We start from the raw sequence: 72,089 nt of genomic DNA, 5'->3' as shown, positions 1-72,089 counted from the left end.
ACACTTACCCTATTTCACTAAAACTCAGATATCTCTTAAAATATAATACCTTTACCTTTTTTTCTTATTCCATAAGAAAATATACATAATAAGATTTAATTTCATATATTATTCATCTTCAAACTATGTTTCTACAATTTTTAGTAATTTTTCAAAGTTACGCCATTTCTGTTACTTGAATCTGTTTTTAGGTTACTTTCACATTTTTCATAATTTTCATGTGATAATCACCATTCAATCATACATATTAATAAACATGTATATCATCGGCTATTTTATTAGCTAATCACTAGCAAGTATTTACACATCATTCATTGTTCATATTATACCAAAAGTAGCTAAGTTTCTATACAAGTCATACCCAAAACAAAACGTCTAATTATACCAAGTTATTTCTTTGATAGTGTGATCGGCCTCCGACATTTCCTTCGATCCCCGAGTGACTAGATAAGTACTATAAGAAGAAGAAAATAAAGAGATTAAGCACTAGGCTTAGTAAGCTTACAAGCAAATAAATCACAACATTCAACATAATGGATAATTATGCATAATATCATCTAACATCATAAATTTCTTTACTTCTCAATTTCTATCTTCTTCTTTATTCCCTTACCTTCTTTCTTACCTGACCTTTCCTTTTTCATAAGTATAATCTACTTTTCCTTTTCTGTTAATTCACTGTAATTTAACTCGTATCCTGACTCGTTGAACCACTCAGAATACTAAGGATACTAGGGTCGTTCCTGTCTATCAATATCCTGCCAATGCCATGTCTTTGACATGGACTTACATGAATTATTCCTGTCTCCAATGCCATATATAATATGGACTTACATGGCTCAATCCTGTCTCCAAAGCCATATTTCTAATATGGACTTACATGGCTCATTTCTGTTCTGTCCTGTCAACCCTAATATCCTAACATTCCTAGGGTTCTACCGGGGCTTTCTAACACTTTTCCTCTGTCACTTCACCTTAAATTCGACTTTAAATATTTTCATAACATAAATATATAAATGCTGGAAATTGACAATAATAATGTAAAATAAAATAATATTGCATTTATTTACTGTAACTTATCTTGATACAAAATGTGACTAAACTTTACAATTTGGTCCTTTACTTTTTCTTTTCCCCGATCTACTCCCGAATTTCGTTCTTCTTGATCTATAATAGCAAATTTAACTTATTTAATATTCACATTTATTAAAACAGTCATTGACCCAAACTTTGGAAAAATTATATTTTTACCCCTAAACTTTCACATATTTGCACTTTTGCCCCAAGGCTCGTAAATTAAACTTCATCCTATTTTATTATGTTTTATGACATTCTGATCATTTTTCCCTTCTATGGCAATATCAAAATCACACTCTAACATATACTTATGACTATTGGTATATTTTTCCAATTTAAGCCCTTTTACTCGTTTTCACTTAAAACCAAGTAGCATAAGTTGTTTAACATAATTTAAAACCTCATATTCTATCATAAAACACCAAAATACACAAATTTAAGCCATGGGTATTTTTCCAAATATGAACCCTAGGTTGAATTATTGCTAGAATAAGCTTAATCAAGTTGCCGGGACTCCAAAAACGTAAAGATCGTTAAAAACGGGGCTTGGAATCACTTACTATGAAGCTTGAAAGTTGAAGAAACCCTAGCTATGGAGGAGAGCAAAAATCGGCAGAAACTAATTGAGAAGATGACCATTTTTGTGTTATTTTTCCCTTTTAATTCATTTAATATCCAAATGACCAAATTACCCCTCCTTACTAAACTTTCAAAAATTCCTTCCATGTCCTAATTTTTGTCCATGAACTTAAAATTGGTCAAATTGTTATCTAAACCCTCCTAATTAATATTCCAAAGTAATTTCATACTAAAAACTTCTAGAATGCAAGTTTTGCAAATTATTTGATTTAGTCCCTAACCTCAACTTAAGCACTTTATGCATAGAATTTCATCACGAAATTTTCACACAATCATGCAATCATACCATGAACCTCAAAATAATAATAAAATAAATTTTTCTACCTCGGATTTATGGTTTCACAACCACTATTCTGTTTAGGCCCTATTTCGGGATGTTACATTTCTCCCCCCTTTTAGGGATTTTCGTCCCGAAAATCTTACCTGTGAAGAGATTTGGGTACTTTTTTCGCATAACCTCTTTGGGTTCCCATGTACCTTCATCTACCCCGTGTCTATTCCATAGTACTTTTACAAAGTGCAATACTTTTGTTCCTTAATTGCTTTACCTCTCAAGCTAGAATCTTTACCGGTTCTTCACCGTAAGTCATGTCTGGCTGAATCTCAACCTCTGTCTGAGAAATCACATGTGACGGATCTGAACGATAACGACATAGCATAGACACATGAAATACATTATGAATCTTCTCTAACTCAATCAGCAAGCTAACCGATATGCTAATGGTCCGACTCTCTCAATTACTTCAAACGGTCCAATAAAACGTGGACTTAGTTTGCCTTTCTTGCCAAATCTGAGAACTTTCTTCCACGGGGATACTTTCAAAAAAACTTTGTCACCAACTTGATATTCGATCTCTTTTCTTTTTAAATCTGCATACGACTTCTGCCTGTCTGAAGCTGCTTTTAAACAATTTCTGATAACTTTCACTTTTTCTTCTATTTCTTTAACTAGATCAACCCCGTAAATCTGGCTTTCTTTAAGCTCTGTCCAATATAAAGGTGTACGGCATTTACGTCCATACAAAGCTTCATAAGGTGTCATCTTCAAACTTGACTGGTAACTATTATTATAGGCAAACTCTACCAATGGTAAGCATTTTTCCCAACTACCTTGAAATTCTAATACACAACATCTAAGCATATCTTCAAGTACCTGAATAACTCTCTCTGACTGACCGTCGGTTTGAGGATGGAAAGCTGTACTAAAACTCAACTTTGTGCCCAAAGCCTCTTGTAATTTCTTCCAAAACCGTGAAGTAAATCTTGGATCTCTGTCTGAAATGATCGATAATGGTACCCCGTGTAGCCTGACTATCTCTGAAATATACAACTCGGCCAACTTGTCAAGTGAATAATCCATACGAACTGGGATAAAATGAGCCGAGTTCGTTAACTTATCAATCACAACCCATACTGCATCTTTCTTTCTCAGTGTAAACGGCAATCCTGTCACAAAATCCATAGTAACTCGATTCCATTTCCATTCCGAAACTAGCACAGGCTGCAATAATCTTGAGGGTACCTGATGTTCGGCCTTTACCTGTTGACAAATCAAGCATCTAGAAACAAACTCTGAAATATCTTTTTTCATTCCTACCCACCAATACAATTTTTTCAAATCATTATACATTTTTGTACTGCTTGGATGAATAGATAAAGGACTGCTATGTGCTTCCTGTAAAATCTTCCGAATAAGCTCATCATTCTTTGGTACACATATTCTGTCTCTAAACATCAAACAACCATCAGAACCAATCCAGAAATCTGATTCTATGCCTGACTCACATTGAAATCTTTTAGCTTGTAACTCATTATCATCTTTCTGAGCTTCACAAATCTTTTCAAGAAGTACCGGTTTAGCTCTCAATTCAGCTAAAATAGAACCATCATCTGACATGGCTAAATTGGTATTCAAAGCTCGCAATGTAAATAAAAGTTTCCTACTTAAAGCGCCAGCAACTACATTTGCCTTACCTGGGTGATAATCAATCACTAACTCATAATCTTTAAGCAATTCCAACCATCTTCTTTGCCTCAAATTCAAATATTTTTGAGTCATCAAGTATTTCAAGATTTTATAATCGGTAAATATCTGGCACCTCTCACCATACAAATAATGTCTCCAAATCTTCAATGCAAATACAATAGCAGCTAGCTCTAAATCATGTGTCGGATAATTTTTCTCATGTGGCTTCAATTCTCTAGAGGCATAAGCAATTACCTTTCCTTCCTGCATGAGTACACAACCGAGCCCATTCAAGGATGCATCACTGTAAATCACAAATTCTTTACCCGGTTCCGACTGTACTAAGATAGAAGCTTCCGTCAACAATGCCTTTAACTTGTCAAAACTTTGTTGGCACTTCTCAGTCCATTCAAACTTAACATCCTTTCGTAGCAGTCTCGTCAACGGGGTAGCTATCATGGAAAATCCCTCCACAAATCGTCTATAATATCCGGCAAGACCAAGAAAACTTCTAACTTCTGATACATTTCTAGGAGGCTTTCAATCAACAATGGCTGAAATCTTGCTCGTATCAACCTTAATACCTTCACCTAAGATAATATGTCTAAGAAAACCAACTTCTCGTAACCAGAACTCACTTTTGCTGAACTTGGCATACAACTGATTATCTCTCAGAATTTGTAAAACTGTTCTCAAATGCTCTGCATGCTCAGTCTCATCATGAGAATAAATCAAAATATTATCAATGAATAGAATTACAAACTTATCTAAGTACGATCTGAAAATTCGGTTCATTAAGTCCATGAAAATGGCAGGAGCATTAGTCAAGCCAAATGGCATCACAAGGAACTCATAATGACCATACCTAGTCTGGAAAGCAGTCTTCAGGACATCTGACTCTTTAACTCGCAACTGATAGTATCCGGATCTCAAATCTATCTTGGAAAACACAGTAGCTCCCTTCAATTGATCAAACAAATCATCAATTCTAGGCAATGGATATTTGTTCTTTACTGTTACCTTGTTAAGTTGCCGATAATCTATGCACAATTTCATCGATCCGTCTTTCTTTTTCACAAATAGCACTGGTGCACCCCATGGTGAACTACTGGGTCTTACCAAGCCTTTAACTGTTAATTCCTGCAACTGAGCTTTCAATTCTTTCAATTCCAACGGAGCCATTCTATAAGGAGCAATAGAAATGGGCGTGGTACCTGGAATCAACTCAATACCAAACTCAACTTCTCTAATAGGAGGCAAACCTGGTAGTTCTTCCGGAAACACATCAGGAAACTCACATACCACAGGCACTGATTCAATTTTCAATTCTAGATCTTTAGTATTCAACACAAAAGCAAGATAAGCTTCATACCCTTTTCTCAAACATTTCTGACCAGACATAACAGAAATTATGGGAAATAAACTATCTGACTCTTCTGAATTAACCCGAAGAATTTCACTATTTTCACACTTCAACTCAATGAATTTCTTTCCACAATTCACTATCACATCATGTGTAGTCAACCAATCCATACCAAGAATCACATCATACTCATCAAATGGCAATAGCATAAGATCAGCCGGAAAACAGTAGCCTCTAATCATTAAAGGACAATTTCTACATACTTTATCTACTAATACATGCTTGCCTAATGGATTCGATACTTTAAACACAAATTCTGTAGATTCTATAGGCATACTTATACTAGGCATCAATTTCATACAAACATAAGAATGAGTCGAACCCGGATCAATCAGAGCAATGACATTAATATCATGTAGAGAAAATGTACCCGTAATCACATCGGGGGAGGATGCCTCTTTGCGTGCACGAATAGCATAAGTCCTTGCAAGGGCTCTAACATCTGGTCTCACAGCCGAATCTCTAGAGGTACCTCTGTTACTTGCTCCTACTCTCGGTTGCCTCGGTGATCTGCCTCTAGTAGGAGCATTTCTGGATCTAGCACTCTGTGTTACCTCTCGGCTAGCCACTTCTGGACATTCTCGTACAAAATGATCTGGAGCACCACATTTATAGCAAACATTTTCGCCTGCCCGACAAGGACCATAATGAAGTCTACCACACCGTGGACACCCTGATCTACCCTGTCTGACATTACCTACACTCGTAGTCGAGGTGGTCTGAGCCTTCGGATCCTTAAATTTGCTACCTCTATTCTGACTAGATTGCCCTGCCGAAAAGCTAGATCTGGTAGAAAACTCTTTGGGCCTCTTGGATGTAGCCTGAAATGATCTGCTCATCTGTCTCTTCTTTGTATCTTGTGTCTCTATCTCAACTTTGCCTTTTTCTTTTTAACAGCTCCTCTGCCTTACAGGCTCTCTCAACTAAAATAACGAACTCTTTTATTTCTAAGACACCCACTGACAGTCGGATATCATCATTTAACCCATCCTCAAACCTTTTACACATGATAGCCTCTGTGGACACACATTCTCGAGCATATTTACTAAGCCTGACAAATTCGCTCTCATAATCGGTTACTGTCATATTACCTTGTTTCAATTCCAGGAATTCCTTTCTCTTCTGGTCAATAAACCTCTGACTGATGTACTTTTTACGAAATTCCTCTTGAAAGAAATCCCAAGTGACTCTCTCCTTTGGTACAACTGATACAAGTGTCTTCCACCAGAAGTAGGCTGAGTCTCTAAGAAGTGACACTACACATTTCATACATTCCTCGGGTGTACAAGATAATTCGTCAAAGACTCTGATAGTATTTTCTAACCAAAATTCTGCTCTTTCTGCATCATCATCTTTTGTTGCTCGGAACTCTTCTGCCCCTTGTTTCCTGATTCTATCAACTGGTGGCTTTTCTCTTACCACTATACCTGTGACTGAGGAAGCTTGAGCTACATGGGTAGCCTGAGAATCATGAGGGGGTGGAGGTCTAACTGCCGGATTCGTACGAACGAACTCGGCAAACAAATCATTCAAAGCTTGAAAGAGAGCTTCTCGAGTCACTCCTCCCTGATCAACTATTACTGGCCTATTCTCAGATGGCGCTGCCCCTTCTGCGGGAGCAGGCGCATTACTTTCTACATCATCATCACCAGCTCGTCCGGGATCCATTACTATAAAACAAAATATTTAAAAATCGTCAAGAGTCGTCACACTATCAAAATACAAGTATGGCATGTATAGCTAGACTTTTTCTCACACTAACTGTTCCGAGAACCGACTAAACCTGCTCTGATACCAATAAATGTAACACCCCCACGCCTGAAAGCGTCATCGGAGTCAAGCTTGAGGTGTTACTAAACTTATCTTACCTTTTAAACAACTCTAAACCACTTATTTTAATTTTCGGAATAAACTATTTTTCTGCGTCATGGTTGCTTAAAAATTCATTTCTCGAGTTTCAAAACTCAAAATTAATATCCATAAATTTTTCCTGAAAAAAGACTCATATATCTATCTACTAATTTTTTTCTACAATTTTTTAATTGGCCAATTAGTACAGTTTATTAGTTAAAGTTTCCTCTGTTTCAAAACTCGACTGCACTGACCTCTTCTTACTATGAACCATGTTTCTTCCTGTACAAAATTCATATGACTAAGCCGTTTGTTTCTCTTAAAACTAGATTCAACAAGGATTCTAACCATATAAAGTAAACCTTCTAATTAGTTTTTTACAATTTATGGTGAATTTCCAAAGTTGAAATAGGGGATCCAGAAATCACACTGACCCTGTTTCACTAAAACTCAGGTATCTCATAAAATATAATACCTTTACCTTTTTTTCTTATTCCATAAGAAAATATACATAATAAGATTTAATTTCATATATTATTCATCTTCAAACTATGTTTCTACAATTTTTAGTGATTTTTCAAAGTTACGTAATTTCTGTTACTTGAATCTGTTTTTAGGTTACTTTCACATTTTTCATAATTTTCATGTGATAATCACCATTCAATCATACATATTAATAAACATGTATATCATCGGCTATTTTATTAGCTAATCACTAACAAGTATTTACACATCATTCATTGTTCATATTATACCAAAAGTAGCTAAGTTTCTATACATGCCATACCCAAAACAAAACGTCTAATTATACCAAGTTATTTCTTTGATAGTGTGATCGGCCTCCGACGTTTCCTTCGATCCCCGAGTGACTAGATAAGTACTATAAGAAGAAGAAAATAAAGAGATTAAGCACTAGGCTTAGTAAGCTTACAAGCAAATAAATCACAACATTCAACATAATGGATAATTATGCATAATATCATCTAACATCATAAATTTCTTTACTTCTCAATTTCTATCTTCTTCTTTATTCCCTTACCTTCTTTCTTACCTGACCTTTCCTTTTTCATAAGTATAATCTACTTTTCTTTTGCTGTTAATTCACTGTAATTTAACTCGTATCCTGACCCGTTGAACCACTCGGAATACTAAGGATACTAGGGTCGTTCCTGTCTATCAATATCCTGCCAATGCCATGTCTTTGACATGGACTTACATGAATTATTCCTGTCTCCAATGCCATATATAATATGGGCTTACATGGCTCAATCCTGTCTCCAAAGCCATATTTCTAATATGGACTTACATGGCTCATTTCTGTTCTGTCCTGTCAACCCTAATATCCTAACATTCCTAGGGTTCAACCGGGGCTTTCTAACACTTTTCCTCTGTCACTTCACCTTAAATTCGACTTTAAATATTTTCATAACATAAATATATAAATGCTGGAAATTGACAATAATAATGTAAAATAAAAGAATATTGCATTTATTTACTGTAACTTACCTTGATACAAAATGTGACTAAACTTTACAATTTAGTCATTTACTTTTTCTTTTCCCCGATCTACTCCTAAATTTCGTTCTTCTTGATCTATAATAGCAAATTTAACTTATTTAATATTCACATTTATTAAAACAGTCCTTGACCCAAACTTTGGAAAAATTATATTTTTACCCCTAAACTTTCACATATTTGCACTTTTGCCCCAAGGCTCGTAAATTAAACTTCATCCTATTTTCTTATGTTTTACAACATGCTGATCATTTTTCCCTTCTATGGAAATATCAAAATCACACTCTAACATATACTTATGACTATTGGTATTTTTTTCCAATTTAAGCCCTTTTACTCGTTTTCACTTAAAACCGAGTAGCATAAGTTGTTTAACATAATTTAAAACCTCATATTCTATCATAAAACACCAAAATACACAAATTTCAGCCATAGGTATTTTTCCAAATATGAACCCTTGGTTGAATTATTGCTAGAATAAGCTTAATCAAGTTACCGGGACTCCAAAAACGTAAGGATCATTAAAAACGAGGCTTGGAATCACTTACTATGAAGCTTGAAAGTTGAAGAAACCCCAGCTATGGAGGAGAGCAAAAATCGGCAGAAACTAATTGAGAAGATGACCATTTTTGTGTTATTTTTCCCTTTTTAATTCCTTTAATATCCAAATGACCAAATTACCCCTCCTTACTAAACTTTCAAAAATTCCTTCCATGTCCTAATTTTTGTCCATGAACTTAAAATTGGTCAAATTGTTATCTAAACCCTCCTAATTAATATTCCAAAGTAATTTCATACTAAAAACTTCTGGAATGCAGGTTTTGTAAATTATTCGATTTAGTCCCTAACCTCAACTTAAGCACTTTATGCATAGAATTTCATCACGAAATTTTCACACAATCATGCAATCATACCATGAACCTCAAAATAATAATAAAATAAATTTTTCTACCTCGAATTTGTGGGTTCGCAACCACTATTCCGTTTAGGCCCAATTTCGGGATGTTACAGAGACTTTCTAAGTTATGGAATCCATCGGCCATTGACCCAGTATCCCACCTAGGTCTTACAGAATTGATCTCTAAAACAGACGGTGCGATATCAGAAAGTTTCAAACATTTCGTTACCATTGTACGCACGTCATTGCAGCTTGTGCTCACGCCTCAATCAATGTTAAACAATATATCAATAATGTGTGCGCTTTGGAATGCACATTACTTATTTGGGGAAACGAGTTCCCTGTCTTGTGTGATTTTTCACATGGAAAGTTCCTTCGTTGACTTTCGAGCTTGTCCCAGACAAAGGGTTACGTAGGAAGTCGACCAGGATCCATGGTGAAATGGACATGAAGGAGAAAACCAACACAAAACTTTGTGGTCTGTGCAGAACTAGTCATAATCGGACTAAATGCCCACATCAAACTTACCATATTGGACAATCGTCTCGATCGAGTTAAATAAAAATTAATGTATTCAATGTTTAGACTTTTATTAAATTTTTATTATGGTGGAATTTTCATATTTATATTTTAGGAACAACACAACTATATTACATCTTACAACACTACTTAAACATTATATTGTTTTCAAAAAAGTCAAAATTTTATTTTGTTGGAAAAGTCCGATTTGAAAACTGTTTTCTTGCATAGCAGAAAATTAAAATTTTGAAAATCAATTCGATTTTTTATATTTATAACAATAAACCTAAATCGAATTCATACATGTGTTTTTGGATAAACAGATCCTTGATGTTTTTTGGTTTTCAACCAAACGATCTTCTCCAGAGTTCTTGTACCATGAGCTGCTTCAAGAGTGGATTCAAACAAATTGAATCAAAACACATAACTAGAAAAAAATTCTTTTAGGGTAAAAATGAAATTCTCTTTTCTTTAATAGAAACTAATAAAATTGTTATTCTGAAAAATATGTTTATAAGTTGAGAATAAATTCTCTATTTTTCAGCAGAATAACAATCTCTCTAAAATTTGTAAATAGTTCTATCGGTATCATCTATTTATAGGAAGAGAAGGTAGAACCCTCATAGAGTTGTAAAAGTTTCTTTCCTCTAGAAAAATAATATTCTAGTTTACCTAGGATATGTGGGGCGGCAACCCTAGTTAATAATACTAGGGTTTTGCTGTCCCACCTCTTTACATAAGGGGTTTAAGGCCTCTTTTACATCGAGTCCAATTACAAGCACTTCGTAGACCTTTTTGACCCAGTACTCTATAATATGATCCAACCCAATTTAGTTTTTCTATTTCACAAAATAGACTTTAATATCTACATATTAAATAATTTTCTCATCCCAATTGTATCCTAGAAAAATTTTGACTATTTTACCCCCGGTAAAATTAAAAATTCTTTCAATATGTCACAACTCAACATGTTCACTATGACTGAATGATTTATTTTCATTTTCAGGCTTCAAAACAGTCCAAAAACATAAACTTATTATTCCATCATTTTTTAAGTAATCCTATATAGGATTATAAGTTTTCATTTTCATTTCCATTTCCATTTCCATTTTTGGAAACCTACATTCATTTCCAAATGATTTCATTTCTCCATTTTGGAGAAAACCATAATCATTCCTAAATGTTTCCTATTTATCTTTTTCTATTCATTCCATTCATCTCTATTCAAACACGTAATTTATCTCTGGTTTTAACGAGCTAGCAGAGAGACCGATTGGAAATATGTAGTTGAGGCTCAAATGATGTATAATCAAGTTCTGGCTTTTCGCCTATTAATTAAAAACTTATTTAGTCACGAAGTCATTCCACTATAGTATTGTGACTGGGTTCTCTCCAATGACATACCATTACAAAAGCAACTACTTAATGCTTGTCCAATGACATTGTCATAAGTGTGTTACCCTCATAGGATATCATTAATCTCATTGGGATAATATTCGTTCTCCCAATATGATCCTATTTTATCTTATGGTAATCATTATATCTTCTTTCATGAAAATTTAATCACTATCGAATAGTGATCAAGTCATCTATCACAAAGACGAATGATCCGTAGCTACATTTACTTTTTATCAACATGCAATGCCAATGAGAGGATATCATTTACCCTTTTTTGGGCCGGTTATGAATTCTATTATTGTAAATGACGCTACATAATATAGAAGTCATACATCCAACACATTAGCTTTCGATTCCTTATCTATTTGAACTCAGGCTTTTACTTACATCAAAATGTACGAGTCATGCATACATAGTCCGTCATCCACTCATAATTTAGGTACATCGCACTATAAACGTCACAAGTGAATAAATCCATAAACAGATTCAGGATCTATTTTTCTTGGGTTTTGTCCAATGTATTGACAGTCCAGTTAGTTATATTTATGTCTATACCTTCTGGGAGTTATCCGCTCCGATGCCTAAGACAAGACATTTCCCCAATTAGACATGATAGATGGCATGTTAATCTTTCAATCAGTTTGCTTATTTTCTATTAGACTAAGGACATGTTTAGGTTCGTCTACTAATAAAAGTTGTCTTTCTGTACTACAATCTGACCATATAATATTGCTTAGTATTAGTTAAACATTTAGACAATCAATAGGCAACATTTGCTTCCATTTTACTTTGCGTGCAAAAACCATATGAGGATAATATACAAAGTATTAATATAATTCATGAATAATTTTATTAACCAATTTGTTCGAAAAAAATTACAAGTGTACTTAGACGAAAGTACTACACTCAGGACACCAGTAGGGGTGTGCAAATTTCGGGTAAAACCGAATTAATTCAGTTAACCAACCGAATTCAGTTAATCGGTCGGTTAACCGAATTAATATGGTCGGGAGTTGGTTAATAATTTTTTGAAAGTTCGGTTAACGGTTAATTCGATTCGAAATAGATCGGTTAACTGAATTAATCAAATTTAATAAATAATATTATAATATATAAGTATTCGGTCGGTTCGGCTAACTTTTTGGAAATATAAATTAATCAGTAGGTTAAGTCGATTAATTTTTTATATGTTTCATACTTGTATTAACCAATATAAATATATATATATAAATTTTGGTTAATTCGATTAATCGACCGAATTAACCGAAAAAGTTTGGTTCGGTTAATTTTTTTGAAAATTTTTCGGTTCAGTTAAGGGTTAAGGGTTAAAAGGGTCGGTTAATTCGGTTAATGGTAGTTCGGGTCGGTTAACCAATTGAACACCCCTAGGCACCAAATCCAACGTATTAAAAAAAATAAGTCAAAAAAATTATATGTTTCCATTTCGTAATCATTAAAAATTTAAAAAAGATTTAAATTATCAATTTACTATAATTTAATTAATAAAAACTTGAAATTTTAAATTACAATTACAAACCACATCCAATAAATATAATGTTACAAATGCTAAAATTGATGGTTTGATGGTGTCATCCAAGGGGTAAACCGTTGTGGTGCACAGCATTGGTTTTGAGGGTGCTCGCGGCGGTCATTGTTATACTCACTCAGAACATTATTCATAGCATCCATCGGTGAACCTTGGGGTATGCTAAACATACTTGAGAAATCGTATGTGCCAAAGGTTTACCTAAGAGGGGTGGAATACTATGTGGTAATGGGCTGAAGATATCAAACATCATCAATGATATTGAATTCAAATTATCAGAATTGGAACCAGGAATCTCCGACTGATCTGCGTAGCCTGACGAGCCCAGAAAATAATTACCTACCCCCAAGTCTGGATGATAAGAACTATCGCCAGACTGTGTATAAGATCGCTTAGGTTCGAGTGCTGATTCCGGCTCAGGTGTAGGAGGCGATAGTGGTAGGTGGTGGGAAATGTGCCCTAGTCATTGCATCTGTAGAGGGACTAGCATCATTTGCCCACCAAATAAATATGAATTCCCATTCTCGATGTACCAACGTTGGTACTCCTTTGAGGGTTGCAAATCAAAAGTAAAATCCATCCGAGTTCTCCATCCCATCCGATCGTTTACTTGTTTCCTAATTATTGATGTTCTAATGTCCAATTCTTTGCTTGTTCCCCCATTTTATTAATTTTGTGGACATCCCTCAAACTCTATGGAATATCCAAAATATATTGTATGCACCTGAACTATCATAGTGCTCGATCTACGTTGTACTACTCAACTATTGAGAAATTCAGCAGGGGTGTGTTAATACACCACAAGTGTGAGTGGATGTGAGCTGATGAGGGAATAATAGTCGCAACGTCTGGGAAGGAATATGACATCTAGATGAACTACACAATTAATAACATGGTTATAGTAACACGAGTCAAATAACATAAATAAAGTAATTACATGTCATGAATATTAGAAAAAATACCCCCTTCCCGACATGTGCCTTAATCATCTCTCAGTAAATTGGGAGTGTAAATGACTTCCCAATACCCAAAAAAGTACTCCATTTACGAAAAAATTAAACCTGTTAGAACAAATTTTCATAAAAAAACCAAAATTCTTGATGTAATGTTTAAAATTTATCACCTATTCATAAGTGGGAAGACATATGTTTGGTGACTAACTGATATTAAAAATGGCATCTTGTAAAGTGTCCGATACTAGAACAATGGCAGGCACTCGCTTATGTCCACGGTACGGTGCTTTGTCCCTTGACAAAGCTCACGATACAATGTAGCTAGTACTACTGAGCCTCAACTGTACAAACGGACAACTATTAAGTCAAATAACAGGGCAAGTACATCAAGTGAACCTTGTTGTTATTTGCATCTGGCATGAGTACACCCCCTATCAGTTGCATTATATATGCTCAAGTCGCGCACATCATCTCCCGCTCAATGGTTGTACTCAATAAAGTTTCAAAATTTCCCTTTAACTATGAAAATCCCAAAGTCGTAAATTTATCTCCATCATCGAACAAGTGTCCTAGTAAGTCCTAGTAAAGTGCCGTCGGTTCAGACACTGTACTTACACCCGTGACCTCACTACCGTCAATTGGGAGCCCAAGTTGCAATACAACATCTTCTAGAGTGATGATGCACTCCCCACAAGGTAAATGAAATGTGTGGGTCTCTAGACACCACCGCCCGACCAAAGCGGATATCAAGTTGTACCTTAAATCGAACATGCGGATAAATACCGTTGATCCAAATCCGGATGCCTCCAAGTATGGTATAAGACGTTCATCCGACAGATAGCCCACACCGTTGACCCGACTCCTCAATATGCAGTATGGACCCTGACCATATTAAATTATCGTATTAGTTAATATATCCCAATTAAATGATGTGGATAATAAATAACAATTTTATTACTAGCACATTAATCGTATTTGTTGGGTAATCATTTTATGTAATCAAATAACCCATTTGGATTTCTGCAGTTTCAAAAAAAATTGATTTCACTTAATTAGTATTCAATCAATTTAATGTAACATTTTTTCTTATAAAAATCACATTAATAATTTCTCTCCTTTTAGACAATTATTTTAGTTTATATTTGACCCTTTTTACCCCAATAATTCAAAAAACATAATAAAATATCAAAATAAGTCATCGTACTAATTTGTAGCAAATGACCCATTTCGGTAATTAAATTGTAAAGTGACTCATTTTGATATTTAATTTTTTTATATTATTTAGGTAAAAAGGTTGTAGCACACGCAATTTCTTCTCTTCTAATGCATTCAAACAAATAAATAATAATTATAAAATAATAATGTTGAACAAATACAAAAAATGAAATGCAGAGAAACACAACAACACAACTAATAAATTTAGACAAATAATAAGAATTACAAAACAAATAAATAATAACGTAATTACAAAAAAAATGCACGTCTAAACCTTAATCTACTGCAGTCCCCTCTCCTTCCAAAATCACAAAATAAGACAAATAATTAGAATAACAAAACAAACAAATAAATAATATTTGCAAAAAATTAATTAAAAATATTCTTTTAAAGCATAAAAGGTAAAATAACCCTAAATACTAAACAAATAAATGATAAAAAATACATTTGACTCCTATGCTGTTGCTACCTCCTCTTCTTCAAACATCCCAAATCTTTCTTCTCTTCTCTCCTTTTCTCCTTTCTTTCTTTCAATAGCCACAGGACCAAGGTCCTTATATGGGGTAAAAATTACCCCTAAAAAGCCCCAAAAATTGGGTTGATTGATTGAAAATCAGTCAGAAATCTTTTTTTCCGTGATCGTCAGGTTACGTCTACCAGGGATGCCGCTTGCCACCCCTCCTCCATCCAATTAAAAAAATAATAAACCCTTAACCCTTATTTAACTTGGTATAATTTCTATATCGGTGTCGTCGTATGCCTACCCTCCACCACTAAATATATATTTTTAAATTCATAACGGTCAAATGATTGGCTCAAAAAATTAGGGTGGTGCCACTACCTTCTCAAGCAACACCACCAGTCACTGCAGCGTTCATACTATTTTCGTAATTAATTAAATTGGAATATCATTTAAGATATATATATTTTATAATATTAAGGTTAAAAGGCTATAAACGGATAGTGATGCAAGCTCTTACGGTAAATGCCGTATGTGTTTTAATAATTCAATCATTTTTTTGCCCTAAAAAATAATTAAAATTTGAATATTTAAGACTAAAATGATTAAAAAAGAAAAGAAAAGAAAGAAGGTCAAAATGACAAAATTGGTAATTAACCATATGAGCTATTTAACGGTGTTATGCTTTATCTTAACTAAATGTTTAAGGTTTAATAAATATTTTATAAAAATGATATAAACATTTCAACAATAATATTTATTTATAGTTTTTAATTTTAATTTTTAAAATTTTTTCTAGTCGATGTTGAATTGATTCGTGATATTAATTTAATAAGTAATTTAATATTGGTATTAAAATAGATGTAGATATGAATTCAAATTTTCATTTCTATAATATCAAAATGCTTTTAGGGAAAAATGTTTTATTTCAAATGAGTGAAAATCATATAAAAGTTTATAAAAGATATTTATTAAATTCTAAATTTTTTTATTTGTTAAATTCTAAATTTTTTTTATTCACCTTTATTTCAGTTAACTTGGTTGATGTTGTAAAAAAATTAAATCAAAACATGATTTATTTTTCATAATTTCATATTGCTAGTTTTAAAATATTAAAAATATCCATTAGAATATTAAATTTTTATATAATTTTTTTAAATTGAATAATTTTAAAATTATTAAAATTTTTTATATCATACTTAGAATTACCTAAACTTCTCCTCAACTCTTCAATAGAAAAACAAACATGTTTCAATGTGTTTAAATTCACATTCTCCTATACTAACAATAATATTGATGTTAATCAAGTTAAAATTCAATAGACAAAAAAATTTAAGGTTAATAATTAATATTTCGATTGGTATAGATATTGTTGTTAATGTAAGAGGACGTAATTCGAGTGCACTGAAGCGTATTATTCTTTTATTTATGGGTTTGAGAATAGACTATGAGTAGTCTAAATATTGTCTCAAAAAGAATAAATATGATCAAAAAGATCTTTTAAAAAAATTAATATCTATATAAATTTAAAATATTTTAAACACAATAATCATATAATAAAATAGCAGCATGTATTCCTTAAAAAAAAAAAAGCTTTACGTATTAGACGTACCAAAAACGCATCATTCTCAATCTATAAAGAAAAAGAAATAAAAGTTCCCAAACCCTAAAATTGGGTCCCACAAAGTTCCAATACGGACTCAAGTTCGACCCGATATCCGATTTCGAGCCCCTTGGCTTTGAAGAGCAAAGCTTCACTTTATTTTTTATTTTTATTTTCTCGGTTCTTCTTCAAAAAACAATTCGGGTTGGTTTCCAGAAAAATTTTCTTCCAGGGCCTCATACACACCTCCTTTCCCTTCCTCTCTTTTCTTCTTTACTTTTATCATTCTTAGCTTCTTCCTCAAATTTTCAGGTCAAACCCTAACTCTCTCTTTCTTTCCATCTCTCTAAGATCCACGGAAATTTTAACCTTTTTTTTTTTTAAAATCAGATTGAATTTTTGCGTATGTTTATGATTTGAGTGAACTACGAGCCTATGATTTGAATTTTTTGAACGATTTAGTATTATCATCATTACTATGAAATGCTTTTAATTGGTCAACTGAAGTTGTAAGTGAGAAGATTTGGAACTTTTAAGATAGGTTATAGGAGTAATTATGTGAATTTTCTTTTCTTCTCTTTTGTTTTTAGTTATCAGTTGACAATTTGTTTATCTTTCTTGTTTGGAAAGAAGTTATAAGGAAAGGAAGGAAAATAATTTTGATTTCATTTTTAGTTTTCCGAGATTAGGAAAGTGGTAAAAAGGGGAAATGTGGTTTTAGAAATCTGATTATAAATCATTTGTTCTGTATTCTTTCTATGGTTTAGCGCATGTATTTTGAATGGTTAGGAAATGGTTTTCTTCGTGCTTACATGCTGTTAATTGTTGGTGAAGGAGGATTAGTGCTTCAGTATCTTGGGTCCTTTTTAGAGAATTTCTAGTCCTTTTAGTTTTCCCTAAGGTTTTTATGTATTTGAATGCCTTTGGAGGATCATATCTGCATGCCAACGTCTGGATATGATTTGGACACGGGTTTTGGACATAGATATTTCAAGTAAAATGAAGAGTCAGAGCAACACAGATTTACAAAGGAGTAATTGAAACTAAATTGTGTTATGGTGTTGAATACCTTGTTTGTGCAACATAGCTAGGGGGTACTAATGCTAGCTGAGGTTGTGATATTTAACATGGAGGAGAGTTATTTATATTGGTACTACCTCAAAACGCATTACTCTGGAAAACTTAGAAGAAGATCTTGTTAGTTGGTATTTTTGTTTTTTTACTTTCTTCCCATGCTATGTTCAAGTATTGCTTCTTTAACTATTGTTATAACACTTTTTGAAGGTTCTGTTTAGCTCCTTATTATTCATAATTTTAGTGTGTGTTTCTTGATTATTTATAAATCAGTTTATTTATACAGGGATTATTGTGGCTATAAGTATATGAGATGGATAACCAAGAGGATGAATCTCGGGCTGGAGGTGAACACCATGGAAAACAAGATGATGAGGTAAGATTGATGGCCTGGTTAATTTCACGTGAATGGATGAAAAAGGTTTACTGTCTGGTCATTTTTTCTTTTCCTTGGAGTGGTTTTTCTTCATAGGAAGTTACTTTGATATAACACACATATATGTTTTGTTCCAATTGCAGGAAGCTGTTGCACGTCTTGAGGAAATTAAGAAATCTATTGAGGGAAAAATGGCTCTTCGTCAAACCAATTTGAATCCTGAAAGGCCTGGTTAGTAAATTTTACCACATTTCGGGGGTTTTATATGGCTATTGCTGGTTATGGAAATGGTTAAATTTTTTAACTTGATTTGTTTATTTTATAGTGATTTTAGCCAGTGCTGGAAATATTTTTGAGGAGATGTAAATGCTTATAGTTGGTCTATAATGACTATAGCTTATAGTATGTTTAGTAACAAATAGATCAGTCCCGAGATAAGCTTTAAGTGGCTTGTGAACTTATCATATCAGATTCTGTTGAAGGATTGAGGTTTGCATGTTAGAAACTCAGATATTGAAGCTTGTAGAGAAATTGTGTCTTAGGATTTAGAGCATTCAAATATCAAATTATTGTTATCATCATTGTTTAGCATTTTATTTCTTTTGACCATTTCATCCATGAGATTTTTGGTTTTTTCCTGTTCTATTCTCCTTTCAACTTGAATCAACTCAGACTTTCTATTCGGTGCCATGGGCCTATTATTGCAAATAACCAAACCATCTAAAACAATGTTCCTTTATGTTTCCTACTATGGTGCTAACTCAAGTGGACCTGATAGCTCTTTAAAGTGCTGGACAGCTGGCCCTTCTTTAGTTTTGTCCCTACTATATTTTGTTTCTTTCCAATTCATCTGAATTGGTTGTTGTTATATATTTTATACTGGTTATCTATGGAGTCCCTTCTTATTATATAGCCACGGAAGCATTTAATATCTATCTTTTTAACATGAAATCAATTTCTATGAATATTGGTACTTAAATAACTGTCACATAAATGTTTTTTTTTTTTTTCTCTTGGTTCTAGACTCTGGCTTCCTCAGGACTTTGGATTCTAGCATTAAGCGCAATACAGCTGTTATTAAAAAATTAAAGCAAATAAATGAGGAGCTGAAGGAAGGATTGATGGAGGAGCTACGTAGTGTCAATTTAAGTAAATTTGTTAGTGAAGCTGTATCTGCTATTTGTGATGCCAAACTTAAGAGTTCGGATATACAAGCTGCAGTGCAGGTAGCTTTCATGAATGAGTTTGATCTACAAATTGTATGATTTTATGTTTCAACACATGTTTATTTAGATTATATGGTTATACATATTGTTTTCTCAGATAATTTGCTATGAGGACATTGTCTTAAAAAGATCTATGTTATTCCCTACCAAGACATGCAAAGTTAATAGTAGCATTTTTTGTTCAGATTTGAAATGTGAAGTTTCTTATGTTCTCTTCAGCTGAAAATGATACGTGGTTTCACGAGCCAAACCCAAAGACATGAATGAATCATAGCTGTGTAAGCAAGGTGATTAAGGAGAATTTTAAATAAGAAAGAAAAAGAACCTATTCGCTTTTTGTCCAAATGGGTTGTAGTAGCTTCTTGAATCATTATTTACCTCCTTCAATGCCCTCGTGTGTAATTGTTGAGCTTTTGCTAGCAGACCCAAGTTTTAATGAGGATTCAATAATATAGCTATTAAAATTATTTATTCCATACGATTCAAATATTATAGAGTATCCTAGTCTGATTCCTCTTACTATTTTAATTATACATATACATATACATATACATATTCATATACATATGCATATGCATATGCATATACATATACATATACATATACATATACATATACATATACATATACATATACATATACATATACATATACATGTACATGTACACATACACATTTATAATAAGCTGCCCTAGTTTATGTTAAGTATAACAGAATTTCTAGTTTGAAATTATCCATGACCTTCCCAGTTTCTTCTTATATATTCTCATCATTTTTGATAAAGTTGCTTGCTCAATATTTGTAAATGTGATTATGGATGTAGGTATGCATTCCTTGGTATCATTAATGATGCACATATCTATGACATCTGTATCTGCATGTGTATTAAGTTTGCTGGTTTTTTAATATTGAGTTCTCTTTCATTGCTATGATTGTTGAAGTCACCTGCTTGAAGTTTTTACATGCGTTAACGGATTATTCGGATTTGTTCTCTGCACTGATGAGAATATACTTATTAGCAACATTGTGCGTCTGTACGTTTGTTAGCTTTTTATTATACACTGAATCTTTTAGTCGTTTTAAGTTTGTTGGTATCTTACTATTGTCTCTCTGTCAAAGATCTGCTCTCTGCTTCATCAAAGGTACAAAGATTTCTCACCAAGTCTGATACAAGGGCTCCTGAAAGTCTTCTTTCCTGGAAAATCTGGGGATGATTTAGATGCTGACAGGAACTTGAAGGCAATGAAGAAGCGTAGCACTTTGAAACTTCTTCTGGAACTTTACTTTGTTGGAGTTATAGAGGACAATGGAATCTTTATCAATATCATTAAGGATCTTACTAGCACAGAGCACTTAAAGGACCGAGATGCTACTCAGGCAAATTTGACTCTTCTTGCTAGTTTTGCTCGACAAGGGCGAGTGTTTCTAGGACTTCCAGTGTCGGGTCAAGAAATTCAAGATGAGGTACGTTGAATTTTGTTCTTTAGATGGCCTGATATTTTCATCTCATTTTATTTTTATGTAAAGCTATTATGACTGTATTTCTTATTTTAGAGTATTTGTAGCATTAATTTTGATAATGACAGTTTATGGTTTGACATAGCTTCTGTTGGCAATTTGCTACAGTTCTTCAAGGGCCTTGGTATCACGGCGGATCAAAAGAAAACTTTTAGGAAGGCATTTAATCTATATTATGATGCTGTAACTGAACTTCTTCAGTCTGAGCATGCGGTAAGCTTTTGCAATTGAAAATATTATCTTTTAGGGGCGATAAGTCATGAGGTTCTTATTTGGACTTATCTTTAGCCATATCTTGTGTCGTGTAATAAGTTTGAATGCTTGATTCTTTCATTATCCTTTGCTTTGTTTCCCACTTCCCCTAATTGATGGGGTTTTTCTTTTGTAGTCACTTCGCCAAATGGAGCATGAGAATGCCAAGATTCTAAATGCTAAAGGAGAGCTCAGTGAAGAAAATGCATCTTCATATGAAAAGCTACGCAAATCTTATGATCATTTGTACCGCAATGTCTCATCGTAAGTTGCTTTATGATGTCATTTTCATGGACTTTTTATTTAGTGGCAACTAGATTAATGGTCAATTAATTGATATCAACATTTCTGTAGTGAATATAGTATCATTTAATTTATTCTATAAATAATCATAGATGTTTATGTATAATGCCTGAACCATGATTGATGATGTTATGATTGACAATTTTATGTCTTTATTAGCATTGAGTAATGATGGAGTTGCATTTTGATATCTTTGCTCTCTGCAGATGAATGGATGTGTGCTAAGGACCAAACATCTGTTACATAACTACCGATCAGCATAAATATAACAGTATAATTGTGGAATTGCCACATTCATACCATAAGCATTTAGTTTTTTCCATTTTCTATTTTAACAGAAAATTTTTGAAGACTGAGCCTCTTCTAATACTACTTATTGGCTTGAGTGGAACCAGTTGTACTTCTTCGCATTTCAAAACCAAAATTTTTTAACTGCTACTAGTTGTTACGTGCACTACATATGTACTATGATTTGTCTTTTAAAGTGTTTGTTGGGAAAGTTGCACATTTAATTTGGTAGAAATCTTTGGATGCTCAGTGGAGAGTTTGAGATCACTTATTCTAAGGATAATATGTTTGGGATTTCTATTGTTTCTGAAGTGCAAAAGCTGGTATCTGTGATGACAACCTAAAAGAATAGGTCTACTGGTATGGTTAGCTTCAATTTGAGTTCTTGAGTTTAGTGCCCCATGTGGTAAACAAAGATGATTTCTGGTAATTTCAAAGTAAGACTGTTGCTCCTGAGTTTGGAGTGATTGCTCTCATTCCTGAATTTGGAGATCTGTATCAGATTAATGGCTATCAAGAGTGTGATTGTTGGCAAAGCATAAACTGTAATTGACTTTTTCTATGATTTCTTTGGATATTAAATGCTACTCAGATAATTGTAATTGTATGTATCCTGATACGGCTCTTGCATCACTGAGTCTAGGAACTAGATCCCTTATGAAATTGAGATCCGCCTAGTACTACACTCTCTTCCTTCTGATGGATGAGCAGTTCTATCAAGAATTGTGACATATGCTGTTTTTGGACTCGATTCAATGGTCTCTTCTGTGAAATTTTGTATTTACTGATATGGTTGTACAAAGTTTGAAGTGAAATAGAATTGTGATGAAGTGTTGTCCTATTTGTCTAGATCAGTGAAGAATCAGTTGAGTTATTTATTACTTTTTTGATAAAACCTTAATTATTTAATACTTAACAGCAACTTTATTACGTTGGAACTCTGTACCCTGGTTTTATTGGGGTCTCTTTGTTCTCGCCAAAGTCAGTGACTAACTTGTCCCCGAGAAAAAAAAGAAAGAAGAAAACAGAAGTTGGTGTTACTAAATTTGCTTGTCTAGCATGCCTCTTGCATCAGGAATAACTTTCATATGAGGTTTTATTACTTACAAAAGAAAATCATACATAACTGATTTTGCCTCTTTCTCATATTGATCGTTCAATTATTTTAAATTATTGTATTGCAGTTTAGCTGAAGCACTTGATATGCAGCCTCCAGTCATGCCAGAGGACAGTCACACAACTAGGGTTACTACTGGGGATGATGCTTCATCAACATCCGGAAAAGAGTCTTCAAACCTTGAAGCTATATGGGATGATGACGACACTAGAGCTTTCTATGAATGCTTACCCGATCTTAGGTATGTTGTGGCCATTATTCAATTAGTTAAAAAGAGACTTCATTAATAGGGCCCTTCATTGATGGTGTTTTTGGAAATCAAAGATGTATTTGCTTGCTGTTAAGAGCATTGTGTACATGTTCTTCACAGAGCATTTGTCCCAGCAGTATTATTGGGAGAGTCTGAGTCCAAAGCAAGCGAGCAAATGTCAAAGGCCCAAGAGCAACCAATTGTAAGTAGATCAAAATTTTGAACATTATTGTTAGCTCAATTAGATTCCTTCGGGGTTTCATCTGTGGTTTTGCCCTGCCAATGATACATTATCCTTTTTTGTTTTACATATTAAGTTTTTGGTTGAGTTCAATTATCGGATACTGCTGCTTTGCTCTGACATGGAATTGCTAAAAAAAGCTAAATTGAAGAAATAAAAATAAGAAAAGTGAAGCATTTTGATCTGGCAAACCATGAAGGCTGAATGAATCATTCTTAAATCCTTAGCATCCGATCTGATGCCAGAAACCTATTACTTATTTTCTTTTTTGATGGCATGGTAGGGCAGAGAGAGAGTAATTTTCTGGACTTATTGATTGTTTGATTTGGTGTTTGTGTTCTGACAGTGCTGGTTTAAGACCCCTAAATAGTCCTCTCTATTTAATGTTTATCTAAATTGTTTTTTGGTTTACCTTTTAGGAATCCTCTTCTGAAGCAGATCAAAGTACACCAGTTGCACAAGATGCCGTGGACATTTCTGCAGACTCTGGCACTCTGCAAGAAGGGAAGAGTGTAGAGAAAGGGAAGGATAAAGAAGAAAAGGATAAGGAAAAAACCAAAGATCCAGACAAGGAGAAAGGGAAAGAGAAAGAGAGAGAGAAAGAAAAGGATACAGATAAAAAAGGAGAAAATGAAAAGGAGAAGCTCAAAGGTAGTGAAGGGACAAATTTGGATGCTCTACTGCAAAGACTCCCAGGTTGTGTGAGTCGTGACCTTATTGATCAACTGACGGTAATTAAACCTCTGTTTTCTGTCCTACTGTTGAATGCCACTTTTCGATGGGTTTTTATGCAACTCTAGAAGATTATTGAATTGTATTTAAAATTTCAGGTGGAGTTCTGTTATTTGAATTCAAAATCAAATCGGAAAAGACTTGTGAGAGCTTTGTTTAATGTACCAAGGACTTCTTTGGAGTTGCTTCCATACTACTCTCGCATGGTTGCAACATTGTCAACTTGTATGAAGGATGTTCCCTCTATGCTCTTGCAGATGTTGGAGGAAGAGTTCAACTTTCTAATCAATAAAAAGGTTTGCTTCCTTACAAGTCCCCTCGTTCTCTTTGTAACTGTCTTCCATCTCTACATTCATTTCCTTTTTGCTGGTAACTTATTTCTTAAAATTGAAATTCACTGCAGGATCAGATGAACATTGAAACAAAGATCAGGAATATTAGGTTTATTGGAGAACTTTGTAAGTTCAAAATTTCATCACCTGGCCTTGTCTTCAGTTGTCTGAAGGTATGTGCAAAGCAGCTAACTGACAAATGTTGAATTCTATCCAGTTTTTGTTCCTGTGATGATACTTCCATCTGATGGGAGTTTATGAGCTTTTTGAAACAAATAGAACTATTAGAAATGAGGAGCAATCGGTTTGTTGCTCTCATTTTCATTGTCTTATAATTTGTGTGCAATAGATGCAAACCTATTTCATATGCTTTCTTATTCTAATATTCTTTTTGTAACAGACTTGTTTAGATGATTTCACTCATCATAACATTGATGTCGCTTGCAATCTTCTTGAGACGTGCGGTCGTTTTCTGTATCGTTCTCCTGAAACTACCATAAGAATGGCTAACATGTTGGAGATCTTGATGCGCTTGAAAAATGTAAAAAATTTGGATCCTCGGCACAGCACACTTGTGGAAAATGCTTACTACCTATGCAAACCACCTGAAAGATCTGCACGGGTCTCCAAAGTCCGTCCTCCATTGCACCAGGTATTATTTGCTTTTTCTGTCAAATATTCTACTTGTTTTGGTGTTAAACCATTTTACTCAGTTATTTCAAACTTGTTTGCAGTACATTAGGAAATTGTTATTTACAGATCTTGATAAGTCTTCCATTGAGCATGTGCTGAGGCAACTTCGTAAATTACCATGGAGTGAATGTGAATCATATCTCTTAAAGTGCTTCATGAAGGTTCACAAGGGGAAATATGGTCAAATTCACTTGATTGCTTCTCTCACTGCTGGTTTGAGTCGCTATCATGATGAATTTGCTGTTGCTGTTGTTGATGAGGTTTGCTTCTTGAATTTAGAGCTAGTTCTTCTTGAGTTGATTTTTATTTTTCCTATATCTATGTTATCTGGTTTTTTTAAAGGAATCACTACTGTATATCATTGTGTTTTTATTTGTATGGTCAACTTTGTATTCCCTTAGCATTCACAATTTGCTTTGATTCTGTGTTGATATGGTGAGAAATGCTGGTGTGTAACTTATGATTCTGTGAAATACATTCTTCATAACATATTAAAATTCTTTTTGGTGTATACCTTTTGTGAACAGTTAAAACTATGGCAGTGATTTGAACAAAAAAAATCTGCCAATTAGGTTCTATTTTTCAAGTTCAATGTATTATTTAAACTGTAGAACACCTTTCCTTTTAATTTTTCCATAATGTATCGGCCTTGGATTTCATCTAAGGAGAAATTCTCCTCAACATGATATGATGGTCTTCAGGAGGTTTCACTGCATTATGCTTGAAAGACTTTGTTTTTTTTCCCTTAGGATTGCAGGATGCCAAAAAAAAAATAGATTGCTCATGGCCTGGACTGTTATTTTGTTTTCCTCCCCATGATTATATTTAGTTATTGCTCTGTGAAATCCTTTACTCGTTTGGTAAATATGCTTGGAGAATGCTGCCTTTTGAGAAGGTTTTGATATTTTAGGATTTGACTAGGCCTTCATGAAATTAAATTTTTTTGCCCGACCAAGTGTAGATGACTCCAACATGAGATTCTTATTAACCAAGATGGAAATATATTGGGATGCTATAAAAAGTTAGCTTCTAACATCAGAACTTACTATTTCTATTAGGTGTTCCCTTTTGTTTTCTGAGATATTTGTGCGCATTTCGTTCTGGTATCATCTTTCCCCTTGATGATTATGGCAAAGTCTTTCAACATAATCTTCCTTGCAGATAAGACTGGAAGCATACATACCTATAATCCCAACCACCTTATGTTCAATTTTTATATTCTGTACTTTCAGGTTTTGGAGGAGATTAGACTTGGCCTGGAGTTAAATGATTATGGGATGCAGCAGAGGCGCATTGCTCATATGCGTTTTCTTGGGGAGCTATACAACTATGAGCATGTTGATTCTTCCGTCATCTTTGAAACATTCTATTTGATTCTTGTTTTTGGCCATGATACAGCAGAGGTATCTACATATCTAATTTATTGATGTTATATGGCATACTTGCTAGGTTCAGCAATGTGCTTTCTAGGCGCTTAACCTCCTCCACCCCCTTCTCTCTCTCTCTAATAGATTCTTAGGGGTTTTGTTCCTTGAACTTCTTTACAAATGCACTCAGAGAGAGGAGTTAGTGTTATAGAACATATCTGCTGATGCTGCCTATATGGGGGCTTATGGTGGGTTAGGATTTAGGAATTTTAGGGTCAAAGGCTATGAGGGTTAAGGTTTCGGAATTGTTCAGGTTTGAGATTTGATCTCTTAAAAGAGGGCTGGATTTCAAGAAAATTTTCAATTAGATTTCTTGTTAACTGAAAATCTAAGGTATATTGTTAGATAACTGGCGGAAATTATTTTATTACCTTTGAAGAGTAAAATACAGAACATTCTTATTTTGTGGTTATTAAGTGTTTGCATTAGATGTCGTTTAATTCATTTTTTTTTAGTAATCTGATTTGATTGTCTCTGTTGTTAGCAAGATATCCTCGATCCACCTGAGGATTGTTTTCGAATCAGGATGGTTATTACTCTTCTTCAGACATGTGGGCACTACTTTGACCGAGGTTCTTCTAAGAGAAAACTTGATCGGTTCTTGGTACATTTCCAGAGGTACATTCTTAGCAAAGGTGCCTTACCACTGGACATTGAATTTGATTTGCAGGTAAGCGAGGTGGAACTATTGATTTTATGTTTTAGAATTTGTAATTTGGAGCTATATAAATGTGATAAGCTGACAAACTGACAAATATGTAGGACTTATTTGCCGAATTACGTCCCAACATGACCCGGTATTCGTCTATGGAAGAAGTTAATGCAGCTTTAGTAGAACTTGAGGAACATGAACATAGTGCTTCAACTGACAAGACAGTTAATGAGAAGCACTCTGATACCGAAAAGCCTTCTAGCAGGACAACTTCCCATTCAATCTCAACTGACCAACCTAGCATTTTGAATGGTTCCGAGGAAAATGGTGGGGTTCACGAGGAAATTGGTGACAGTTGCAGTGAATCAGGGAGTGAAACCATTGAACCAGAGGGACATAATGAAGATGATTTGGATGAAGAGAATCATGATGACGGATGTGATAGTGATGAGGAAGATGAAGATGATGGACCTGCTTCGGATGAGGATGATGAAGTTCATGTCAGGCAGAAGGTAGCCGAGCCTGATCCTCTAGAAGTAGCCAGTTTTGATCAGGAGCTCCGGGCTGTAGTGCAGGCAAGCTTTTGTTTTGTTTTTAATTATTGTTGTTGCATTTATAATTTCTTTTCTGGAAAAAGGGAAATTATCTGGTTTCTTACGGTTGATAATAAAACACAAAGGCAAGACTCGATGGGTTTCCAAGAAATCAGCTCTATTCCTACATTCTCCTCTATCAAAATCCAATTCAGTTTTAATATTGATGTACTATTTCTACTTGTTGAAATATCTGCTATGCTAAGGTTTTGAAATTTCTGTCTAATGTGATCGGTCAGTTCAAATTGAGGTCACAAGAAATACTTGGCTTGCTATCCATTTTGATTCAATTTTTTAATTACAGGAGAGCATGGAGCAACGCAAGTTGGAGCTACGGGGCCGACCTACATTAAACATGATGATACCAATGAATGTATTTGAGGGTTCTATCAAAGATCATCATGGAAGGGTAGTGGGAGGGGAAAGTGGTGATGAAGCATTGGATGAAGAGGCTGGAGGAAGCCGGGAAGTACAGGTGAAAGTTCTCGTGAAGCGGGGGAACAAACAACAGACGAAACAAATGTATATTCCCCGTGATTGTACGCTAGTCCAAAGCACGAAACAGAAAGAAGCCGCGGAGTTTGAAGAGAAACAAGACATTAAGAGGCTGGTCTTGGAGTATAATGACAGGGTAGAGGAAGAGAATAATGGACTCGGAACACAGACATTGAATTGGCCAAGTGGAAATAGCAGAGCTTATGGCCGTGGAAACTCATGGGAAGGATCCAGCGGCAGGGGTGGAGGATCACGTCATCGCCATCATAGTCATTCAGGAAGTGGATCTTATTATGGCAGAAAAAAGTGAGATTCATGGTAGAATAATGGAAAATTCTGAAGACTGGGCATCATATTGAGCCTCCATTTCAACACATTAGAGAAAGTTTGAGAAAAACATTGGCTTGGGCTCTCAGAGCACCGCCAGATGATTGAATGATCTCTTTCTGGTCTGATTTGAAATGGAAATTTGATGTTACATTGCCCTGTAACTGCAAATCCGCAATCACGCCTTCCTGCAGTATGGCTAATGTTGCATCGATTTTCTCATATAGGCAAGGTACGTAATACATCTAACCTGCTGCTTTTACTAGATGTTAATCTTTAATTAGGAGTACGTACAATGGATTCCGATGTGTGACGAAGAACTGAAAATAAGCTTTACAGAGTCCGGAAATGATTGGCATTCCCATCTTTACTGTTGTATTATCTGGTAAAAGGGAAGAAGTGGATTTGATTAAAACATGGTTTTATTACCCTAAGTGAAGGTTTCTAAGTAAATTCTGTTTGATATAGAAAAGCATGAATGCACTTATTTGATGTGTATATTTTATTTTATAATCTCCATGCTACATTTTCTTCTTCCTAATTTAGCTTTTGAAATCTAAACTTTTATTTTTTATGTAACTCTCATCATCAATATCTCTTACCCTACCATTAAACTTGTCCAGTTATCTGCTTGGGTTGATAGGCCCGGTCTCTTCGGGCTTTGAAATATATCTTTTTTTTATCGAATAAAAAGGGTTGGTATTTGAGTTTTTTTTTCTGCGATTTGGAACTTTGATATTTGAGTTCTGACTTTAATGTTTTACTTCTCGGATTAAAAGACATTATGTGGTGGCTCAATAAATTTTTAACTTGTGCTCTAGTAAAAAAATATATTACCTCAGGTACAAAATTGAATATCAAAGCTAAATTCGAGTATTTAATTCGGAAAAAAAATATTAATTTAAAAAATTTCAAATGCCAAAGATAGGTTAAATTTAGATATCAATTGAGAAAAAAATAATTCGGATATTAACGTAATTTACTTTTTAATTATTTCATATTTTAAATATAAATTATTCGTTTTAAAATACTTTTAAACTATTTATTTTCTTAAAAAAAAAAATTTCCCTACGTAAATGAGTGCCAAGAGATCTTTTAAACAACTTTAACGTAGAGAAGCAGTCAACACTGCAAGTTAATCGTTTTGAATCAATTGAGCAAAACCTAAATTTTGATATCATATTACGAATGGTCTATTTCAGGAATTTATTATTGTACGATGGGTTAACAATAAAGTTTGAATTTATCACATTAAAATGTATTTTTTAATTTTTTAAAATATATTTTAGGATAAATTATATTAGTAGCTATCTAATTATTACTAAATTTCTTTTTGGCCATCCAACTATAACTAAATATCTTGTTTGGTAACTCAACCATGGAAAATTACAAAATGATTACCTAATATTCAATGTTGTCTTTTTGGTCATCATTCAATATAGTTGAGTGGCCAAAAAAGACAATTGAATAGTTGAGTGACTATTTTGTAACTTTTTTTAGTTGGGTGACTAAAAAAGAAATTGATTAATAGTTGAGTAACTATTTTATAACTTTTAAAATAAAATTATAAAAAAATATTAATAGTTGAATGATTATTAGTGTAATTTATTTTATATTTTAATAAATTAAATATTAGTGAAACCTAAAAGGATAGATAGAATAATTTCATTAGTTGAATAAATCATTTTAACTTTTAGATTTTTTTATTTAAAAGAGGGGTAACTTGTAAAATGATATTTTCACTTACATTCACTTTTATGATGGTCTCCCAATAGAAATGAAGGTGAATTACATAGCAAAAAATTTTCAATTTTTTTCTTCGAATCTAAACAAGGTAAAAGTTGTTGTGCTTACCTAATATGCTAGTACATTTATGGACAATCCGTAAGCTAGAAAAAGTAAATGTGGCCTCCCATATTATTATTATGTCGTATCTACAATGTAAGTGAAAGAAAAGCAGAATATTTAAAAGTATATTTATAAAAAAATTGTTCAACAATTAAATCATTAATAAAAGTTGTAAAATGTTTTTGATTAAATCTTCATCAATATTGAGTTCAATCTCTAAACAAAATATCATCATTATATTTGTTGACAATGGGAGTCAATAAGGAGGAGTAAAGGGGGATAGTGGTGGCGGTTCACCCTGGAATGGGGGAAAGAGTCGTCTATATTTGTTGAGTAAGTGGTGATAGGGGCAGCAGATTAACACATACTCAAATTGTTCAACTCGAAAAAAATATTTGGATTTGACCTGAAAGAAGAAACAAACAAATTTAGAAACAAATAAAATGAAAACAACTAAAAGAGAAATTTAAGAATTAAAAAAAAAAATGAAAACATAGATAAATAAAAAAATGGAAATTAAAAGGTGGAAGATGAATCGAATAAACCGATGGATATGGATATGGATAGAAAATAGTTATCTAACTAAACTCTTTGAGATATAAATCCCAACAAATTTAACTAATTACTCTAATCAACCTTCAAAGGAAAAATGCTTGGTAAATTGAATGATGAATAATGAATTTTCACGACTCCTTGAAGAAAATTGACAAGAAAAAAAGCTTCTAAAAATTACAAGAAAACAATCTTGTACTTCAAGAAATTAACTTCAAGAGTTGAAAATTTTATTAATAAATGAAACAATGCCTTTAATGAATAATGAAGAGGCATTTATATAGGCTAGAATTACATCCAAATAAAACTCTCAAGTATAATAAAACTCTAATCAATCTAAATAAAAATAAGAAGTAGTTTTAGTAGAACTAAACTTTCTTGTTGACTAAATATAAAACTCTTAAACAACTTTAAATACTTAAAAATATCCTAAAATTCGAAATAAATAGATAATAAACTAATAAAACCTAATAGATATAGTATTGGTCTCATATATAATCAAAATTAGGCTTTAAACTCGAACCTAATATGATTTAAACTTGAATTAAAGCCCGAAACTCGTAATTTCCCATAGTAATTCTATCCAAAAATTATGCTCCCCCAGTATTTAGTAAAATGTTCATAACTTGAGCTCCCAGATTCGAAATCGAGTAATTCAAAGTGCATTTCAAAGTTAAGAGATAACTCTTCAAACACTATGCAGACATTTCAATCCAAAAATGCCTGGATTCTATCCAAAAATTTGTTGCAATTCGACTAGTCTTCCAAACTTGAAACTTGGCAGCTTGGTTGAATTGACTCTAATAAATTTCACCCTATTTGTGCATGTATCAAGTGGTGGAAGAAATGGTTAAGAGGAAGGGAGAAAGTACACTAGGGGAGAGAATATGCTTTTGTAACATCCATAATCCGATTTCGTCACCGAACTAGGGTTACGACGTATTACCGTACAATTTAGAACAATCAATAACAGATAGCAACATGTTGCCAAATTAATTTAACAAAATTTCATAATTGTTCAGATAAGAGTAATACATACATTTATGGGCCTTAACTTGAGCTTATGTGGCCTTAAAATTAATTTATAAACAATCAAGGACCAATTTGAAACAAAATAGAAAGTTTAGGGAAAAATTGAAAATTTTCAAAACAAGGGTTACATAGCCGTGTGATTTAGCTCAGGCAGTGTGGTGCAGGGGCACACCTGTGTGCAACACACGGCCGTGTGACAGCCCATGTCCTAGGCCGTGTGTGCCTAAAAATGTCCAAATTCATTCTTATATCTCACCCCTAATGCACAAGTACCTAAACCAATTTATGTTACAAGTTCACAGTCTATAAGTACACTTTAGGACGACTAAAATATATCATTTTTATTCATCAAAACACACTAAAGTATCACATACCAATCACATTATAATGTTCATACTTTTCATTATCAAGACAACCATTTATAAACCATACCAACTTAACATGTTACTTCTAATTCATGACCCCTTTACACAAACCTACTTAAAGTTTAACAAATAGCCCATAAAGACTATTATTCAAACATCATACCAAATTTCCACTTATCTATGTAATATAGCATTATAACCTTTACCCTATTACATCACACAACTATATCACTTGCACCTAAGTTAGTACCATACATTCATGCATCAAGTAGTTATAAATATATCAAGGATATAAGCATATCAAACTATACTACATAAGCAATTATGCATTTTTACACACCCAAAATACTTTGCACTCGATTTCACCAACCATATCTAATTCATGCTAATTTACCATTTCATGTTCATCCATTTACTTTATCTTGAGACTAACATGCATACCACATTAGTTACTCATATCACAACATCAAAGCACATCACATACTCATTACAAAATTTTTGTGAACCATTACAATCATGACCAAATGTTCCTATTACATGCCATATAAGCCAAGATGTATTCAAAAGCTACCAAATAATCCCTGGATAGTGTGATTTCTTCGTGCTGATCTAATCTCCCGATTCACGAATGTATATACAAAAAATAAGACATTTGATACGAGAAAGCTTTTGTAAAGCTTAGTAAATTCGTCGATTGAACAATAAATCTTACCAAATTAAGCATAATAATTCAAATAATAAAATTTATAAATAGTGTTCCCGACAATAACGTTCTTAACAGAGTTCCTGTCAATAACAACTTACAATAGGTGAGTGATGCTCAAACAATAGTACAAATTAATTTCCACATTTCAATAGCATTCAATAATCATTAAAACAATGCCCGATGAATGATATATGAATATGAGTATATGGTTAGCCATCCAACACACCAGATGCTCATAAGATCCAATACCATCCAGCACACCAGGTAACACTATAATAAAACACGATAGTCCACAACAAATGTAGGACCTCAGTATATCCAGTGAATAGAGAATAAACATAAATCATCTTCACTACTCAGATCAATCCCGTACCGCACGCATTATAACCTATTGGCATGCTGATTGTACTCTATCCTAGGTTCATCAGTTTAGGGCATTCCATCATAGAACAATACGTAAATATCACATATCTCATATTCCTTATGCAAGCATTAGTTCAGCAACCAAACATTCATCAGCTCAGAATATCTCAATCAGTGTTCAATGTCATATCAATTCATTATTTCTATTTTCAATTACATGCATCAATAAAATTAAACTTTATACAATTAAGTTCATATATTACATTTAAACATGTATTAAAATTAAACTGAACGAACTTACTTGACTAATTTGCAGCAATGGCAAAAGTACAGAGACTATTCGATAATTTTCTTTTTTCTTCGATTTTGTACTCGTTCTTGATCTAATATAACAATTTCATTCAATTCACTAATTCCAAAAGTAAAATTAAATAATTTTATGCAATTAAGTGCTTTTTGACATTTTTAAAAAATTCCCCCAACATTTTACTTTTATACAATTAAGTCTATAAGCCCAAAACATGCAATTTAAGCAATTTTAAGTAAAACCCAACCTTTTCGAATCATGTATAACCTCGCTACGGTCCATTTTTATAGCTAATTCACATCAAGTCCTTGAAATTTTATCATTTTGACAATTTAGTCCTTAAATATTCAAATCATCAAAAACTACTTTATAAAATAGTTCTATTCAATAACCAAAATTAATAATATAACATAAAAATTCAAGAATATTCAAAAGTCATCAATGGAAAAATCCCTAATCTTTTACTGTTTTGAAAACGGAGATACGTGTTAGTTGGACCTAGTTGCAACAATCTAAAAAATATAAAAATTACAAGAAACATGTTAAAATTGGCTTACCAATTTGAAGAAAAAGCTTGGCCGAAGCTTCCCCCAAGTCTAAAAATGGTGTTTCGGCCTTTTGGAAGAAGAATCAAGAAGATAACACATTAATTTGACTTTTATTTTAATTATAATTTACTTATTTACCTAATTACAATTTTAATCTTTACATTATGAATTATAAAATAAATAAAACATGTCCATATTTGTCCATCATATAAGAATATGGTGTAATTACAATCTAAGGAAGGTTTAATTGCACAATTGGTCCTTCAGTTATTTTAAATTTTAACTAAATAAGCTCATTTTCAATTTAACCCTAAACTAATTAGGACTTTATGAGAAAATAGGCCAAAAGTTAGTGGATTTAATCATATCCACCATCACTTGGACTTTTTGACCATGTTTTAATTACCATTTTGGTCCTTTTACTATTTTAAATCTATAGTAATTAACTTTTACCTATTTTACAATTTAATCCTTTTACCTTAATTAAGTAGTAAATCATCAAAATTATTGGGCCAAACTTCACTTCACATATAAATACGACTTTGTAAATAATTAAGGCTTTAAATTACGGAAACGATGTTCTAATACCTCATTTTCAATAACCACTTGCCTCTTGAATTAAACCACTTATACTAACTTTTAATTCAATTAGTTAAAATCCTCAAATCAAAATTCATTATAAAAATTATTATTGACTCAAAAATTTAATTACTAATTATACGAACTCACTCGTCAGATTTGTGGTCCCGTACCCACTATTTTCGACACCACTAAAAAATGGGCTATTACAGCTTTTACATTTGAATGGTGTGCCATGTGTAAGAGTCCCACTAGCGACAACGTTACACTATGTCTTCTTGCAAGGGTGGAGATGTGACCATCGAGATCAATGACATGACATCTTAAGATGACTAAACATCAATGGGCGTAACATTTTATGTATTCTTGATGAAGGTAGTCTATGACGAAGGTCCATTAGTTAAGTGATCCACCATAGGGTAACTTGATATTGGAGGTCCAACCAATATGAAATTTGTAAAAAAGGGGACATGTATAGGTGCCTGCAAAGGTGGCATAACAATTGCCTTTGTAACAACCCTCCTAGTGTAGATCATACCGATATGCTACTGGCGTATAATTGAGTAAGCCAAAGTTGTAATAGAGTGAATTATCAGTTATAGTGCCGGGATAGCGAGTTGCGTGAATTTATTAGTATGCCTTTGTGAGGGGCGTCTTGCTGGAATTTTCCATTTGGCGAACTCTAAGGTTGGTGAACTTAAGTGATTAACGAACTCTTTTATGACACGATCTGCCAACCCCAGATATTCTGGGTGAACTTGTTAATTCACAAAGTGATAGAATTGTTTTATGTGGAAACAATAGCTAGGTGAGCATTGTTAGAGTTCAATGGAGACCTAGTTGGAATTGAACTAGAGTATTATAGATGACAACTTGATATTTTTAGGCAACTAAATGACCTGTTTAGTTGGTTGCTTTAGTGTACGAGCAATGTTTTACCAATCTGATTAGTGGTAGTAGCTGCATTTAGTAAAACATTAGATTTCAAACCTTATTAGGAAAGCTTAGTCTCTGAATTCAAGGACGATAGTGGGATTTCTGACCTTCCCACTAAGCTTATTTCCGTTTTTTGTGCTATAAAAAAGGGTGCCTATAGCCAACATGTTTCACTTTTGCTTATCTCTGTGTTCTCTTTTACGTCCTTAAGAAATTTCTTTTTAAGTTATCTTCTACAGAAGAGACTAGGAAGGTTTCCAGGAGCTTGTAAAAACGTCATTGATAAGTACTAGTTGACTGGTAATTTATGGAAAAGTTTAGGTTGATGTCGAGGGAATTTACATCTTTACATATCAATTTATAGTAGATAAATGGTTTGATAATTACGATTGTTTCTTATTTAGCTCAAGAAGCTAGAAAAGGTCTAAATGATCAAGGCAAAGAACTAATGGAGTAGATTCTATCCTGAAGGTTCTGTTGAGTTCCTTTTTGCTTCCTTTGGGTTTTAAAACTCTATGATATGGAGATGTGTAAGGTAAGTTGTCTCTGCTGATGTGTTGTGGACTAACGAGTCAATGTTGTGTGTGTACATGACCATTGTCACGGTTAATACCCACCTTATGTGCAAGCCCAGTACCAAACTACTTCCGATATGTGAAAATGTAGAAAGAAGTTCTATTTATGATGCATCCTGTAGGACAACTTTATTGCAAATCGGATTGACAAATCACAGCCCACAGCCCAACCTTAAGAGAGAACACATTTTAAATTTGACAAGGAATATGAATAATGATATGATTATGAATGATATGTGATTCTGATTTTTGAAGTATGGGTACGAGGCTGGCACAAGGTTGGGTCTCATGTAAACATATATGATTGAGAGAAGTGTGGATGAATTATTGGTATGTGTCTACTGAGGAGTCTACATGATATAATTGTGATATGTGCGCTAGTGAATTGTACTAGAAGATTTGGCGTAATGTACTAGGGTAGAGTCTCGAAAAATGTCTTTATCTTTGAGTTGATCAGGGATAACCTGATAAACACGTGTTTTTTGGGAAATCACTAAGTTCAAATGAAATTACTCCATTACTTTTCCTTCTCAAGAGATTGATTAGTACAAGAAGAAATAAGTAGAAGGGGACTACACTAGAGTTGCATCTGTAACGCCCTAAACCTGACCCGATTCAATGGGTTGGATCTCGGGTGTTACTAAACAATACAAAACATTTAATGAGAACATATTACATTTTCTCATTTAATTTAAATCTGTTATTAGAAATTCCAAAATAAAAACTTAACATTTGGAAAGTTAAGGTAGAATATATGATAAATAACTTATTACATCAAATTTTCTACAAGTCTTTACAAGTTAGAAACTATTTTAAGACAAGCTCAAAGGTGTGTTCAAGACTGTGCTACTTATCCACTGTATGCATAATAGCCCACTCCGCCACCACCTTGGCGTACTCCCAGCGTTGTCCCTCCAGGCAAAGTCTCTTCTTAACATACCTGAAAAGAAATGACAAACCTTGTAAGTACAAAAGTACTCAGTGAGGTCATGAACCATACCTTGATGGATGCTTTGTAATCTTGTAGGAATTTCTATGAGTCAGCTTCTACTCTGTAGTGAACAGACGCAGACTCTCTTAACAAACTTCTCATGCATTGAAACAATCTAAATTCAACCTTTTACTTCACTAACATACACCCAAATAGAACACACATCTCATAACATACATTTCAGACATATACATACTCAGCCATACTTTAAAGTATCGATACCCATACAACAATCATCACATATTATACTCTTTATGTCTTTAGACGTAACACCCTTTAACCCCAATCTGTCGCTAGAATAGGATTACGAGGCATTATGTAACACCCTAAACCCAGCCTAGAAGTTTAGACCAAATTCAAAATGCTACATTGATCACCGAAGTGACTGCGAGAAAATATTATAAAATCATCCTTTATTTGATTTTCAAAAGCATTAATATCACGTATTTAAAATCAGGATAATAAAACGATTAAATTGCAAAACAACATCATACCACAGTGTTTAAAAACCTTACATTCGAAAATAAATAACAAATAAAAGTCTGAAATCATAAGCTAATAATTTATTTGCCTCAAAACTGCCTGAGTCCTCCACATGCCGAGTCCAGCATCCAAAATCCCGAAATGTACCTGAAAAGGGAAACAGAAGAGGGGGAAGCTATACGAGCTTAGTGTGAGATCAAACTAACTAGCTACCGAAGTAGAAACAGATACAGTAAATGTGAAAATAGTTCAGCAGTGGAACATACTTACAGAGCGACTATAACAAAACAGACCATATGTAACTTTACAGTCATATGGCCTTGTTAGACACAATATCGAAAATTTCTAGTAGTCACAAACTGGCCTAAGCCCTTTTCTAGAATCAAAATCGGTTGGGCCTTAGCCTTTCACACATGGTTCCTTTAGACACGAGTGCCTTTCAGTCGAATAATACGATCAGACTTCACAGTCAATCAGACAGTCAAATATTTTAGCAAATAGTCAAATAGATACTATAGTTGCAGAATCACACAGATGTATATGAGTGCAAATGAGTTATAAAATAACCCACCCATCCAACCAAAACACCCCTCCGTCCAACCCTACACATCCTGTGGGGATTTAATCGACCCACCCTTCCCTGCACTCCAAACAGGACCTTGAAAAGCCCATGCAACCTTATACTCCACAGAACGTCATCCCGGGTTGCCCTGCAACGATGATCATCAATATTGTCCTCAAACCTCAGGCATTGGGACCGCCCATGACCCTCTGGGTATTAGGGGCTATCAAAAAGCTGTACAGTGCCATGCGGAAGACTGCGGTACAGGTACGCAGTATGAACTGCCAGATCAGATATATTACGCAGTAAAGCTAGCGTATAAGCTGTATTATGCAATGCGGTAAACCGTGGTACAGACGTGCAGTATAACTGCCAGATCAGATAATGGTACGTAGCGTAGCTAATGTACATGTGGTACAGTGCAAGGCAGTAATCCGCTACACCATTATTAGTAATGTTCACGGCCCTCAGGGTATTGAGATCACCCATGACCCTCTGGGTATTATTAAGAGCTTTCAGAATACAGATAAACTGCCAAATCGTAAATCTCCCTTCTCTTCAACATCCCACCCAAAAGCTTTGTATGCAAATGAATGTATGCAGATATACAATGTATGCAGATGTATATATGAGGATGCATCAACTCAGAAAACCAATTCCAGATATTCAATCAAAAACAGCCATTCACATTCAGTCAGACATTACAGAATCAGACATGTGCACACTCGTAGCTCGAATTTAGTATCAACCAAGTCACACATTCACTCGCAAATAACACATATAAACTAAAGCCAGATCAGAGTCACAGTTACCCTTACTAAAGCTTAGCCAAGGGTTGAATCATACAAAGGTCATGATTACACTTAAATTGACTAAATTCAAAACTTGGAGAGGTAGGGCCACACACTCGTGTGCCCTGGCCGTGTGGAGCAAGGTAGGCCGTGTGGGGGTCCATACGCTTGTGTGAAGGGTAGAACACGGCCGTGTGACAGAGGCACACGCTCGTGTGGTGCTGAGGCACGGCCTTGTGATCAGGCCGTGTAAGACACTGTCCAAAATCACTAAATTCAAGTGCAGAGTAAACACAACTGTGTGGAGGTCTCACACGCCCATGTGGCCACCATACATGGCCATGTGTTCCAGAACACACGCCCGTATGGAATCCCTAATTCCCAAATCAGTCACACGGTCGTGTGGCTATGCCATGTGACCCCAAATCTCAATCCCTAATTCCCAAGCTCACACGCCCGTGTGGACCAAGAGACACAGTCGTGTGATTTTAGACAAAAATCCCCTAAACAGCACACGGCCGTGTGGCACTAAAATTGGCCAAAACCCTAATTTCCCAAATCCACACGACCGTGTGCCACGATACATGCCTGTGTGGCTGTCGGGGAGGTCACGAAACCACCCCCAAAACAGCCCGAAACCACCATATAAGCCACCGGAACCATCCCTAATACTTTCCCTATCAACAATATATCAAAAAGTGGTGATTTCTCACTACCTCTATCAACTAGCAACTCAAAATCAATAGCTTAGCATAAAGCCAAGAAAAGCCAAAACAATTATTTAAAAATGAATAGAAAATTAGTCAAAGTTCGAATCCCACACCTGTTTGCGATCGGAGAAGACGACAGAGGAGCGGAATTCCCGAAGCCAACAAGTCAAACTGAAACTAGAGTGTTATTAGCAAAAGCAAAAAGAAGCAGAAGGAAGAACGGAAGAGTAAGAAAAATAAGAGATCGTGAAAAAAAAATAAAACCCAGAATGAAATAAAATAAAAATAAAAAATAAAAAAATAAAAAAACCAATAACAAAATAATTACTCACTTAAAAAGAGAAAAAATAAAAAGGCTCTCTAAATACACACACAGCAACTCGAACTTAGAACCTCAAGGTTCACTAAACACCCAGCAATCCACCAGACCAGCAGACCCATTCTGGCACTAAACTGCACATCCACACACATGTGTGCAACCTTCCCACTATCCCTACACTCAAAACCCAGAACTTCTAGGCCCAAAATTCGAGGCGCTACACATTACCGGACATATCGAACAATTTACAAATAATTCTTAAATAAATAACAAACATGTTATAGAATAATCATAAATTCATATATATTTTTACTAATTGACTTCATTCATTCATTTTATTATATTATTATTATTATTATTAAATAAAAATTCAATATAACCCCTTTTATAAGTATCTAACCTTCCTTGCAATTTCAAATCACAACCAAACCAATTCCAATATTTCAACCAATGCGTTTATATACTCAAATATACTTGAATCATACTTAACATATTGACTGAACAACTTAAGTAATGAAAACCCTACTATCATTTTTAATTAGCTCTTAAAACTATTCAAACCATTTCAATTCAATATCAATGCTATAATAAGTTCTACCATTTCACTAATTTAATCATCAAAATACCAAATACCTTTCTTTACAACAAAAATTATATAACATACCAAAATAACCATTAAAATCCCTATGTACATGCCACTTTCACTTAAGGGAAAAAAACATCACCAAAATCTTTTTGCTGGAGTCGGGATCGTTCGGATGCTGGACCGGGACTCTGGACTTCTATTAACTTGCGCACGAAAACAACCGTACGCTGAGTATTTCATACTCAGTGGTATTACCATAATTCAAATTATAAATATAATAATCATATAAATTAAATCATATAACTATAATATTTACTGAACCAATTCAAACATAAATTTGCCATTCTCAATATATTCATACAATTTAATTTAGCTATTCATCAATTGAAATCATATACATTCATGTTGAGCCATTATCTAATTCATGAACCATTGGTTCATGCTTTCTATTCTCATACTCACATTCAAATCACATTTCAATTCATGTTCTATTTTCACATTTCTTTCAATGGCTCAACCAATTCTTTTTATTCAACTTAAATTTTCTTTTAATTACCCCTATTAACAGACTCGGACTTTGGCGGATACACGGATCCAACCAAACACACCAGTTCGGCACCCAGTGCCTCATCGAATAGTTCGAAGCAAAGTTGACACCCAGTGTCTCATCGGCCTAGCCGAAGTAAAGTGGTACCCAGTATCTCATCAAATCTATCCGAAGTAATAGTATGACACCTAGTGTCTCATCGACTCGAGGTTAAAGTAACCCTTGAACACTTCCAATCCTATGGCATGCCAACTATATCCGACTCAGCCCGACTAGTTAATAGGGTTTCCGGATCACATATAAATCTCAATTCAGTCACAATTTCTCACATTTTCAATGCAATCATTTTCCACTTTTCAATCAAATTTTCAATTCACATATTCATAATTCAATACACTTTCTCAATTAAATATGCATTTCAATTATTCACATATAGTCTCAATTCAATTTAATTTCATACAATTCAATACTAATACTTACCATGCATATTAACTTAAAATTCAGCAATTAATAATAATTAAATTCGAATTATAACAATACTAACACGTATTTCTCATTCAATTCAATTTTCTAAATTCAATTCAATAAAATTACTTACCTTAATATTTACTTACTATAAAATAAATAAATTTAAAATTAATACTTAATAATAAATAACTTGAATTATAGTAATACAAACCCGAATTTTGCAATTACTCCTCGACGACCTTCTCCTTCCCTTTTTGTGCCGATAACTCGAATTCTTTATTAGCTACGAAAATTAAATAATTATACTATTAATTACAACACTAATTTTACAATAATAATTGAATTTCTATCCAATTTATACCCTAATTCCAATTGAATCCTAATTAACTCATTTACTTTTCTAACTCAATTTATACTTTATTTCTATTCAATTTCCTTCCATATTCTACTTAACTATCTAATGTTCATAAATAAACCCTAATTTAAAATTTCTTTCAATTTAATCCCTACAACACAAAACTTATAGCCTAATTTACAATTTAATCCTTTAATCAATTCTAACTTAAAAATTCATTTAATTAAATCCCTAATTCATTATTTTGTTCAACATGAACTATGTTCAAAAACCTAAAAACTTCCAAAACCTCAACTTAATTTCAACAAAACTTTGTTCTAAAGCTTTTAAAACATCAAAATTAAGAGAAAATGACTTAATTAACTTACCAATTAAAGCTTTAAACCATAAACCCTTAGTTTTTCCTTTTTCTTTTCTTTCTTTGTTTTTCCTGCTCTGTTTCGAATGCCTTTCCGTTCTTTCTTGTTTCTTTTTTTTTTATTATTTTGTTTTATTCTCTTATACTTTTTATATATATATATACTTTATGTTATAATAATATAATATATAATAATTATTTAATAACAAATATCTTTTAGCTTAAATTATACGTAAATATATATATTTATTTTACATTTGTACTAATAATTTTATTACAATTGTCATAATTTAATTAATAAGTATTTTTAACTTAATATTAATAATTAATAAATATCTATTTTCCAATTTAAATATAAATATTACAAATATAAATATTTTATTCCATCCACTTGTCTTCATTTTATTTCATCATATAATATTTCATCATCACCCTACATTTATCATGTTTTACTTTATTTACCCTATAAAAATCTCATAATATAATTAATATAAATTATAATTTAATAAATTAATAATAATACACTATAATAAATATTTTTTAATAACAAGTATAAATACTACAATTATACACATATATTTTTGTACATTTGTATACTATTATCACCATCCATTTTGCAAATTTTTAATTTATTTATCATACAATCTTTATTTTATTTATTTCATAATAATAATAATAATATCCTTTTACTTAAATTTTAAGTAAATAACTAAATATATTACAAGTGTACCTATTTAATTATTATTTCAATATACTTGTATACTTCATCACCCTACACTTGACACATGATTAGATTTATTTATTTATTTATCTATAATTCATATTATAATTTAAATAAAATAATAATTATATAATATAATAATTAATAAATTAAGAAAAATCTTAGATTTTTCTTACACTTATGCAGCCTCAACCATTAAGAATGGTTTATTTGTCATTGTGATCCCCCTTTCTTTTTATTAATCTATAAATAAACTTTTACCCTTAATTCAATTTAATCCTTTTTACTATTTACAATAAGTTAGGCTAAATTCACTTAATTAAATCCTAATTAAGCACTTGACTAAACTCATAATTACTTATAATTATTTATGACTCGATTACTAAGATAGAGGCCCTATAACTCACTTTTTCAGTCCCCGTGAATTTTGGGTCATTACATTTCTCCCCCATTAATAAATTTCGTCCTCAAAATTTACCTGAGAAGAGATGAGGATATTGTGCTCTCATCGTTTCTTCCAGTTCCTAAGTTGCTTCTTCCACCTTATGATTTCTCCATACCACTTTTACTAAGGGAACTCATTTATTTCTTAATTCCTTTACCTCTCGTGCTAAAATCTGAACCGGCTCCTCTACATAGGACAAATTCGGTCGAATTTCAATGTCTTCAGTGGAAATGATATGTGAAGGATCTGACCTATATCTGCGAAGCATAGAAACATGGAAAACATCGTGAATCTTTTGTAGCTCTGAAGGCAAAGCAAATCGGTAGGCAACCGGTCCAATTCTTTCCATTATTTCTTATTGCCCAATAAAACGTGGACTCAATTTACCTTTCCGACCAAATCTCAAGACTTTCTTCTACGGAGAAACTTAAGAAATACCTTGTCCCCAACTGAATAGTCAATTTCTCGTCATTTTAAATCAGCATAAGACTTTTGTCTGTCGAAAGCTGCCTTGAATCTATTTTGTCCAACATACCGGTGATCTACACCTTCGACCATATAGTGCTTCATACGGGGCCATTTGTATACTAGATTGAAAAATATTATTGTAGACAAATTCATCTAATGGAAAATAACGTTCCCAACCTGATTCAAAATCAATTATACAAGCCCGAAGCATATCTTCTAATATCTGAATTACTCGTTCGGACTGTCCATCTGTTTGAGGATGAAACACCGTACTAAAGTTAAGTCGAGTACCCAATGATCCATGTAGCTGTCTCCAAAATCTTGATGTGAATCGAGGATCTCAATTCGAAATTATTCACACCGGAATACTGTGTAATCTAACAATTTCCCAAATATACACTTCTGCAAGCTTTTGTAATGACCAATCTGTTTTGACTGCTATAAAGTGAGCGGACTTGGTATATCGATCAGCTATCACCCAAATAGCATTCTTTTTGCTCGCCAACATTGGCAATCCCGTAACAAAATCCATCGTGATATGATCCCATATTCATTCGGGAATATTAATAGGTTGAAGTAATCCAGTAGGAACCTAATGTTCCGCTTTTACCCGCTGACATGTCAAACATTTACTAACATACTCAACTATGTCACTTTTCATTCCAGGCCACCAATATAATTCTTGTAAATCACAATACATCTTCGTACCTTTGGGATGTGAGAAAAATAAACTGTCGTGAGCTTCTCGAAGAATTAACTATTTAAGCTCAAAAGTAGCTGGAATACAAATCTGATTTCGGAATCTCAAACAACCATGATCATTAACACTAAAGTTTTCTGCTGTGCCATTCTGTACCATATCTCTCTTTTTCAACAACTTATCATCTTTCAACTGTGTTGATCTGATCTGATCAAACATTACCAGCTTTACTCTCAACTCGGCCAAAAGATTCCCATCATCACTGATACTGAGCTGTGCAAACATTGCTCTTAATTCAATTGCAGCTTTTCTACTTAGTGCATCAGCTACAACATTAGCTTTTCCCGGATAGTAATCTATAACACAATCATAATCTTTTAGGAGCTCTATCCACCTTCTTTGTCTGAAGTTCAATTCTTTTTGGGAGAGGAGATATTTCAAATTTTTATGATCGATATAGATGTAGCATTTCTCACCCCACAAATAATGTCTCCTAATCTTCAGAGCAAAAATCACAGCAGCTAGTTCCAAATCATGAGTCAGATAGTTACGTTCATGTGACTTCAATTGACGAGATGCATAGGCTATTACTTTTCCATCCTATATTAGTACACAACCCAGACCACTCAAAGAAGCATCACTATACACTACAAAATCTTTCCCCGACTCTGGTAATGTCAGAACTGGTGCCTCTGTTAACATTTGCTTCAACTTTTCAAAACTTTCTTGGCATTGATTATCCCACACAAACAATACATTCTTTTGTAGCAGCTTGGTCATCAGCAAAGCTATCTTCAAAAATCCATTTACAAATCTTCTATAATACCCAGCTAAACCAAGAAAACTACATACCTCTGATACGTTTCTTGGTGGTTTCCATTATACAATCGCTTCAATCTTCTTTGGATCAACTCAGATTCCATCTACAGATACTACATGTCCCAAAAATACAACCTCTGACAACCAAAATTCACATTTTCTGAGCTTTCCATACAACTATTTTTCCCGTAATATCTGTAGTACAATCCTGAGATGCCGATCATGATCTGACTCTTACTTCGAATAAACCAGTATATCATCAATAAAAACTACTACAAACTGGTCTAAATACGGTTGAAAGATACGATTCATGAGATCCACAAAAGCAGTTGGAGCATTTGTAAACCCAAATGGCATTACTAAGAACTCATAGTGACCATACCTTGTAAGGAAAGCTGTCTTTGGAACATCGTTTTCTTTTACTTTCAACTGATAGTAGACTGACCTTAAGTCAATCTTCGAAAATACAGAAGCTCCTCTTAACTGATCAAACAAATCATTAATGCGAGGCAGTAGATACTTATTATTGATTGTTACTTTATTCAACTGTCGGTAGTTAATACAAAGTCACATTGAGCCATCTTTCTTCTTAAAATATAATATCGGAGCTCCCCAAAGTGATATGCTTGGTCGAATAAAACCACGGTTTAACAAGTCCTGCAACTGTATCTTTAGCTCCTTTAACTGTGTGGGTGACATTCGGTATGGGGGTATACATACTGGAGCTGTACCCGGATATACCATTATAGCAAATTCAACTTCCCTATCTGGTGGTAAACCCGGTAGTTCTTCGAAAAATACATTAGGAAACTCATAAACTGTCCAAATTTTACGCACTGGCTTCCAACTGAATCTGAATTAATAACGTATACCAAATATGCTAAACAACCCTACTGAAGTAATTTTCTAACCTTTATTGCTGAAACAATTCATGCTGGCCCACTAGTACGAATACCATTTACTTCAACCTGATCTTCACTCTCTGTCTGAATGCTGAATCTCCTTTTATAGCAGTCCAAAATCACTCCATGTTCAGATAACCAATCCATCCCCAGTATTATATCAAAATCCCCAAATGGCATAATCAAAGATCAACAGGAAAATTTTTATTTTGTATAATTAACGTGTAGCACCCAAAACTCGGCCCAGACGTTATGACCAGATCCGACATGCCACATCGAAACGTTCAAAACATTTTATATTGTTGATCCAGAAAAACTTACTTAGTGTTTTAAAAGATAATTTCATTATAGGTTAAAGTGAATGGAAGCTGTGCACCAGGTAGGAAACCGGAAAAGAGGTGGTGAGTCCATCGGACTGCTTAAGTACCAAGCTCCTTTCGGATCCAATCCTAGACATGCATACCGCCATTGCCACACCTTAACGTCATGGATATTTCTAGGAAACTGATTTGATTAAGTCATTTTTAGGAAAAGTGATTAATTTTGGAAAATACTTTCATTGCGGAAGCTTTGCTTGTTGTCGTGTTATTTTGAAATCAATTGTTGTTTTTGAAAACGCTCCCTAAAGCTATCCAATTTCAACAGTTAAAATAAGTAATACCTATCTTAGTAATACATATTAAAACCATCAAAAACAATTAAGCGGCCTTCTTACATTTAAAAACCCAAAACTTCAACGTAAATAAAAGGATGTCCAGTTCACCAGAAGAAAATCAAACTTTCAGAACGGGTGGCCACTCCGAATTCCCTCACAGCTCCAAGCCCACTATGGTTAGGGATTTCCTGTGTGGATGAAAATAAAAAGGGTGAGTTTGGGGAAACTCAGTGTGTAAGGAAAACCCATTCAAAGCCCAAGTCAGCTCAAGCCCATTGGGCCTAAGCCCATTCAGATAACAGTGGTACTGGGCCAGAGCCCTTTTCAGATTACAATAAACTGAGGCTTAGCCCCTTATTCAGATAACAGTATGGCCTATAGGCCCATTTCAAAATACATGCAACATCAGTAAACATATGCAAGCCCATTTGGGGAGACTACTCAACCCACCAACCACTACACTCCACCCGTACCAGCCATACACTCCATGTGGGGAATAGCTTAACCCACTCAGCCCAGCACTCCACAGTTGCAGCCTTGCTGCTCAGTTAACGGTAAATTGAGGCAAAGCCTCCAGTACGTGGACAAGCCACTTTCAGTACTTCCTCCGTCAATATCCCAGTCCCATGCATCAGATAATAACAACATGGCATGCAGAAATAACAACAGTCAAACATGCATTTAGGTCAATTTAACCCTATGGGTATTTCGGTAATTTATCTCCTAGGGGTAAAACTGTAAAATTTTCACTTTTAAAGGTATTTCAGTAATTTATCTATTTTAGGGTTTTTCATGCATATTCCTACCTTTCACGTACTAACAGAATCACCACCGAGGGTTCTTACCGAATTGGGCCCGTTGGCCCATCATTCTAATTTTGGCCCATTAATCCCAAAAATATCGAGGGCACAGAAATCATGCACTTTGCAGTCCAAACATTGCAGCTTACCAAAAACATTAATCGATTTACCTCACGAGCATTCGCACACTCGCAAATCTACAAAATACCGGTTTTTGGCATTTCAGCTTTTCGACTTTTGCCGATCTAGACTAAGAAAGAGGGTGTTAGTTACACACCTATTTGCGACGATATGCTGACGAGATCCACACACGAACAACCTACAATTGGATTACTAACACGTTAATCTAACTATTCAAATACAAACTACGTATTAACCCCTTACAATATTCGGCCAACCACACCTACAGATTATAGTAAGCTTATAAGAGATCAATAAGCAACTCATTAACAAATTTTTGTCAATGTTTACCACATAATCATAATTTCACTGCAAGCTGTCTTCCTGAGCAATAGTCACTAAATCATTTATAACTGGAGATACGAAACTCCAAATCAAGTGCCATTAATTTTCCCTGAAAATAGACTCATATATCTTATATACATAAAATTTTCAGAATTTTTGGTTTGGCCAATCAATACCAGATTTTTCTCAAAGTTTCGCATGTTTCACTGTTTGACTAATCTGACCACTCTTCATTACGAATCAAATTTCTCATTGTACAGAATTCAAAATATATTCTCGTTTATTTCATTTGAAACTAGACTCAACAAGCTTTAATTACATAATTTATGCAGCTTCTAACTCATCTCCCACAATTTATGGTGATTTTCCAAAGTCACGTTACTGCTGCTGTCCCAAGCAGATTTATTACCAAATCACTCTTTCACACCTAACTTGCATGCTTGTTATTTAAACATGTATATCACCAATCAATCATCACATATCTATGATTTTACTTAAGTATAATCTCCATTTCATCATTTTAAAGCATAACATGTTAGCCGATTTTTCCCCTTAGCATCTAAGGCACATGCATGCTCATTTGTTTGGCTAAACTTCACCTATCTTCCATTTTTCATCAAAAGAACATGAAACAACAACCATTTTCTTCTGACTAAATGCTCACAACACAACTAAAAACCAAAATATACTTCAAGAGTTAAGGTAGAATCAAGAAGAACTCATGAACATCAAGATAGAAGAAAACTACCATGAACTTACCTTCAATTTTCTTCTCCAAGTGACCGAACATTCAAGAGCTTTCTCCTCTCCTTTCTCTTCTCTAACTTTCGGTGATGATGAACAAAGATGGACAAAACTTTGTTCTTTTCACCCCTTTTTCTTTTAAAAAAATTTCATATTTCATCCATTTAATTCTTTAATACAAAAGACATGAAATTCCCATCATGGAACATTTACCTAACCCATTAACATGGAACATTTATCTAACCCATTATCATGGAATATTTACCTAATCCATTATCATGGAACATTTACCTAACCCATTATCAATTTGTACCATGAATTATGGATATCAAGTGCTCATATTGTCTACAACAACATAATGGATGGCCACTTCATGTAAAATGGGAGGTTTGTCATGCAAATCCTCCTATTTTGCACTCCTATTTATTTGACCACTTCAATTTAGCCTATAGCATTTTCAAACATTTTCACATAGGTTCTATTTCATAATTTCACCCTCTTTTTCTTATGGAACAAAAATTAACTAAAATTGCCGGGTTCTATCTTAAGCTTGGGCCTTCTAGAGGCCCACTAACATAATTAAACCTATGCCAACATTCACAGAATTCCCGAAAATTGGGGCGTTACATAACGGGCATCTTGGACAGACTTGATTCACTAAGACAGTTTACCCCAATGGACTCGACACCTCTATAGATACTCTAGACATTTCTGATTTTAATTTTCCCGACTCAACTAATTTTGAATTAATATAAGAATGTGAATATTCAGGATCAATTAAAGCATGCACAGGCTCAGAATATAGTAAAAATATACCTGTTACTACGTCGTGGGCATCACCTTCTTCTCGAGTTTTGACCACATAAGCTCTGGCTGGTACTCTGGCCTCAGACTGCTGAGTAATAATGTCACTGCTTTTCATAACATTACCTCCTTTAGAACCTGAATCACCTCTACCGGATCCTCTGCCTCTAGCTGTGGATACTGATCTCTGTAAAGTCACTGGTGTAGCACTATCAGTTTTTGGACAATCTCTGATGAAATGGTTTGTAGAACCACATTGGGAGCAGCCCCTAGTCAATTTCCAACATTCCCCTCTGTGTTTCTTCCCACAGTGCTGACAATCTGGAATTTCTAGACTTCGAGGTGGACCTCTCACACTGCTAGTAGATGTTGTTGTCTGTTTCCCTCTGCTTCTACCGCCTCTATCTGATCTAAAACTAGATCTCCATCCACCTTGAGATTCCTTTTATCTTTTTGGTTGCGGATTTGAGCTGGTAGTTCCCGCACGTTTCTCGGTTAGTCTGACACTTTTAGTCTTTTTATCGAGGCCCAATACTTGCTCTACCATTTTGGCTTGCTCAATTAAATCCACAATCTCAGAAATACGGTGAGATACTAACTGTACTTTGATCTCATCTCACAAGCCTCGTAGGAATCTTTTACAATTATCTGCTTCAGTTGGAATAACCTCGGAGGCATATCTGCTGAGTCTGGAGTATTCCTTCTCATAATCTATAACTGACTTGTCACTCTGTTGCAACAATAAAAATTCTTGTTTCTTGTCTTCGATATACATCTCCCCAATATATTTCTTTTGGAATTCCTTCTGAAGTAGATCCCACGTTATCTGATCTTCCAGTAGATGTCAAACCACTGACTCCCACCAAAGATAGGCTTCCCCTTGTAGTAGAGAAACGACACAAATCAAGCACTCTCGGGGGGTACATTCTAATTGCTGTAAAATTCTCTTGGTTAGCTCCATCCAATTTTCAGCAGTTGATGGATCGACTCCTTTTAGACCCATAAATTTTGTGGCACTCAATTATTTTATTGGGTCCCGTCTTTGAGTAGGTGCAGAGGTCATAGCAGGAATAGTTCCCGCTACTCTTTGTAAAGCATCGGCTATCACTCTTAATAAATCAGAATCTTCTCTATCATTTCTTCTATCAACTCTAGATGGTTGATTTCTTACAGGATTTATGCTAGGTGTTACCGACTCAGTTTCATCTAGTCCATACGACTCATCATCACCAGTATACATTTCCTGATCAGTGTCTTTTATTCTTTCATCTGACGTCTTTAATCTATAAACAAAAACAAACAAATAGGTCAGCATCCAAAAATCCTGACTCAGTTTCGACTCAAAAGTGGTATGTACCTTTAGACTCAATTTTCGAGCTCGATTTAGTCCGAGAATAGGCTAAACTTGATAGCTCTAATACCAACAATTGTAACACCCCTTTACCCCAAACCGTCGCTGGAACAGGATTACGAGACATTCCCGGACATATCGAACAATTTACAAAAAATTCTTAAATAAATAACAAACATGTTATAGAATAATCATAAATTCATATATATTTTTACTAATTGACTTCATTCATTCATTTTATTATTATTATTATTATTAAATAAAAATTCAATATAACCCCTTTTATAAATATCTAACCTTCCCTGCAATTTCAAATCACAACCAAACCAATTCCAATATTTCAACCAATGCATTTATATACTCAAATATACTTGAATCATACTTAACATATTGACTTAACAACTTAAGTAATGAAAATTCTACTATAACATATTGACTTAACAACTTAAGTAATGAAAATTCTACTATCATTTTTAATTATTACTTAAAACTATTCAAACCATTTCAATTCAATATCAATGCTATAATAAGTTCTACCATTTCACTAATTTAATCATCAAAATACCAAATACCTTTCTTTACAACAAAAATTATATAACATGCCAAAATAACCATTAAATCCCTATGTACATGCCATTTCACTTAAGAGAAGAAAACATCACCAAAATCTTTTTGCTGGAGTCGGGATCGTTCGGATGCTGGACCGGGACTTTGGACTTCTATTAACCTGTGCACGGAAACAACCATACGCTGAGTATTTCATACTCAGTGGTATTACCATAATTCAAATTATAAATATAATAATCATATAAATTAAATCATATAGCTATAATATTTACTGAACCAATTCAAACATAAATTTGTCATTCTCAATATATTCATACAATTTAATTTAGCTATTCGTCAATTGAAATCATATACATTCATGTTGAGCCATTATCTAATTCATGAACCATTGGTTCATGCTTTCTATTCTTATACTCACATTCAAATCACATTTCAATTCATGTTCCATTTTCATATTTCTTTCAATGGCTCAACCAAGTCTTTTTATTCAACTTAGCTTTTCTTTTAAATACCCCTATTAACAGACTCGGACTTTGGCGAATACACGGATCCAACCAAACACACCAGTTCGGCACCCAGTGCCTCATCGAATAGTTTAAAGAAAAGTTGACACCCAGTATCTCATCGGCCTAGCCGAAGTAAAGTGGTACCCAGTACCTCATCGAATCTATCCGAAGTAATAGTATGACACCCAGTGTCTCATCGACTCGAGGTCGAAGTATCCCTGAACACTTTCAATCCTATGGCATGCCAACTATATCCGACTCAGCCCGACTAGTTAATAGAGTTTCCAGATCACATATAAATTTCAGTTCAGTCACAAATTCTCACATTTTCAAGTCAATCATTTTCCACTTTTCAATCAAAATTTCAATTCACATATTCATAATTCAATACACTTTCTCAATTAAATATGCATTTCAATCATTCACATATAATCACAATTCAATTTAATTTCATACAATTCAATACTAATACTTACCATGCATATTAACTTAAAATTCAACAATTAATAATAATTAAATTCGAATTATAACAATACTAACACATATTTCTCATTCAATTCAATTTTCTAAATTCAATTCAATAAAATTACTTACCTTAATATTTACTTACTATAAAATAAATAAATTTAAAATTAATACTTAATAATAAATAACTTGAATTATAGTAATACAGACCCGAATTTTGCAGTTACTCCTCGACGACCTTCTCCTTCCCTTTTTGTGCCGATACCTCGAATTCTTTTTACTTAAATTTTAAGTAAATAACTAAATATATTACAAGTGTAGCTATTTAATTATTATTTCAATACACTTGTATACTTCATCACCCTACACTTGACACATAATTAGATTTATTTATTTATTTATCTATAATTCATATTATAATTTAAATAAAATAATAATTATATAATATAATAATTAATAAATTAAGAAAAATCTTAGATTTTTCTTACACTTATGTCTCCTCAACCATTAAGAATGGTTTATTTACCGTTGTGATCCCCCTTTCTTTTTATTAATCTATAATTAAATTTTTACCCTTAATTCAATTTAATCATTTTTATTATTTACACTAAATTATGCTAAACTCACTTAATTAAATCCAAATTAATCACTCGGCTAAACTCATAATTACTTATTATTATTTATGACTCAATTTACTAAGATAGAAGCCCTATAACTCATTTTTCCGGTGCTCGTGACTTTTGGATCATTACATTAGATCCATAGTTCAACCAATTTTCTCTAGATGACTCGCAATATGAATAGTATACATGCATGAGTCAGTGTAGAACTCACTTGACACCCGCGTACAACATCTTGAACTCCAGATTCAAACTTCCATCATTAATCCGCAACGACCACTGCTTACAAAACATAGGAACACCATTACTACTCTTATACATGCAAGTTGTTTATCATTTCAATCACTTACCCTGATGCAAAGTAACTACTGATCATAAAGGAACCTTAACCTCTAGATCATCGAGGTAGGATACATTCAGATTTAAGGAAGGTTTCAGTAGATACCACTTTGGGAAGAGAAAGAAGAAGAAAAAAGAACCCCTTTCAGGATATTCTCACATATAAATATGACCCATCTTGTTTAGTGGAATTTAATAAGTGTCATACATATCAGAACTTGCCTTCATATTGGCCTATAGTTTTTGAGAAAAATATAAATAAGTTCCCTTAATCAAACTTATCAGACTAAACTATGCATTTGGTTTCTAACCATATTACTTAAAGCTAGCACAATATTCCATACAAATCAGGTGTACGACACCTTTGGTGAATACTCATCCGATGCTTCCCTTTTATCCGTTAACATGAACATATTCTTAACACATGGTAAAATATTAGAAATTCAAATTCTACTTACTCTTGTGGCAGTTACTATACGCCCACATGTATATGCTAGATAGACTCTTTACTGTTATACGCCAAAACTTTGGATCGTCAGATCTGGGGTGTTATAGCGTCTGCAAGTGAACCACTTGACTAATTTTTGTATCTTGCATAGTTGTTCGATGAAGGGCGTATACATACATTTTGTGTTTAACTTTTTCTTTTAATTCACAATTGTATTGTTTTGTCTTATAAGGTATAATTATCCCTAGTTATAATTGTGATCACCAAATTCCCCTGATTTGCAGTTTCCAAACTAGCCTTTTTTCTTCTTCTAAGTGCATTCGTCTTTGATGGTTGAGTTTGATTAATGGGCAGTTTATGAATTTCTATTACTCTCTTAGAAGATGCAATACAAATTGAGCAAAGGATAACAATTTCAATGAAAAAGGGGAATCCTTATAACTGTTTTGTAATATCCCGAATTAGGGCCTAATCGGAATAGTGGTTTCGTGACCACAAATTCGAGATACCGAGATAGAAATAATTATTTTATAATTATTTTGATGTTTATGATATGATTGCCTGATTTTGTGAAAATTTCATGATGAAATCCTATGCCTAAAGTGCTTAAATTGAAATTAGGGACTAAATCGAATAATTTGCAAAACTTGCATTCTAGGAGTTTTTAGTATGAAATTGTTTTGGAATATTAATGAGGAGGTCTTAAATAGAAATTTGACCAATTTCTAAGTCTATGGACAAAAATTGGACATGTATGGAATTTTTGGAAAGTTTAGTAGTAAGGGCATTTTGGTCATTTAGTTATTAAAATGAATTTAAAACAAAATTAAAAGCCAATTTTTGTCCATCTTTTTCATTAGGCCGAAATTTGAAGGGTTCTCCATAGTTAGGGTTTGTTTCAACCTTTCAAGCTCCATAGTAAGTGATTCCAAGCCCCGTTTTTAATGTTCTTTACGTTTTTGGAATTTCGGTAGCTCGATTAAGCTTATGCTAGCAATAATTCAACCTAGGGTTCATATTTGGAAAAATACCCATAGGTGAAATTTGTGTATTTTGGTGTTTTATGATAGAATATGAGGTTTTAAATTATGTTAGACAACTTGTACTACTCGGTTTTAAGCAAAAGCGAGTAAAAGGGCTTAATCGGTAAAAATACCTAATAGTCATAAGTACATGTTAGAGTGTGAATTTGATGTTGCCATAGAAGGGAAAAATGATAAGGATGTCATAAAACATAAGAATAAGGGATGAAGTTTAATTGCCGAGCCTAGGGGCAAAAGTGTAATTATGCAAAAGTTTAGGGGCAAAAATGTAATTTTGCCAAAGTTCGTATTAAATGCTTTTTTGATGAATGTATGTATTAAATAAGATTAATTTGGCATTATAGATCAAGAGAAACGAGATTCAAGTCGCGATCAAGGGAAAAATAAAGTTTACGAAGAATAGGCTCGATTGCTAATAATTTTGTACCAAGGTAAGTTCATGTGTAAATGTAGTAACATAATTGTCATTTTAAGCAATTTAATGTTGTTTATATGATATGATGCTGATTATTATCATGAAATATTATGCTTTGTGGTTATTGTTGAATAATATGTAATTATGTGAATTACTTGATGAGTATGAACTATCACCGAAGTATCAATTTCAATATTCCATGGAAGATGAAAAAGATGCGTGATCGAGGAAAACGCCCGTTTGAACCTTGGGAATAGATTAGAATACAAGTGACATGTCACTAGGATGGTTGAGTTCCGAACTCGTTGAGTTGAGTCCGAGTTCGTGAGATGTAACTAGGCATCCGAGCTCGTTGAGTTGAGTCCGAGTTCACTTATGGGCGGGTTACATAGTAGCTTGGCTATCCGCAGGTTATTGAGTTTGTCTAGCTGCGGGTATGACACTTACGTTCATGAAATCCGTGTATTCGATTTATATTCCGATGTGTTCAACGGGTGAATCTTAAGTGAATAAGGAGAAGGCCTAAAACGAAGGTGACATGTTGGTAAGTGTGGTAAATGAGAAAATTTGACAGGTATGTGCTTAAACCCTCAGGTTGAAAACTTGGTATGATGAAATCGTAGAAAGATATTAAATGTAAATGAAACATGAATGTCTTGGTGTTGTTTATGCAAATGATGTTTTATGTGAGATTGTGTGATTATGTTACTTGCTATTTGCATGTGAACTTACTAAGCATTTGTGCTTACTCCCTCCATTTCTTTCATTGTAGTTTTGACAAGCCGGCTTGAGAATCGGGATAGGTCGAAGACTCGTTCACACTATCCGAAGGCTTAAATTGGTAAAATGGCTTGTGTATTTGAATGTGGCATGTATGGCAAAACACTCACTTTGTGTAATTGATCTTATGATATGGCTATGGTTTGGTAAGAAAAGGGTTTGTAAATGAGTAGCCATTGGAATGGCCAATCTAAGTCATATTTGATGTTATGTATGTTTAAAATGCTATTTAGTCCATGAAAATCCTTAGTAAAGTGAAATTTGCCATAAAACAGAATCTGACAGCAGCAGTGATGTAAATTTGAAAAATCACTGAAAATAGTAGAAATAGAATTAAATGATGAGTAAGTTATGAAATTGAAGCTTAATTAGTCTATTTTCATATGGATTAAACAAAACAGGTATATAAATTATATTTTATGAGATATTTGAATTTTTGTGAAACAGGGCCAGAGTGATTTCTGGATCCCCTGTTCTGACTTTAAAAATTCATCATAAATTGTAAAAAAATAATTAGAAGTCATGCTTTATATTTACAGATTCCTTATTGAGTCTAGTTTTAATAGAAACAAATTTCATAGTCATTTAAATTCTTTACAGAGAGATATCTGATTCGTAATATACAGAGGTCAGAGCAGTCAAACCCTGAAATAGGGGAGACTTTAACTAATAAACTGTACTAATTGGATTGACCAAAAATTCTAGAAAAAAATTAGTAAATATATATATAAGTCTAGTTTGAGGAAAAATTTTCAGAATTGGATTTCGAGTTTCAGAACTCGAGATATAAATTTTTAACCGACTGTGACGCAGATTGCTAGCTTGACTGGAAATTTTAAAAATAAATTGTTTGAGCTGTTTAAGTAATGAATTAAGTCTGTTAACACCTCGTGTTCGACTCCCGCGGCGGTCTCGAGTACGGGGCGTTACATGTTTTCTCAAAGATGAAACAAGTCAAAAGATTTAAATTTGTCAGTAATGCCTCGATTTGTCGGGCGATTTATTTGGCTATTCAATACATGCCAAATCCTCTTGACAGGCTAAGGGGTGTTACAACCCCCCAGATGAGGAGCAATTATACTGTGATTTCCATTGAGTGTACTATATGTAATGGGAAGGTCCATCAAGACCTATTGAAGTTCATTGCAGTTCTTTATAATTGCGAGAGTTTATAATTTTGAAATTGAAAATTTGAAATTACAATTTAAGGCAGGATTTGAAATTAAATACGAAAAAAATTTATAAATGTGTATGATAAATAGTGGTGTTCCTTTATGGTAACCGAGATGATTAGTAAGGACTAAGTATGACGTAACTGTGCCACACGTCCTTTTTTAATATTTTTTTTGCATGTTATAGTGAAATGTGCACAAGTGTGGCGCCTGTTTGCTTAACTGTCATGCAATGACTATATACCAAAATTCATTCTTGTATTATAAAAAGGATGAGTTAGCATATTTCAAAAATAGTAGTTTTGGAACCCCGTTTTTTGAAGATTGAGTTAGTAAATATTATTTATTAATATTTACGAGGCTATAATAGCATTATATTATATGTTGGTTCGGTAATTTGGTTGATTGAATGGTTAATTAGGGTATAAGGATTAGATTAATAAAATCAAAATACTTAATCGTCATAGATTTTTATTAGTTAAAAGACTTAAAAAAGTGATTGTACAAGGGTTTAAGTGGCTATTAACAAAAATTTAAATATAGTGGAAGATTAATGCATTATTTATTAGTAAATATATGTTAAAATAATGTTAATATTAATGTTTTAACTAAAATAAAATACGTAAAAGTAAAACTGATCTGTTATAATTTGTTGTAGCAAATTAAACTATTTTTTGTACTTAATGAGCTCGTAGGAAAGTAATTTAGTTATGTTTTTGTTTAGTTTTCAATTTTAGTTTATAAATAATAAAAAGAGTAATTTTAGTAATTTATATGACCTTAGGGGGCAAAGTAGGCCTAAAGGTAGACTAAGTCGATGAATGTGCAAGACACCATTCGAAGTCATAAAGATAGAAGACTTCCTACGATGTTTCCACACGGAGCTTTAATGTCACAACATAGTGAAAACACCTAAAAGGAACGATCCGTATTCAGTGTTGCGACATAGCCATAGGGTGTCGCGACACAACCATTTTTAATGCCTCCAGTAGGGCAGGTGCATTACTAACCAAATTGGTAAATCACGACATGTAGACATGTGTAAGACCATGTGGTAGAGACCCATGACATCATATGACAATGAAACTACTCATGGTGATACCTCCCGTAAGATGTAAATCGGACTGGCAGATCATGACATGAAAACATGTACAAAACCATGTGGGAGAAACCTATAGCACTCTCTGAGATAGTTGGTTGGGAAAATAAACACATAATGTTTTGTAAAGCCTGTGTGGCATCGTATTCAGTAAAGCATGAGTGACATATTTTGTAAATCCTTTGTGGCATGTTTCGTAAAGTATTTGTGAAGTATTCTGTAATGCCCTTGAGATGAAATCCAGATAACCGCTTTTATGGTGAAATTAGGGTAAGTTTAGAGACTACTTCACTAGATAACTCTATGGTAAAGATCTGGATAAGTTTGAAAGCATCTCTGTTTGAATAGCCTTGTGATGAAATTGAATTTGACTTGAAGGTAATTCCTGAAAGAGTTCTCAAACAATTTTTCTGAAGGACGAATCCGCCATAGTGGTCTGTCAATATAGGTAATTGGACGTATTCATAATTATGAATAGTCTAAGAATTTTTCAGATATAAATTTGTTTATGCTATCCAAGAAAGTAATCTGAATTATCTAGTATTCACTAAATTTGAATGTTTCACGTTGTATATATAAAAAAGTTATCTAAAGTATAAGTTATCCGTTACATCAGAGTGTTGTCATGATATATAACATGGCTGTATGGGATTCCAAGGGATGACTTAGAAGATTTCATTCATTAGAATAAGTGGTAATCTGGGTTGATTTAAGACATGATTTGACTGGAAATCTGATAACTGTCAATTCAATATAAGAATTTGTCAAAGGTAGGATCTGTATGAAGTTAATTTTAAAAGATCAGTTAATATAAGTATCCGCCAATAATAGTATCTTTGGGTACCTTATCCTGGGGGGTATTTAACATTCGTAAGTTTTATATGGATATTCTTCTTAGAAGTGTATTCATTTCTCGAAAAAGGAATGAGGTATGTATTGAGTAGTGAAGTTTAGAATATGCTCAATGGGTGAACTGTGTGTAGTATGGTTAAGTATGGAAGTTGGTGTATATGTATACACTCGATATTAAGAAAATGGAAGTTGGTGTATATGTATACACTCGATATTAAAAAAGTATCTGCAAAGAATAGAAAGGAAATCTAAAATCTTAAAGATGAGGAATTAAACAACAAATGCTTCAAAGTAATCTGGGTTAAACTCACTAAGTTCATTTGAACTTACAAGTGTTTATGTTTTAGGTTTTGCTTTAAGAATTTGTACGATAGGAGGGACCAAGCCAGGATTGTGCCAAGGTTGCAGTTTGAGTTGCGATATTATGCATACAGATGGCACCATAAGAGTATGGCATTTATTATACTATGCTATGAAGAGTCTGTCTTTAGCAAAGTTTTGAGTTGTAATGTTTTATGTTTATTTGAAAATCTAATGTATTCTTGAAAATTTTCTTTATTTAATCTTTTGTTCTGAAGACAGTTAATAAAAAAAGAAATAAGAAGTATGTTTTTTATTGTTTGTCTGCTAATTGTAATGTTTTCGAGTAGAGGGTGTTACAACTGGCCTCTCTCAAGGTCAAACTTTTTAAGCTTATCTACTTGAATGTTTGCCAACTTAACACTTCAACTGCATTGCCTATGTCTATCAAGATTCCCTTGACTTGAAAACTTGCAGTCATAGTCATTACAACCGATAGGTTATTACATTTTGTATGAAGTAACTCCCCCTTGTCTCACTCACAGAAACCCAATCGTCATGCCATAGAGGAACAAGGCTTTCTCGATGGAGCAACTATTGACATTACACAACAAAGATACTTTTTTTTCTATTAGATCTTGCCCACTCTTCATTAGAACTTACTATGAAGTTGATAACTCCTCTATTTACCTTAACCTCTATCATCTCTAATGGCACCCTAAGTACATGCTCCTCTTCATATATACTCTCATAACTTTCACTTATCTTGAATGAACCAAAAACTACTTGAGTTGATCGCTACACACCGCAAACTCAATTACGTCATTCAAATGAATATAATTTTCTATTTTGTAACTAGGTGCATGGTGAAACTGTCACCTTTCATTTGTTTTTTAGACCTTGTTGAAAAAAATCTGATTTGAAAATGATTTCTTATATACAAACCGATTTGTGATATTTATAGCACTAAACATTTTACTGAAATCACATTTCTTTTTTACTAGACAAATCCTTTTCGTTATTAGCTTTCAATCGAACAACATTTTTCACTATTTTGATACCACAAACTACTTCGAGTGTGGGCTCGAACGATTCAAATCAAACACAAAACCAAAAATAGTTTTCTTTACTTTCAATGTGAAAACAAAACTTCTCTTAATAAAAACTGATAGAATTGTTATTCCAGAATATAGAATTAATACTTAGAGAATAAACTCTCACTATTTTTAGGCAAAATAACAATATCTCAAAGTTTTGTATTTAGCCTTACAGGTGTAATCTATTTATAGGGATAAATTTGTTCTCCCAATATGATCCTATTTTATCTTATAGTAACCATTACATCTTTTTTTTATGAAAAGTCAATTACTATCAAATAGTAATCAAGTCATTTATCACAAAGATGAACGACCCCTAGCCATCTTTACTTTCCATTAACCATGTAATGCCAATGAGAGGATATCATTTACCTATGTCTCGGGCTATGAATTCCACCGTTGTGAAAGATGCTACATACTGGAAAAGTCGTATACCCAATGCACCAACTTTCAGTTCCTTATCTATTTAAACTCTGGCTCTTACTTACATCAAAGTATAAGAGTCACACATACATAGCCCGTCATCCACTCAGGATTAAGGTATGCCACACTTTGAACGTCAAAAGTGAATAAATCTATAAACGGATTTAGAATCTATTCTTCTTGGGTCCAGTTCGACGTACTGCCAGTCTAGACAGTCACATGTATGTATTTATCTTTCGGGAGTCATCCGCACTGATAAACCGTAATTTATACATATTTTTACCCGATGTTTAATGCATTTTATGGATGATTTCCAATTACAATTGGTGAATTCAATGCTCCTAATGCTTTAATTTCATGTTTTATACTTAGGAAAGCACAGGAGAGCAAAAAGAACGAGAAACGAGCAAACAACAAAGAAAATGGGCCAAAGTACGAAATCAACACGGCCTGGACCTCCTCACACGGGCATACCACACGGCCGTGTCAATTTGGCAGGCTTGAACACGGCCTGAAGTAATCGAACACAGGCGTGTCCCTACCGAGCCCAAGTTGAGTCCAATTCGGAAAAGGCTAATTTTGAGGGCTCTTAGGCATTCCAAAGCCTATAAATACACCCTAGAGGAGGGAGAAAGGGGGACACACAGAGGAAGGAGTAAGGAATTACTCCAAGGAAGCCGATTGATCCATCTCAGATGCCAGACTCACCATTAAGACTGAAGATCTCTCCTCAATTTCCCGTCAGGAGTTTTGGGTTTTCTTTATGTTTTGTATTATTTATCATTCTGAGATGTTTTCTTATTTAGTTACAAACTAAAACCCCTAAATACCTAAGGGGAATGAAACCTAGGACGAATCTTGTTATTATTTTCTGAATCGTATGATAAATATTTAACTTGTTCTTAATTATGTGTTCCTAATTCTTGTTTTGATATCCCAGGATACTGATTCAAGATAAGCTCTTATTCAGAGGAGGAATAGACCCTGTCTAAGAGTACATTTGTCATATTTAAGCGGAGTTGATTGCGCGCCTAGACATAGGGTGACAAGATTTTGCCGGATTAGGGTGAAACCTAATAAGGGGATCCATAGATCGAGTTAATGCAACCCTAGAGTGTTAATTAGAGAAAAGTCTCAATTATTCAATCTAGGGATTAGACGTTATTAGACTTGAATAGGGATAATAACATAACTTAGGGATCTCTACGGAACAAGTTAGATGAATAAATCGTCCGATTTGGAGCCAGAATAACAAGTACAGTCTAGGTAGATTTTTCCTTAGGTATTGCCTTCATTCAACCGATTTTCCCAAAAGCAATTCCCCAATTCTATTCTCTGTGAGTTCTAGTTTAGATAAATTAGTTAGTTAAAACAAAAACCTCTTTATTCTTAGGTTAGATAATAAAAAGACAGTCATTACTAGTACTTTTAATTCCTTTGGGTTCGAAAATCCGGTCTTGCTAAAACTATACTACTGTTCGATAGGTACACTTGCCTACATCGCGATAATAGTTAGTTCAAGAATGAGTAATTATAAATTTTTAAAACCTATCACGAAATCACGTGGTCAAGTTTTTGGTTCCGTTGCCGGGGAACTAAGATATTAGCAACGCTCAATTTTTATTACTTTAGCCATTTATTTTTTGCAATTTAATTTAATTTTATTATTATTATTATTTATTAATTCACTTTTTCTTTCTCTTGGCAGGTTTTTATAGTTTATGACTAGAAGAAACCCGTCAAGACCACTACTTTTTGACGAAGAAATCAATTTTATAGTTCGCTGAAATCAAAGAGAAATAAGGTGAAGCTTACGATACACAGAGAATGAGCAAGAAGACGATACTCAACCCCCAACCGAAGAGATGGCTGAAAACCAAGACAATCAGCTACCTCCTGCAATTGCGGCTAATCAAAATCCTGCTCCACGCACTATGTATGATTATGCTAAACCTTCTTTAACAGGAACTGAATCAAGCATAGTTAGACCTGCTGTAGCTGCAAATACTTTTGAATTAAAACCTAACACTATTCAAATTATACAACAATTTGTTTAGTTTGATGGTTTGCAGGATGAGGATCCTAACGCTCACTTAGCAAACTTCCTGGAATTTTGCGATACATTTAAAATCAATGGCGTTTTTTATGATGCCATTCGTCTTCGGTTATTCCCTTTTTCATTGAGGAACAAAGCTAAACAGTGGTTGAACTCGTTACCACGAGGGTCAATTACTACTTGGGAAAAAATGACCGAAATATTTTTACTAAAATATTTTTCGCCAGCTAAAACGGCTAAATTACGTAATGATATCTCTTCTTTTGTGCAGATGGATTTAAAAAGATTCTACAATGCATGAGAGAGATACAAGGATCTTTTAAGAAGGTGCCCTCACCATGGGTTACCACTTTGGCTTCAAGTTCAAATATTCCATAATGGTCTGAATCCTTCAACTCGGCAAATGGTTGACGCAGCTGCTGGCGGAACCATCAACAATAAAACACCTGAAGATGCCTATAAGTTTATAGAGGAGATGTCACTGAATAACTATCAGTGGCAAGTCATGAGGACTAAGCCAACTAAAGCAGCATGCGTTTATAACGTCGATTCGGTTACTATGCTGTCAAACTAGGTAGAACTTTTAAATAAAAATTTTGATGGTTTTCTTAGTTCTTCACAGGTTCACCCAGTGATGCAGTGCGAAGCAAGTGGCGATGGAACAAGCTATTCAGAATGCCAACCTTATGGCCACAACATGGATAACAAGCAATTAAATTACAAGGGTAATAATCTTCGACCTCAAAACAATCTATATAGTAACACTTACAATGCAGGTTGGAGGAACCATCCCAATTTCTTGTGGGGCAGCGAAGGTAATCAAAGACTACCTCTAGGCTACCAAAAACAACCTTACCAATAGGAAAAGAAGCCGAACCTTGAAGAGATGCTCTCAAAGTTTATATTGGTGTCAGAAACTTGTTTTCAGAACACCGAGACAACACTTAAAAATCAACAAGCGTCGATCCAAGGGCTCAAAACTCAGATAGGCCAGCTTTCCAAATTAATCTCCGAACGACCACAAGGTAGTTTGCCAAGCAATACTGAACATAACCCAAGGGAACAACCCAACGTGATTAATGTTCAAGATGAAGAAGGATTTGTTGAGCCTGAGCCAGAATCGAGGCAAGAAACTGTGGTAAGCAAAGGTCAAGGTGAGGTTGATCACAATACAAACAAATCAGTGAATGTCGAATATAAACCTCGTGTGCCATACCCCAATGCGATAGAAAAAGACCGCTCAGATGAACAATTTGGTAAATTCCTTAAACCCTTAAAAAATTACACATTAACTTACCGTTTATTGAAGCCCTGTCGCAGATGCCAAACGCAATGAAATTTTTAAAGGAGCTTTTAGCAAACAAGCGGAAGTTGGACGAGGCGTCGCATGTGGAGCTAAACGCAGTGTGCTCAGCTATTCTACAAAATAAGCTACCAAACAAACTAAAAGATCCAGGGAGTTTTACGATTCCTTGCTTAATTGGTAGTTTAGATGTTAAAAATGCATTAGATGATTTAGGGGCTAATATTAACGTCATGCTCTACAAAATGTTTAAGCAACTAGGTCTCGGGAAACCCAAATAGACTAGGATGAGCATTCAATTAGCAAATAAAACTATATGATTTCCTAGGGGTATTATTGAAGATGTACTAGTTAAAATCGATAAATTTATATTTCACATTGACTTCATTGTTTTTGACATAGTGGAGGATAACAACACTCCTTTAATTCTAGGAAGGCCCTTTTTAGCAACTGCAAAAATGATTATTAATGTTGGCACAGGTGAACTCACACTCCGTGTGGGAGACGAAACAAGCACCCTTCAAGCTTGCAATTCTGGCAACACATCGGAAATTGAAGGTGATCGTTTAACACATTCTACTAAAACTGATAATAGGGTACACCTTACTTTACAGGAAATGAGCCTGAAGGAAGCACATGAGTCACTCTCAAGAAATCGTAGAGGACCTAATCATAAAGAACAAGGGCTGCAAATAGAGGAGCTAGATGAATGGTGAACACATAAACCGAGAACACACGATAAACTGAAAATACGTCAGAACGAGCTTGATACCTCTCCAAATCAACTTAAGGTTGGAGATAAAGTGTTATTAGATGTCGCAGATCCCCACATTGTCACTACCACATTGAATGAAGAAATCCCTCTTACGGTACTCAGCATTTTTCCATTCGATACGGTGGAGGTGAGTCATCCCAAGTTCGACACTTTTAAGGTAAACAACACTGGTTTAAAACCTTATTTTAAGATTGATAGCAGGAATGAGGAGCTACGACTCCACAAACCACACTGAATACACTAATAAGGTAACAGTGGAGCACTAACGATTTTTAAATTATTTAAATTTCAAGTTTTAGAACATTTAGGTCACTAACAGAGTATTTGAAGCACAGGTTACCAACTCCACACGGCCGATCACACGGACATGCTTAAGGTTGTGTGACCAACATGAACGGAAACACGGTCGTGCGATACGACCGTGCGAAAACAGGGTAAAAGTTATCTTTCCCAACATGGGATGTGATAAGTGGCCATGGGCGTGCGACCTAGCCGTGGTCAAATCTGCCAAACGAACACGAGCGTGTGACACACTCGTGTCTAGCACCCGTGGACAACACTGTCAAAATGACACGGGCATGCGAAGACCTACACGACCGTAGGAGAAGCGAACCACATCACACACGGTCGTGTAACATGATTATAAAGATACATGCACTATACACACGGGCGTGGCCGAGGGCCATGTGATGACATCTCACTTCGCGACAAACACGGGCGGGACACAATCCACACGGGCGTATGAATCGATCGTGCCACGTAAAAAAATTTAGATTATCTATCCTATTTTATTTTATTTTATTTTATTTATTTTATTTTATTAATTTTTGAAGATTCTTCTGTTTTTAAAAACGGCTTATCTTTATAATGGCTACCAAATTATTTCCCCAATCCTCCTATTGTTCTTCAGAATCATATTTGTCCTTCAGCTTTATTTCCAACGACTCGCTCTCGCTAATCCAGGATTCCATCCATTTTTAACTCAGGAAGTTTCACTTCTCTCACTCTCTTATTCTTATACTCTAATATCTATCTTTGTACATTGAGGGCAATGCACGTCGTAAGTGTGGGGGGATATTTATTTCATTATCAGAAAAATCCCAGAATGGTTGCCTTGTTCTCTTGAAAAGCTTTCATATCATATTTAGGATAAATTTTGATTGATTTATGATTTTGATTGATATATCTTGAATTAAAACATACGCATTTATGCATTGATTGTTTTAATCTTAAGACATTAGAGAATCAAGCATGATAAGTTTATTTTTGAGAATTTAAAATCTTAGGTTGTTTCCCCAAAGTTTAGGTATTACTTTGAATTGGAATTCACAAGTCTTTAAGATCAAAAAGCCATAATTTTTCTGAGATTTTTGAGCCTTTTGAGCATCTACTAATTCTTTCACGCTCACTTTTATTATTGCTTTGAGTGCATCAGTATTGAAATGTTATTCTAGAACTTGCTTGATTATGCATTTCAAGACCACACCATTTGATTTGATATGTCAAAAATGATTAAGGCACTTAAGATTAACCCACTCATGCCATGAAAAACCTACTTCCACGATTAACCCCTAGTAAACCCCCTTGAGCCTAATAAGCCTTTTCTTGTATTACCCTTAATATTAACCCTTAACCCATTATTGTTGAAATCCCCTAAATTAATCCCTATTTTTGTCGAGATTTGAGTTGAATGGATTGCTTAGCTATGTCATGCTCTTAATAGTTAGTCTATGTTATTTAGCTTGTTCTTAAAAAAAACAAAAACTATGTATACATATTAGTAATGCCATATTCTCACTGTTGTACGCAAGTGAAGATTAACTCTTTTTCTAGTGAGGAAATTTTTAAATTCACTCTCCATTCTAACCCTTTCTTTCAGCTTGTGACCACACCCTTAACCAAGCCTCATTACAACCCTCTAAATACCTTTTGAGTGATGTATCATCGTAAATTATAGTGGTAGAGATTTGATTTTCATGCAAGCCTATGGTAATGACTTTTTATTATTGACTATTGAGTACTTCATTTATTGTCCTTAAACACCTCAAGTGATTTGAGTGAATCTTTAGTGAGGATGTAAAACTTTGTGATATTCTGAATCAAAGGTAATTAGTTAGATGAGGGGAGACACCTATGTTTGCATGAATAAAATGCTCAACTTGGAATGTTTGAAACTTTTATGTTCTTTTAGTTGAATTTCCAATGTATGATTACTTATGGATTAATGTGAGATATTATCGATAGAAATTATAAGTTGAGAAGAATTTATTTTGATTATGAGTCAAGAACTTTGCTTGAGGACAAGAAAATGCTTAAGTGTGGGGGTATTTGATAAACCGTAATTTATACATATTTTTACCCCATGTTTAATGCATTTTATGGATGATTTCCCATTAGAATTGGTGAATTCGATGCTCCTAATGCTTTAATTTCATGTTTTATACTTAGGGGAGCATAGGAGAGCAAAATGAACGAGAAATGAGCCAAAAACGGAAAAAAGGGGCCAAAGTACGAAATCAACACGGCCTGGACCTCCTCACATGGCCATACCACACGGTCGTGTCAATTTGGCAGTCTCAAACACGGCCTGAAGTAATCGAACACGGGCGTGTCCCTGCCGGGCCCAAGTAGAGTCCAATACGGAAAAGGCTAATTTTGAGGGCTCTTAGGCATTCCAAAGCCTATAAATACACCCAAGAGGAGGAAGAAAAGGGGACACACAGAGGAGGAAGTAAGGAATTACTCCAAGGAAGCCGATTGATCCATCTCAGAAGCCGGACTCACTATCAAGACTGAAGATCTCTCCTCAATTTCCCGTCAGGAGTTTTGGGTTTTCTTTATGTTTTGTGTTATTTATCATTCTGAGATGTTTTCTTATTTAGTTATGAACTAAAACCCCTAAATACCTAAGGGGAATGAAACCTAGGACGAATCTTGTTATTATTTTCTGAATCGTATGATAAATATTTAACTTGTTCTTAATTATGTGTTCTTAATTCTTACTTTGATATCCCAGGATACTGATTCAAGATAAGCTCTTATTCAGAGGAGGAATAGACCCTGTCTAAGAGTACATTTGTCATAATTAAGCGGAGTTGATTGCGCACCTAGACATAGGGTGACAAGATTTTGTCAGATTAGGGTAAAACCTAATAAGGGGATTCATAGATCGAGTTAATGCAACCTTAGAGTGTTAATTAGAGGAAAGTCTCAATTATTCAATATAGGGATTAGACGTTATTAGACTTGAATAGGGACAATAACATAACTTAGGGATCTCTACGGAACAAGTTAGATGTATAAATCGTTCGATTCAGAGCCAGAATAACAAGTACAGTCTAGGTGGATTTTTCCTTAGGTATTGCCTTCATTCAATCGATTTTCCCTAAAGCAATTCCCCAATTCTATTCTCTGTGAGTTCTTAGTTTAGATAAATTAGTTAATTAAAACAAAAACCTCTTTATTCTTAGGCTAGATAATAAAAAGACAGTCATTACTAGTACTTTTAGTTCCTTTGGGTTCGACAATCCGGTCTTGCTAAAACTATACTACTGTTCGATAGGTAATTATAAATTTTTAAAACCTATCACGAAATCACGTGGTCACGCTCCGATGCCCAAGACAAGGCATCTCCCCAATTGGACTAAATAGACAACATATTAGTCTTCCAACTGGTTTACTCATTTCCGATTAGACTAAAGACATGTTTAGGTTCATCTACTGATATAAGCTATCTTTTCGTATTACGATCTGACCACATAATACCACTTAGAATTAGTTTAAACATTAGACAACAAGTAAGCCAATATTTACTTCTATTTTGCTTGACATGCAAAAGCCACATGAGGAAAATATACAAAGGGCATTAATGTAATTTATGAATAATTTTATTAACCAATCTGTTTGAAAAAATTACAAATCTACATAAATAAAAATGCTAAACTCAGGGCACCAAATCCAACAGACCTTTGGTGCCTCAGTGAGTTGTTTGGATTATAAGCTTGTTGCCTCCATCCAAATATGGTTGGCTCGAAAAATCTCTCATTGGTCTGTCACTAAGCAATGGTCTACCTTGTCGCTAAGGTTTACGGTGGACATAACTATTAACCCTTTGAATCTCATCACTCTTTGTGAACTTGTGGGCCACCTTGTAAAGGGAAAACAACTTGGAGAGTGATTTACTTACTAATTTGTACTTAAAAAATGGATGATTGGTACTTGACATGAATGCTTGAATTGTAAAGTCATCTAAAACATCCTTAGTGATCATTGTTAAAACATTCAATCTTCTAATAAAATTCCTTAAGGATTTGTCTTCTTATTGCTTAATTGACATCAGGTACTTTAAAGATTGCTACAAAGTTTTATTATCTAGTAATCTAGTCATAACTAACTCTATGAGCTACTCGAAGTTGGAGATAGAGTGTTGTAGGAGTAATCAAAAATACTCTATACCTCACTTCATCAGCAACACCCTTTGCCAAAATTTTGGATCTCTGCACTCGTCATACAACATCTTGAGGGAATTTGAATGTTGAGAGGACATGATGTCAAAGTTGTAAAACGCCTTACCCAACCCGATTGTCGGGTTCGAGCTATAGGACACCATATCCATTTTTGAAGTAACTGTCGTCAAATATACTGTAAATACATCATTCAAACATATGTTCATACTTTAACCACATTCATAATATGATACACAATTAAATCCGAGACTTAATTGAGCTTATAGGCTCTATACCTCCTTCATCAGCAACACCCCTTGCCAAAATTTTGGATCTCTGCACTCGTCATACAACATCTTGGGGGAATTTGAACGTTGAGGGGACATAATGTCAAAGTTGTAATACCCCTTACCCAACCCAATCGTCGGGTCCGAGCTATAGGATGTCACATCCATTTTTGGAGTAAGTGTCGTCAAATACACTGTAAATACATCATTCAAACATATGTTCATACCTTAACTACATTCATAATATGATACACAATTAAATCCGAGATTCAATTGAGCTTATAGAAGCTCTTTTGTTGACCCGAGCATAAAATAAGACAAAATTGTAAAGTTTTAAAATTTTAGGGTCGACGCCGTGACATCACTTCCTCTATGTTGTGATGTAGCCAAAAATTTTATCACGTCACGACGTTAGGTCACTCGACATCGCAACATCACATACTGTTAGACGATGTTGCGATGAGAATGATTACTCGTCGAGACGTGGACTCTGTTTTTGGTAAAATTTTAGGCCACTTGCTACCTATTTTATATATACCTTACAAACTTCTCATTTGGTACATACTTGCACAACTTTCCTGCACAAAATCATCCCAAACACATGCCAAAACATGTATAAACATCCACAATCATATTTGCATCAACTATACTACCAACTCAACCATTAAACATAACATTCCAGTACCATGGCATTCAAACCAATCCATTTGAAAATTACCAAGAATTTACTTATATCAAATCTTCTAAAAACATGCCAATTTACATTCAAAAGGGCCATTTCAAATGCTTCATACTCATACTAAACCATTTACCTAATCATACCATTTTCAACTAAACATTTACATTGCTAAAATCAAGCACTGGAAAGGTTTGAAGCTAAACTATCATCCAAGAAATAATTAACACTTATATGCATGCCACAAAAACGAGGTTTAAAACAATTGAAAGAATATTGAATCAATAATGGGATAGTGTGAGCTTTTCGTCGATCCGCTAGACACATTTTGGAAGTTTTTAATCTACACGGAAAAAAGGGAAACAACGGAATAAGCATATTGAATGCTTAGTAAGTCCATAAAAAATTACTTAACTTACCATGACATTTCAACAAATTAAGTAATTAAAACACATTGGTATATAAATTGGAATCCTTTGGCATTCTTACACTTTCATATGAAATTCAACCATACAACTAATAGGTTAGTTCATCTGCATAACAAGAACTTATTACTCAAATTATATACATATACGACAAATTCCGTCTTATATCATATACTATCCAA

General features: G+C 34.0%; 1 protein-coding gene and 1 non-coding gene across 2 annotated transcripts; one reads left to right on the top strand and one right to left on the bottom strand.

Moving 5' to 3' along the window:
- The first annotated feature begins 17,222 nt into the window (after positions 1–17,222).
- LOC107940875 (regulator of nonsense transcripts UPF2) lies at positions 17,223–29,451 on the top strand. The gene is made up of 18 exons (XM_041116089.1): positions 17,223–17,375; positions 18,424–18,513; positions 18,657–18,744; positions 19,537–19,739; positions 20,859–21,203; positions 21,366–21,470; positions 21,646–21,773; positions 23,285–23,458; positions 23,588–23,669; positions 24,128–24,439; positions 24,539–24,736; positions 24,844–24,945; positions 25,173–25,424; positions 25,507–25,725; positions 26,698–26,868; positions 27,377–27,562; positions 27,655–28,119; positions 28,442–29,451. Exons 2-18 carry the CDS (start codon positions 18,451–18,453, stop codon positions 28,940–28,942), a joined length of 3,594 nt encoding a protein of 1,197 aa, XP_040972023.1. The 5' UTR covers positions 17,223–17,375; positions 18,424–18,450; the 3' UTR covers positions 28,943–29,451.
- A 34,783-nt stretch (positions 29,452–64,234) lies between these two features.
- Positions 64,235–64,341, bottom strand: LOC121230964 (small nucleolar RNA R71). The gene has a single exon (XR_005929036.1). It is a non-coding gene; the product is annotated as a small nucleolar RNA R71 (small nucleolar RNA).
- Positions 64,342–72,089: the final 7,748 nt, after the last annotated feature.

This window comes from Gossypium hirsutum, chromosome A06 (assembly GCF_007990345.1).
Source record: "Gossypium hirsutum isolate 1008001.06 chromosome A06, Gossypium_hirsutum_v2.1, whole genome shotgun sequence".
NCBI lineage: Eukaryota > Viridiplantae > Streptophyta > Magnoliopsida > Malvales > Malvaceae > Gossypium > Gossypium hirsutum.
The sequence above is the reverse complement of the archived record's forward strand: the minus strand, read 5'-3'. Positions and strand labels throughout refer to the sequence as shown.

Bases quoted from the DNA above. Each gene is read 5' to 3' on its own strand.
- LOC107940875 (XM_041116089.1), top strand. From the start codon at position 18,451: ATGGATAACCAAGAGGATGAATCTCGGGCTGGAGGTGAACACCATGGA. The intron at 21,774-23,284 runs GTAAGTTGCTTT...ATTGTATTGCAG, and splicing joins TTGTACCGCAATGTCTCATC to TTTAGCTGAAGCACTTGATA. The intron at 24,737-24,843 runs GTTTGCTTCCTT...AATTCACTGCAG, and splicing joins ACTTTCTAATCAATAAAAAG to GATCAGATGAACATTGAAAC.